Source organism: Trachypithecus francoisi, unplaced genomic scaffold (genome assembly GCF_009764315.1).
Source record: "Trachypithecus francoisi isolate TF-2019V2 unplaced genomic scaffold, Tfra_2.0 Contig00084, whole genome shotgun sequence".
NCBI lineage: Eukaryota > Metazoa > Chordata > Mammalia > Primates > Cercopithecidae > Trachypithecus > Trachypithecus francoisi.
Window position 1 is genome coordinate 870,229 of NW_022680469.1, and position 72,089 is coordinate 942,317.

The 72,089-nt window shown below is 38.5% G+C and overlaps 1 protein-coding gene and 1 long non-coding RNA gene across 3 annotated transcripts; one reads left to right on the forward strand and one right to left on the reverse strand.

Moving 5' to 3' along the window:
- Positions 1-20,924: 20,924 nt before the first annotated feature.
- On the reverse strand, positions 20,925-39,458 carry LOC117090804. The gene is made up of 3 exons (XR_004440141.1): positions 39,405-39,458; positions 22,565-22,576; positions 20,925-20,978 (listed from the first exon to the last, which is right to left on the reverse strand). It is a non-coding gene; the product is annotated as an uncharacterized LOC117090804 (long non-coding RNA).
- LOC117090706 (eukaryotic translation initiation factor 1A, Y-chromosomal) lies at positions 33,612-52,238 on the forward strand. Of its 2 annotated transcripts, XM_033223307.1 has the most exons (7): positions 33,613-33,815; positions 37,423-37,506; positions 40,398-40,501; positions 42,190-42,240; positions 46,035-46,116; positions 48,166-48,257; positions 51,432-52,236. In XM_033223307.1, the coding sequence occupies exons 1-7, from the start codon at positions 33,800-33,802 to the stop codon at positions 51,435-51,437; spliced, it is 435 nt and encodes a 144-aa protein (XP_033079198.1). In that variant the 5' UTR covers positions 33,613-33,799; the 3' UTR covers positions 51,438-52,236. The 2 variants fall into 2 exon arrangements, with proteins under 2 accessions (XP_033079260.1, XP_033079198.1); XM_033223369.1 differs by lacking the exon at positions 46,035-46,116 and having other exon boundaries at positions 33,612-33,815; positions 51,432-52,238.
- Positions 52,239-72,089: the final 19,851 nt, after the last annotated feature.

Here is a 72,089-nt window from a genome sequence, read left to right on the forward strand (position 1 = left end):
ATCCTTCCTGGAGAGATGCTATGTTACTTCCAAACCAAACCTTAACTGTTGCAGAAATACAGGCAGCCCTATAAGAAGCAGAAACATTCAGAGACAAACAGCATATCCCCTGTAGCAGTCTAAAAGTCCACAAGGAAATAAATCTAGAAGATATGCTAAAAGAGCAAAGCAAGGCCGGGTGCGGTGGCTGATGTCTGTAACCCCAGCAATGTGGGAAGCTGAGGCGGGTGAATCACGAAGTCAGGAGATCGAGACCATTCTGGTTAACACAGTGAAACCCCATTCCTACTAATAATACAAAAAATTTAGCTGGGTGTGGTGGTGGGTGCCTTTAGTCCCAACTACTTGAGGCAGAGAATGGAGTGAACTGGGGAGGTGGAGCTTGTAGTGAACCAAGAGCACACCACTGCACTTCAGCCTGGGCGAGAGTGTGAGACTCTATCTCAAAAAAAAAAAAAAAAAAAGAGAGACAGAAAGTGAGGTGAACAAATAGCAAAATCTCCATTCCCATAGAGAGGAAGGCAGTGCCCTTTGAAGGTATAATCGAATTCTATTAATTATGCAGATTGTTGAAAAAGCGGAAAAGAAAACATTTCTAATATGCATACAGGAAGGCCTATATGGGACCATGGCCAGACATTTTCATTACTCTCAGGTATCCATGATGTATCAAAAGCTAGATGAAAATTGGTCAGTTTTTGTGGAAAGGTGGAGAGAGACTTCAATGAAACACATCTCCCTATATTTTGATTCCATTCAAAGTCAGTTAATGTTAAAAGAAAAGTAAGACAAGTTTAAACAGACCATAGGTTCAAATAGCACCCTAGAGAACCTCCTGAAGGTGGCTACCTACATCTTTTACAAGGAGCTAGGAGGAGGCCCAGGAGAAAAAAGAACAGTGGCTCCAGTAGCCTCATTATAAGCCGAAAAAATCCAGGATTCATGAGGTGTACTTGCTAACTGTTACCAATGTGGAAAGTCAGGACACCTTAGGAAGAACTGCTATGACAAAAAAAGGAAGCCATCTTGACTCTGTTCAGCCTATGGTGGGGACCACTGGAAGTAAAACTGTACCCAAAAAATAAACCAACAGGTCTGTGGGTCCAGTCTCCCAGATAGTACAGCAAGATGGAGAAGTCCCAAGACTCACTTCCCTAGCACCAATGGCTCAAACTGCCGTCACTATCCAGGAGCACTGGGTGATTCTGGAGATGGAAGAGAGAAAGGTAGACTTCTTTCTGGGCACTGGAGTTGGTCTCTCTGTTCTCCTCTCTAATCTAGGCTTTCTATTCTCCCATAGCAAAAATGTGGTGAGCATTTAAAAAAAAATTCCTTAACTCTCTGTCTTTCTAAGCCCTTTGTCATAGTTGGGGTAACCTGCTATTTACCCATGTTTTTTAATACCATGCTTGACAGTCACACTTCTTAACTAGGTAGATGCATTCCAGCCTATATATGAGCCATCATCCTAATGACTCCACAACACAGTCTTTATCTTCCTTAATGGAAACCAGTATTAACCCAGAAGTATGGGCAACTTGGGGAAAAAACTGGCTGGGCTATATCATTGCACTGGTCCAGATTCGCCTTAAGTATCCCACTTATTTTACTAACCAAAAGCAGTATCTCCTAAAGTCAGAATCTAGGAAAGGGCTAAAAGCCTTCACTGATAACCTAAAAGCACAAGGCTTTCTTAGGCCCTGAAACAACCCTTGCAACACCTCAAAATTAAAAGCGCGGAAACACAATAGGAAATGGAGGCTACTTCAGGACTTCTATCTCATTAATGAGGCTGTGGTTACACATCATCTGGTAGTTCCTGTAATGTAAATGGGGAGCCGAGCAAGACACGAGGCAGATGAGAACAAAGGTAGCCTTTATTGGGCTCATGGGTGAGGTTCACCAGGCCTCTAGCCGGAGGGTCGAGGAAGTTGCGCTTGGGGCGGGTATGGGGGGCCTTTCATAGGGCGAAGTAAGCGGGGTTTGTTTTGGTTTTCCTGAGTTAGGTTTCAATTTCTGAGGAATGAACTGTCCAGCAGCTTGCGCAGAGCGGGGGTTCCTTGGCCGGAGCGGCTTTTTTCACGCCCTGAGAATCTTAGCAGGAAGTGAAGAGTGGGAAGTCCTAACAAAGGGCCTGCCATGCTGGGTGATAACGCCATGTTGGGTCTAGATTCCTGCCTAACAGTTCCTAATCCTCATACATTGCTAACTTTGAGGGAATCCAAATTTTCAAAGTTCTAGACTTGTAGAATGCTTTTTTCTGAATACCATTGCACCCTGACTCCCTCTACTTGTTTGCCTTCAAAGATTCCCCCAACAGACCACCCAGTTAACCTTCATGCTGCTGCCTCAGGGACTCTAAGACACCTCTAGTTTGTTTGGGCATTTTCAAAAGACCTGTCTGAATTCTCTTATCTTCAGATTAAAATTTTACAGTATGTTGATGACATTCTCCTTTGTGTCTCAATTGACGGTGCTTTGCAGGAAGGCACTAAAGCTCTTCTTAATTTCTTAGCTGACAGAAGGCATAAGGTTTCAAAACCTAATGCTCATCTTTGTCAGATTTCAGTAAAGTATCTAGAGGAGATCAGAACATTGGGTAAAGAGAGAATTCAGCTTATTTCCTCTTTTCCCCTTTCCAAGCCCCTCAGACAGCTAGGTGGGTTTCTGGACATTATACGTTTTTGCAGATTGTGGATACCAGCGTACAGCAAAATACCTTGCCTCTTACATTGCTTTGTGAAAGAAACTCAGAAAGCTAAAATTCACTACCTAACCTGAGAACCTGAGTCTCGAAAGGCCTTTAACCAGTTAAAATGAGACTTACTTAAAGCACCTGTCACCAGCTTTCCCATAAGAAACTCATTTAATCTTTATGCCTCAGAAAGGGAGCCCTGGGAGTTTTAACTCAGGCTCAATGTCCAGCCCAGTAGTCATTCAGTTACCTAAGCAAGGAGCTCAACTTGGTGGGCAAAGGATACCCAGCATGCCTCTAAACAGTTTCAGCAGTGGCCTTATTTGTTCCAGTAGCTAATAAGGTGACCATGGGAAATGTCTTAACTGTTCACACCCCTGTGATGTAGTACTCCAAAGGAATACTGGCTAGCAGAAAATTGCCTTCTCAATTATTATGCTTTGCTGCTGGAGGGATCCGCAGTTCAGTGAAAAACCTATCCTAGCCTAAACTCAGCCACTTTCCTCCCAGAGAAAACAAAAACAACCTGAACATGACTGTGAACAGATAGTAGCCCAAACCTATGCAGCCAAGGAGGACCGCAAAGAAACTTCCCTAGAAAACCCAGACTAGACTACTTTTAATGATGAGACCTCAGCCGGGGGCGGTGGCTCAAGCCTGTAATCCCAGCACTTTGGGAGGCCGAGGCGGGCGGATTGCGAGGTCAGGAGATCGAGACCATCCTGGTTAACACAGGGAAACCCCGTCTCTACTAAAAAAATACAAAACACTAGCTGGGCGAGGTGGCGGGCGCCTGTAGTCCCAGCTACTCCAGAGGCTGAGGTAGGAGAATGGCGTAAATCTGGGAGGCTGAGCTTGCAGTGAGCTGAGATCTGGCCACTGCACTCCAGCCTGGGTGGCAGAGCGAGACTCTGTCTCAAAAAAAAAAAAAAAAAAAGAAAAGAAAAGAAAAGAAAAGAAGAAAGAAAGAAAGAAAGAAAGAAAGAAAGAAAGAAAGAAAGAAAGAAGAGAGACCTCTTTTGTAGAACAAAGAACCCAAGGGGCAGTGTATACCCATGAAACAACAGCCACCCTGAATGAAATTATTGATGGTGTGCCTCTCTCACAGGCACCAGTGCTTGATTAGCTGAGTTAATTTGCCCTCATAAGGGTGCTCAAACTAAGCAAAGGAAAAATTCTAAGCATTTTACTGATTCTAGGTATGCTTTTCTGGTTTTTCTCAACTTTTTGGAAAGAAAAACACTGACTAACTGCTAATGGTTATCCCATGAAATACCATCAGGAAGTAGACAGAATGTTGTCCTCAGTTTTTCTTTCACAGGGAATGGCAGTAATATATTGCAGAGTTTACCGGAAGGGGATAGATAACATCACTGAGGGAAAGAGAACAGCAGATTGAGCAACTGAGACAGCAGCAAAAAGATTCCGGCGATCTTACACACTCGAGGCTCTTCTAATTTGGGAATTTTCCAAAGAGAAAATAAACCCTCGGTATTCCCCTGCGAAGACAGAATATCCTACTTCTAAGAGATATATTTTTCAGTCCTTGGATGGTTACAGTGGATGGAAGGAAAACTCCACTTGTCATCCTCTAGTTAGTGAAAAGTTCCTGATGTCCTTTACCAAGTTTTCCCTTAGGAAATGATAAAACTTACCAACTAGCCCAGAGATTGTTCTCAAATAAAAATATGTTAAAAACAGTAAAACAGATTGTAATACTTGTGAAACCTGCCTTAAAAACAATTTCCTCAACAGATGGCTTCACTCTGCCAGAGCTTAACTTTACCACCTAGGTAGAGTATTTCCATGTCAAACAGAAAAGGGCTCTTAGTAAAAGCAGTAATCAATGAGATAATTACTCTCTTTGAACTCCCTAAACACTTCCAAAGAGACAATGTCCCCTCATTTAAAGCAAATATTACCCAAGGTGTCTCAAGAGACCTGGGCATACAATGCTGCCTTCATTGGGTCTGGAGACCACAGTCTTCGGAAAAGGAGAAAAGAAATAATATTATTAAGAGACTTCTCAGGTAGCTGTCTCAAGCAACTAACTCTCTTGGATTACTCTTGTTTTCATGACCTTAATCTGGGTGAGAAACACCTTCTTAAAGTTGTTGAGTCACTTTAAAAATGGTATATGGACAAGCTTAAATAAAAAATATTTCTTATTAGATCAGAAACTTGTGAAATGGTTAAACATATAACTGTTTGGACGAATGGGGGCAGGATGGCACACTTCTGGGTTCTTCATCACCAGCTTTTCCCGCGCATGTGAAAATGCAGCCGGCGCCCGGGAAGGTGCAGACCAACTGGGCATGGGCCAGGTGACGTCAATCCAAAGAGACCAAGATTTATCTGGTCGCACCTGTGGAATGCACCCCGACACGCCAGTGCCCCGTCTATTGCCCTCCCACTCCTAGAAAAGCCTCTCCCGGCCAGTGCCCCACGCAGACTTCCCAGCCCCCACTCCTGTCGGGATGTCGGGACTGCACCCCGCCCGAGAGCCCCACTGGGTGACTCTGTTGGTCTCCTTTGGCAGAGGCCGACAGACATCTCCCTACCCACCTTCTTCTCTGAAGCTAGGTGACCAAAAATAAATTTGCAGTTTTGCTCCTACCCTTGCCTGCTCACTGGTTGGTTCTTTTGTGCCCGCTCTGGTGGTCTTTAGAAAAAACAAATCAGGTGGTGCCGAACCCAGGAGGAGACCCCTCCTCAGGCCTCTAAGGGTTGAGGAACCTCCACCTGCTCCCACGCCGCAGACGGACCAGGACCTGAGACCCGCTTCCCTCACTCTCACGGCTCTCTGGGGTAAGTGCCCTTGTCTCCTCTTTACCTCCCTCGGCCAAAAATCCTGTGCAGGTCTGAGGCCCACTTTTGAGCCACCAAGTGGCTCGGGAAACCCATTCAGGATGGAGACGTCCACCTGAAGGTAATCTCCACCTTGGCTCCAAGAGCCTCCAGTCTGTCTCTGCTGCTTCCAAAGGACGCTTTGAAGCCAGGCAGAGATCCACTTCCACTTCCATTGTGTCCATTGTGCAAGGAAAGAGGAAACAAATGGGAACTTCCAGTCCAAATTTCCAAAGAGAACCCCCTTCAGATGCCTCTAGCCAATTTAAAAACCTTACAGCTTGAACAAAACCTTAGGAGGAAGCGGTTAACTTTCCTTTCCACTGTGGCGTGGACCCAATACAATCAGTCTCAGTGGCCATCAGAGGGCACCTTAGACCACAATGTTCTGATCGACCTCAGCAATTTCTGCCAGTGGCCAGGCAAGTGGCCCGAAATTAATTACGTACAAGGCTTTTGGGCCTTACGCTCTCCTCCCTATACTTCTCCTTCTCTCCCCACTCTCTCCACCGCCTCCCTTCCTGCCCAGACTCCTCCTCCTTGCTCCCCATCGACTGGTAGCCCGCTCCTAGCAGCGGCTTTACAGCCCAGTCGTAACCCCAGACCAGAGAGCACACACCCCGCAGACTCCAAGGCTACAAAAGGAGCCTGCTATAAGTGCGGCAAGGCAGGACACTATGCCAACAGGTGTCCGCAAGGTCCCCGAGCCCCAATGCAGCCTTGCTGTAAGTGCAAGGCATCAGGACATTGGGCCAGTGAATGTCCTAACCCTCGTCCACCAGCAACCCCCTGCCCTGCTTGCCAGCAGGGAGAACACTGGAGGTCTGATTGCCCCACCCTGAGAACAGGTGCCACGTCGCCACGTGACCGACCCCCTTTCCCAGGATCCTGGGAGCTCCTTCCAGCTCCTACATCTGTAAAACAACAACTGAAGGTGCCGAGACTCCGGGACCCCCACCACCCTCACCGAGCCGCGGTTAGCCCTCCTGGTAACTGGTAAGACAATTAATATTTTTAATCAACAGCGAGGCTACCTATTCTGTTTTGCCATCCTTCTCTGGACCTACCTAGCCTTCCATCCAATATCTCTGTAGTAGGAGTAAGCAGAAAGCCATCCACTCCACGAAAAACTCCACTTCTTAATTGCTTCCTGGCCAACAAAACTACTTTGCAGACTCATTCCTCATTATACCCTCATGCCCTACCCCCTTACTAGGCCAAGAAATCAGTTCAACTTTCCCCCACTCGCCTCAAACTTACTAAATTTTCTTAACTAGGCCGGGCGCGGTGGCTCAAGCCTGTAATCCCAGTACTTTGGGAGGCCGAGGCGGGCGGATCACGAGGTCAAGAGATCGAGACCATCCTGGCTAACACGGTGAAACCCCGTCTCTACTAAAAAATACAAAAAAAAAAGCTAGCCGGGCGAGGTGGCGGGCGCCTGTAGTCCCAGCTACTCGGAGGCTGAGGCAGGAGAATGGCGTGAACCCGGGAGGCGGAGCTTGCAGTGAGCTGAGATCCGGCCACTGCACTCCAGCTCGGGCGACAGAGCGAGACTCCGTCTCAAAAAAAAAAAAAAAAAATTTTCTTAACTATCTCATACTCCCCAACCTTGCCTGGACCATCCTTCTGGGTTTTGCCCATATTTCAACAAATGCTTCCATTCCTCATTCCTATACTAATACTGTGCCTTATTTTATTATTCATCCATACATCCAAATACCAACCATAGACTCTGATCTTAATGACGCCCCTTAACAGCAGGAAGTAGCCAGATAGACCACGGCGCCTCCTTATCACTATTATCAATAAAAGGTTGCACTGTTTGGATGAACAGTGGCAGGATGGCGCAATTCTGGGTTCTTCATCACCAGGTTTTCCCGCACGCACGAAAATGCAGCCGGCGCCCGGGAAGGTGCAGACCAACCGGGCATGCGCCAGGTGACGTCAATCCGAAGAGACCAAGATTTACCTGGTCGCACCTGAGGAATGCCCCCGACACGCCTGTGCCCCGCCTATTGCCCTCCCACTCCTAGAAAAGCCTCTCCCGGCCAGCGCGCCACGCAGACTTCCCAGCCCCCACTCCTGTCGGGATGTTGGGACTGCATCAGGAACCCCGCCGGAGAGCCCCACCGAGCGACTCTGTTGGCCTCCTTTGCTGGAGGCCGACAGACCTCTCCCTACCCGCCTTCTTCCCTGAAGCTAGGTGACCAAAAATAAATTTGCAGTTTTGCTCCTACCCTTGCCTGCTCGCTGGTTCTTTTGTGCCCACTCTGGTGGTCTTAGAAAAACAAATCAATAACCTTCCTGATCCACTTCCGACATGAATTAAAACTATTATCAGAATTCCATCCCTGAGAACTGCACCTAACTCATTTTAACCCAGAAGACTTGGTATTGATTAAGGTTCTTCCCTTTCTTTCCCCTCTCTAGACCCAGTTGGGTTGGATCTCCAGCCCCTCAGTGGTGAAGGTTGCAGGAATCAACTCTTGGATTCATCATGCTCTAGTCACAGCTTGCAAAGCAGAGACAGCAGCCCCTTACAATCAAGAAAAATTTAAATGAGTAAAACTTCAGAAGGAAATTATCTACTACGTTATACTTACAGGAATTATTTTTGCTTACTTTTTTTCAGTAGGATTTTACATTGTGGCACCTTCTGAGTGGAATATTGACCAGAGAGTCTCAACAGCCATAAACTTTTGTTGAATTATTATCCTTATAGCAGAAATAGTAGTCATAGATTGTTACTATCAAGCTTACTAACATTCACTATTAAATGTAGCAATGCTTCACACCCCTTGGCTCTTACAATATCAGCAATCACCCATCTATACAAAAAGATTAATCTCTGGTTTGCCCTAATTGGTCAGTTCAATATCACTGAGGGATCTTTTGCTGTTTTAGAACTCACGGTTAGTTTTATCTTTATACATTATAGACTAGCAAGGTATAAATAGAACATGATAGGAGCACACTTTTGACTCCACTCTGAAAGATACATCCCTCCAGGGTAAGAAATTGGCTAAGCTTTCACTTCAGCCCTTGATTGTTCCCAGCTCTAGGTTCTGGGCCAAGCTAGGTAGACTTCTCCAAGACAGCCTGCAAAGCATTCAGCACATTCATTCCTTTTACAGTTCATAAAAACCCTTGACTCAATCTTACAGTTGGCAATCCTCTCAGACCTCCTCTCCAGTGTGAAGAGCTTTTTGTTGCTGTTGTTATTAAACTTTTGACACAGCTTCACACTTGTGTCCACACTCCTTAATTTTCTTGGTTGTGAGACAAAGATCTCTGGGTATACTCACAATGAGAGACAAGGAGAGACTGCTACATTGTGGTGCACTGGCAAAACTGTAATAGTAGCAGCTCAGTCCCAAGAGCAAGTTTATCTGCTATAGTTCAGAGCCACTAAGAGTAGGCATAGTGCATCCTGGGGAGGACTCATACCAAAATAAAGCCACAGAACAGTTTTTGTGCCACAACCAAAGAGCCAGTTTTTATGTACCAAGTGACCCAGAGTAGTAAATTCAAATATTTTAGTACACTGAGTAACTGAGTAGGGTCAGAAGGCAGGCTTCTCAATTTTTCTTCATCCAAAATACAGTTTTATTCAAACAGAAGACAGTCTAAAATGTAAATGGTAACAACGCTCTGCTGAAGCAAGAGTAGGTGATGAAAGTTTGCAATTACAGTAAACTTTTCTGGTTAAAAAAGCAGTGGATTATATGAGTTGCTGATGAAGTGCTAGAGGAAAAAGAAGGGTAAGATGATACAAGAGAAGGCCAGGATCTGGCTATTTTGGGAAAGAGGAACAGCTCTAGATGTGGCTGAAGGCCATATAGACATATTTGACATTTAATAAACTAAAGTGTTCTTTTCTTTTGGTCAGTGTATCTCAGGGCTGTGGACAAGAATAACTGTAGTATCACTATTTAGAAAATAAGGCAATATCAATTTGGAATGAAGGATAACTTGCTTCTACATTCTAGCCAAGCCAAGTTAGGGTGTAACTTAACTAGCCAAGTTAGATGCAGGCAGTGAACTATATAGAGTCTGCTGTTAAGTATATTTTTGTTAGATTATATAACTCTATTTTGCCAGCACAAAGCAGACCCTAAACTAGTCGCCCACTGGAAGGCCAGTTCTGGGGTTTTCATGAATTGGAAATTAATGTGCTTAGTTTGTGGGCCATCCTGGAGACCATGTGACTCTACTTTGCCTGGGATGAATCAAGGAATAAGTGAAAATTTATAGAGGTTGATTAGCTTGGGTCAGGACCTGTTAGGGGCTAAAGTAAAAACTTGGCCCAAGACCTTGGCCCAGGACTAATCAGAGGCTGAGGTGTTAATTCATATATGGTCAATTCACAGTCCAAGAAAAGGGAACTGCCCACCGAAACTAGTAAAGCCCACTGTGTTCATGCAAACAAAAGGGAAAGGCACTTTTTACTGAGAGGCCCCTGATTATACAAAGGGTAAAGTCATCATAATGCCAGGTCTTGTTCCCTATCTGAGTGAACTGAAGGTTGGGCAAATTTTTATCCAGTTGGAATGGCGGTACTTTTATTCTGCAGCTGCACGCATGTCTCCAGGCAAAACACCCTGTGTTATTTTCCTTATCAGTGCCCACAGGTTGATTTACATTCCAGGCTGCTTTTTCTGTGATGTGGGGATGAGGCATTGTCCCATGAGTTGGGGGCTCTCTGAGGACCCTTCCCTTGCTACCTGCCTAACACAAGCTAACTAACTCGTTTCAGTCCCTGCTCAGTAGTAGACACCATAACTGCTGTTAGGGAAATTGGGTCTTGATCTTTTTGGCTACTTCTTGGTAGAAAGTAGTGTTGTATAGGGAACAGCAGCTCCTGGGTCCAGTTTAAGCGTCCTCAGAAGAGAGGCGCATCCATACATGGTTTCACTTGCATTATCCTTTGGAGCTCAATAGCTTTTAGGCGAGAGACAACAATTCAAGTTATAGTTAAGTATGCAAGCTCCAAACATTAAGAGAAAACATATAATAAAAAGAGATCCTAGTAAAGGAGCTAACCAGGTCCAAAATGAAGACTGGAATCCATTCACAAGGGATTGTAGCCAACTGGAAACAGGGTTTTATTTCATTCTTAATTTGTTAATAATTGTAATTTGTTTTTGATGCACCTGTAAATTTTTGTTTTCCTGACTGGAAATGTTAACCCAGAAACAGTATGTTTTATTTAAGACTGTGTTATGCCCAGACCGTTAGTTCCCTGAAAAAGACCACCAGAGTCCAGAGTCAAAGCCAAGCGGCAAGGATCTTTAATGCAAGTTCGAACTTGGTCCCTCCGTTCCACAACATACAGGAGGGCCCTGAACAATGCGTGCGCTTGCCTTTTACAGCCTAATGTAAACAGGACTTGTAAAGTTGCAGAGGAACGAGGGAATTCTCTAGGTTACAGCATTACAATTGGTTAACATTTTAAGTTTATACAGTTAGCAGTTTTTTTATTGGTTCCCGTGCTCTCACAAACGGCTGTGTTCTTATCGGGGATTTTCCAGGTGGTGTCCTTCTAAAGTTGAGATATATGGTAGTCTTTGAATTGAAAGATATATGGTAGGGAGACATATGGTGGGATGAGCCCAGGAAGTTGAGGGATATATGGAGGGGAGACATATGGTGGGATATGTTTATACTGGGCTCAGGAAGTTGAGAGATATATGGCAAGCACTAGTAATTAGAACAGAAAAAGAACAAGACAGGGACTTTCACATTGCTTGTCTATACAACATCTGAAATCTATAGATAACATTATCGGTTAGGTCCGGCGTCAACTTTTAACTAGGCTCAAGGCGCCGCCCGGGCTGTCTGCCTGTAGGGTCAACTTCTAACTAGGCTCAAGGCGCCGCCCGGGCTGCCTGCCTGTAGGGTCAACTTCTAACTAGGCTCAAGGTGCCGCCCGGGCTGCCTGCCTGTAGATTTCATTTGGTCTCTTTCAACTGCACAGGTGCCCCCTACTTTGGTCACAAGGATGTTAAGAGTTTGTTTATTTTGCTTTACACTGAGTCTAAAAAATTTAGGGATTGTTGTTGGGCTTCTATGGCTGCTACAGTTGCTTTCCACCCTTGTTGCACCATGACAGAAATGTTAGGAACTGATATTTCAAAAAGGACATATCACCAAACTAAAATAGTCCTCTGGCTATTGCATGTCCTACTTCTGTTTTGTTTTTTTAATTAAATCAGATAGTCACATGCATGTCCTTTTCAGTTTTCTATTTTAATTAAATTTTCATATGATAGCATGAGGATAAGTCATCTTTAGTTTTGCTATGTGTAAGAGAATGCACTCTCTCTAAAAATCAAATCAAATCAATCAATCAATCAATCAATCTCACATTGGGGATTTCACCCGACAATGCTACCATGATAGAGGGGTTTGAAAATAACAGAGTGGAAATCGCTACCACTATAGTGCATGTTCCTTTTCAGTGCCTGGAGAGGATTAAGTGTAGCCAGCAGCCAAAATTAAAGCAAAGCCTCATTCTCTGGAGAGATGGTTCTATACTGTGGTTTAGGGAGGTTTTAGGTGGAATTAGTTCAGGCCTTTAAGGTCATCTTCCCTACATTTAATGGGCGTATTCTCAGGATAAGTATATTTATACTACTGTAAGCATCCATGGTGCCATTTTGAATTTTACGTGTTGGATGGAAGTTTTTTTTTTTTTTTTTTTTTTTTTTTGCAAATAGATTTTAAAGATTATGAACACAATATGTCCTGGCCAGTATCTCAGATAACCCTTCTTACAGGGGTTACTGGTCCAGACATCCCCTGTCCATTCACAAATTTGCAGACTACCATTATTAAATATTATAGAATTATATTAAATATTATACAAAAATTATACAAATATCAACTCTCTGGAATTTCATGTGTGGGCAAGTTTTGGAAAGACTACATGTTATTTATTACCTGATAATACAGTTGGCAGGGGGTGGCATTTTTGCCCAAGGTAGCAATTCCCACTGAAAATTCCACCTGGGAGGTTTGGCTAGATTGTTAGAGAAATTTCCATAATCTCTCCCAATGTTTGCTACCACCCTTGTTTCTTCTTAGTCTATTGATCACTGTGCTTTTAGCAATTGTAAGCATAGTGTCACAATACTAAGTTTCCAAAGTCTGGTATCTTTCCTCTGCTCTTAAAGCAGAGGGAGGTTTTTTTTTTTTTTTTTTGAGACGGAGTCTCGCTCTGTCACCCAGGCTGGAGTGCAGTGGCGCGATCTTGGCTCACTGCAAGCTCCGTCTCCTGGGTTTACGCCATTCTCCTGCCTCAGCCTCCCGAGTAGCTGGGACTACAGGCGCTCGCCACTTCGCCCGGCTAGTTTTTTGTATTTTTTAGTAGAGACGGCGTTTCACCGTGTTAGCCAGGATGGTCTCGATCTCCTGACCTCGTGATCCGCCCGCCTCGGCCTCCCAAAGTGCTGGGATTACAGGCTTGAGCCACCGCGCCCGGCCGGTATTATTTTTTTAATTAACTTTAACTAGCTTAAGAATGTGAGTTTTACCTTTGGGGTGTGTGTCTTTTTGAGTGGAGTTAAAAATGCTTTCATAAAATGTTTTATTTATACCTATAAAATTCTTAATGGTTAAATATAAAGCTAACAGAGGAAACATTAAGCTAGTGAGTCCCAGATTATTAAAGAGTTCTTTGGTGTTATTAAACTGAGAAAATGATGAAGGGCAAGCCCAGCAATCAGCCTTGTTGGCAATGGCTGATATTGTATGGTCCAAAGGATGTGAGGCATTACTACATCTAACAGTGAATGTTAATAAACTTAATAGTAACAAAATCTTCATGTTTATTTTTATGTGTGACTACTACACCTGCTATAAGAATAATGACTACACAAAAGATTATGGCAATTGAGACTCTCTGTCTGATACTTCATTTAGAAGGTACCATAGTATATAGTCCTATTGCAAAAAGCAAAGTAAGCACCACAATTTCTGTAAGTGTGATGTAATATATTCCTATTTAAAAAATTAATTATATGGGTATATAATTTCCTCTTGGGGCTCTTAATGGTTACAAATATAATCGTACGGATTGGTAAAATCTTACTGTAAGTATACATTAAAGGAAAGTTTTAGTATTGGACAACTCAAGAAAAAGGTAGAAATGACTAAATGTATCTGGTAAGGTAAGGGTGGTTTTGAGCTGAAAAGAAGTTCTTAGTAACTTAATTATTTTTTGTAATTTTTGTTTGAAATTTCTGGCTTTTTGAAACTACCATTTGGAATGCTTTTTTGGGCTGTCAGGGGTCACTTCCTCTGTATTCCAAGACATTATTCCAGTGTGATCAATCTATGAGCTGAATCCCACAATCTTCACCACTGAGCAAGTGTGGAGAAAGATGGTGTAAGGTCCCTATCAGTTGGGACAGAGAGTGAAAAGAAGGGAAAAGCCTTTATAAGTATCAACTCTCTGAGTTGAACAGAGGTGGCACCAGTTTTAGGGATTTTACTTTTCATAGCTTTTTAAATTTCTGCTAGAAGGGGGACAGGGAGATTACATATTTAAAAATATAGAAGTTTCTTGATATAAAGTTATTGGTAAGGAAAGGCCGTCCATACACTATTTTAAAAGGGCTCCACCCGAACCTTAAATGAGTGAGGGTTCTTTCTCCACACTAAGACTACAGGAAGGAGAACAATTCAGGGGAAATGACTTTTTTAAGAAAAGTTTTCTCATTATTCTAAGGAATAATGTCTTGGAATGCGGAGGGAATAACCCCTGACCAACCAATAAAGCATTCCAAATACTAAAAAGTCTTTTAATGATATCATGTTTTCTTTATCTTTCCTGAATACTGGTCTGCAAGCACAATGAAGGTCATATTGTGGCCAGACACAGTGGCTCACGCCCGTGCCTTTGGAAGTCTCAGCCGGGCGGATCATGAGATCAAGAGATTGAGACCATCCTGGACAACACGGTGAAACCCCATCTCTATTGAAAATACAAAAATTACTGGGTGTGGTGGCATAAGCCTGTAGTCCTAGCTACTTGGGAGGCTTAGGTTGGAGAATCACTTGAAACCTTCGGGAAGTGGAAGTTCCAGTGAGCTGAGATGGTGCCAGCACACTCCAGCCTGGGCTACAGAGTAAGACTCTGTCTAAAAAAAAAAAAAAGGTCATATTGCAGACTTAGTGCTTTTGAGAACCTCAGGGTAACACGCACCTTAAATGAGGGGCCATTGTCACTTTGGAAGTACTTAGATAGTCCAAAGTATGAAATTATTTTATTGACTAGTTCATTTATCACCTTAGAGGCCTTTTCGGTTACACATGGAAATGCTCCTACCTGGTTAGTGAAGGTATCCACCCACCCCAGGAGGTACTGAATCTCCTTTATCTTTGGCATATGGGTAAAAGCCATTTGGCAGTTATCCCTTAGGCAACTTCTCATTTTTTGAGTTGTGCGGGTGGGGGGAACAAGTTGATTGTTGAAGGGATTGTTTTTGAGGCAAGTATCACAAGCATTAACAACCTGTTTGTTTTTGGTAGATTTTTACCTGAGGACAATCTCTGGGCAAGTTATGTTTTATCATTTCCTAACTGAGAATATAAGCCTTATGTTCCCAAATTATGAAGGGAGTTTTAGCTACTTGAGTTTCTTTCATAAGGTGTTACTAACAGCAGCTATTTTACTGTACCCAAGTATCCACAATCTGGAAAATCGTAATGTCCCAAAATTCTTTTAGCTGTTTCATTGTTTGGGGAAGGAGAAAAAACTACATAGGCCTACTAGTCTTTTTTCCCTAATATTTTGTTCCCTTCTGACAAAATTCGATCTAAGTACCTTAGATTTTACTGAAGTCTGTCAGAGCTAAGGTTTAGATTTAGAAATTTTGTATTTTGTATATGTTAGAAAATTAAGGAACCTTAATGCCTTCTTAATAAACACTCACAGTTGGAGCACAGAGGAAAATATTATTTACATATTGTGAAACTTTAACCTAAGGATAATAGAACTTAGAAAAGTCTTTTGATAATGCTTCCCCAAACAAGTGGGGGTTGTCTCAAAATCCTTGATGCAGTACTGTCCATGTTAACTGGGTAGACTGGTTGCAGGTATCCTCCAAAGTAAACAAGCATGGGATGTCAGTGTGCAATGGTATGCAGAAAAAAGTCTTCTTAAGGTCTAAAATTGTGACCCATTTAGTTCCCTCAGGTATTTGAGTTAGCAAAGTATAAGAATTAGAAACTATCATATAGATAGAAACTACAGCTTTATTAATGAGATGAAGTCCTAAACTAGCCTTCATTCTCCACTGGGTTTCTGTATCTAATATTGGGATGTTGCAAGAGCTGTTGCAAGGTCTGAGAAGGTACTGTGATTTTAAATTATTAATAATGGCTTCTAGTTCTTTTCTAACTTCTGACTATAGAAGGATACTGCTTCTGCTTAGGAAAAGAAGTGATGACCTTCAGTGAATGCAGACTGGAGTGGCTGTAGCCAAGTCTATTAAGGGAAACATTGCTTTTTACTAAAAAGAGACAGAGTCTGTGCTGGAGCTATCAATATGGTGGCTTCCACACAAGCTAGAATATCTCTACATATTAAAGGAGTCAGACTCTCAGATACAATTAAAAAGACATGAGTAAATAGCAAGTCTCCCCAACCATAACTAAGAGACTGTGACAAATATCAGGTTAAGACCTTTCCAGAGATGCCTACCAGGGTTGTGACACGAGAAAAGGGGAGGGTTGGATTGACAAGGAGAGCAAAGAGGCTGGCTCCTGATTTCAGGTTACAAAAGTCTACCTTTCTCTCTTTTACTTCCCAAATTACCCAGAGCTCCTGGAGAATGATGGCAGTTTGAGCCACTAAAGCTGGGAAATTGAGCACTGGGACCTTGTAATCCTGCTGAATTATTTGGGAGACTGGGTCTGGACCTTGTGAGCTACATATCCCAGGACAATTTGACTTCCAGTGGCCTTTACTACTGGCTGGACAGGGTTGAGGTGGCTTCTTCCTGCTATCTGGAAAATCCATTTTGAAGTGCCCTCGTTTGCCACATTGGTAGCAGTTAGAAGATGTAACTCAGGGATTCTGAATTTTATATTCCTGTAATGTGGCCACTAGAGCCTCTGTTTTTGTTGTTGTCGTTGTTGTATTTTCTCACTTTCTCCTGGGCCTCCTCCCAGTCTCCATTGTATGAGACCAAAGGTCTAGAGAGCTACCTGGGCCTGTGGCCAGTTTCTTCAACCTCCTTTTGATATAAGAAGCTGGTTGTATAATGAACTTTTTTTTTTTAAATTAACTGTCCCTCAACTAAATTAGGAGATAGATAGGTGTGTTTTACTAATGCCTCTCTCAGCCTTTCTATAAAGGCTAAGGAGTTTTTCATCTGATTTTTTGATTTACATGAAGAGCTTATATTAATAAGAGGTTTGATCCTGCAAGGCCTTTTCAAGCCTTCCAGTATGCACATCAGAAAATTCTTTTCCATTCATTTACAGAATTATTGGGATTCCAATTGGGATTTTCAAGGGGCATTGCCTCCCTTCATATTTGGAATGAAGATTTTGCTACCTGCTTACTCTCCTGTTTTGTGCTCTCCCATCTGCTAGATTTTTCCATTGCAAACTTTTAGACTAACTCTAGGGGATGTACTGTTCATCTCCAAATGTTTCTGCTGCCTGTAAGCCTGCCTGCTTTTCTGCAATGCTTAGGTTTGACTTAAAAGTATTATAGTATCTTTCTAATAAGATTAAACACGGGTTGAATTTTGGCAAGTCCTCTACATATCTATCAGTTTCATTAGAAAACTTGCCCAGGTTCCCCTTTATCTATAATCCTTCAATAAGAATGGAACTCAAATCCTAACAGCATTATGGCCATGTGACATTTGGCAGGAGTGAAAGAGGGAATTTCTTGAGTGACACAACTAGGTCAGCTAATAATTTGGCTATTACGATCCCAGAATAAGTGGCAAAGGGCACCCTGAAGTTCCATCTGCGGGTTCCCTGAGGGTTTATCTCTTTGACTTTGGGGAACTGTCCTTTCTAGGCTTCCCTTACATGGTTGAAAAAAGGTCAGGGTTAACTGTACAATGATTACAAACATTTGAGTTGTCTCACAGGACAAAGAAAGCCTGTACATAGGGAAGCTCATACCATTTTCCCTACCACCTACAGAAAATATCTAGTTGTTAAGTAATATAGAAATCAAGACTTCCTTTAGAAGGCTAGGTTTATTCATTTTGAATATGGTAATAAGACCATCCCTTATGGGCAACAGAGTATAAGCCATTTTCTTTTCAGGGTTTTAGGTCCAAAGGAGTTTTAGGGATTCAGAAAGCAGTGAAGGGGAGCACAGACTGCAAATAGTTTATTACCCATCTAAAAAAAGAGGAAAAAACAATGATTTATCAATACTCTTCCTTCTACTGGTGTCACCCAGAGTGAAGAAACAAAGAAAGGGCATTTCCCTTCTCCTCCTTCCCCCTCTCCTGTAGGTCCTCATGACAGTCATAAATGCTATACCATGAATGCAAGTGTGACTTTCACCCAAGGTCCCAGGTGAGCTGGTAGGCAGGACTTGTCACAAGACCTTAATTTTCTGCCCTACTGGATTCTTAGACCCACTTAGCCCAAAAGGCTTCCAAGGTTCCCCACAGGCCTGGAAGAGATAATGCAGTATTTGGACTTTGGCAATACTTTTTAACGAAGGGAGTGTTTTAATACCATCTCTGACTTCCCTTGCTATGGTACTGGTTAAAAATCAGAATCCCACAAAATAGGATGGACTAACTTCCAAACAAAATTTCTTTTATGTCTAAATCCCAAAGTAATCGAATGCAGAATGGGTGCTTTAAAAAAAGCATACAAATTAAATGGCTTCCCTTCCATTGATGAGATCACTATGGAAGCAAAGTCTGTCTTATCCGATTGGCTTTCTCTTGGTTGTTAAAAGTGGAGTTTTCCTGTCTACAAATAGGACATGTGCCTAATTACTGATAGATAAAAGTAAAAGGGGCTGGACATAATGGCTCATGCCTGTAATCCCAGCACTTTGGGAGGTCAAGTCTGGTGGATAACCTGAGGTCCAGCATTTGACATTAGCCTGACCAGCATGGAGAAAGCCCATCTCTACTAAAAATACAAACAAAATTAGCCAGGTGTGGTGGTGCATGTATGTAACCCCAGCTACTCAGGAAGCTGAGGCAGAAAAATCACTTAAACCTGGAGGTGAAGTTTGCGGTAAGCCAAGATCGCATCACTGCACCCAGACTGGGTAACAAAAGTGAAATCTCATCTCAAAGAAAAAAAAAAAAAGAATGAATGAAAAAAAGTAAAAGGAAAAACAAATTGGGAAACTAGACATTTGTGGTAGAGGGCTGACAAGGCTCCACATGGAGAAAAATTTCAGTCCACTAGGTGGTGATGTAGGGTTACATATGTTAGATAAAACTTTGACTCCAAATTATTTTCAGGAAAAGTTAGAAAGAGAGGTTTGGGGTTTGACAGGCTTTCCCCATGGCATGCTCCCCAGAATAACAAAATTAATTTATCTCATACAGAAACTTTAGATTCATTGGATTGTGCTGGAAGCATCCTCCCAGAATAAGAAAATTAATTTATCTCACATAGAATCTTTAGATTCATTGGATTATGCTGGACTGTTACACAGAATAAAAAACAATCTGAATTGAGAAAAAAATATTCACTCAGGAAGAAATATTATCCCATATGGTGCCATGAGTGTCTATTATCAAGGGATACAAGGGTCCTTATTAGATAAGAATTTAGACTGAAATTTGAATTCCCTTTATTTCTAGGAAACCACAAAAATAACAATTTTTTAAATGACATTTGTAACTACTAAGACACTGACTAATTCTACCCAGCAGGATTATATTCTTAGGTTGCAAAAACACAACATTGAATACAAAATAGGGATTAGAGACAAGATATCCATGAGAAAAAACAATATGCGATGGGAAAAGACTGTTAAGTTTTTTTGCTGACACCCTGATGGGCTGTTGGGAACTGGATGTTAGTTCAAAGACCCTCAGGTAACGCTAAGATAACAGCTCCAGCTGGAAATCTTCAGTTGGCCTAGGACCTCCTTTCAATCCCACATGATGGCTATACCCTCTGTGAAAGGAAACTGGATTGGAATAGACAAGAAGTCTCAGAAATGAAAGTAAAGGGTTAAAGTTAAAAGTATGCTTTTACTCAACTTTTTGATGAATTCTTTTCTTCTCAATGAATGTATAAAAACATGCTGCAGTCTCGCCAACGCACCAAGATGTAGCAGTCATTGTTTCAGATAACTGTCAGTTTTTTCTTTAAATCCAAGACAACAAAGGAGTGCAGGCACAAGGATGAGGTAGAAGCAAAAGTTTAATAAGCAAAAAGAGAAAACTTTCTGTGAGCAGTGGCTAACACCTGTATTGATTTCCAATTATGAAGCCAGTTCTAGGGTTTTTATAGACCAGAAACGATAAGGAATGTCTTAGTCTCCAGTATGTCTTGGATAACAGCTTGGCCTGGGACCCTGGTCTGAAACCAGTCGGAAAGCTTGGTCCAGGACAATCAGGGTCTAAAGTAATAATTCAGAGGCCAGAATCACTGTCCACAAAAGAAAATAAAACTACCCAGTGGAAACTGCTGGAGCTCATCATGCCCGTGTCCACAAAAAGAGAGATAAAATAGATGTCCTAGGATCATGCTGACTTCACAAAAATAGAAGGGATTTTATGCCATGTCTTCTTCACTATCTTAGTGAGCCTAAAGTTTGCATAAGTTCTTATCCAAATGGGCCAGAAGTTCTGTTTTTCTGTGCCAGCCACAAGCTTGTCTCCAGGCACAACACTCTGTGCTAGTTTTTCTTTTTTTTCTTGTCTTTTTTTTTTTTTTTAAACGGAGTCTCACTCTGTGGCCCAGGCTGGAGTGCAGTGGCCTGATCTCGGCTCACTGCAAGCTCTGCCTCCCGGGTTCATGCCATTCTCCTGCCTCAGCCTCCCAAGTAGCTGGGACTACAGGCGCCCACCACCACACCCAGCTAATTTGTTTTTGTATTTTTAGTAGAGACAGGGTTTCACGGGGTTAGCCAGGATAGTCTCGATCTCCTGAGCTGATGATTCGCCTGCCTCGGACTTGTGCTAGTTTTCTTATCTGTGCCCGCAGCTTGATTTTTTTCCAGGCTGCTTTTTTTGTTGCTGTTGTTGTTGTTGTTGTTTGTGACATAGAGTCTAGCTCTGTCTCCAGGCTGGAGTGCAGCGGCCTGATTCTCAGCTCACTGAAATCTCCAACTCCCTAGTTCAAGCGATTCTCCTTCCTCAGCTTCCCCAGTAGCTAGGATTACAGGCACCTTACGATACGCCCACCTAATTTTTATATGTTTAGTAGAGACAGGGTTTCACTCTGTTGGTCAAGATGGTTTCGATATCCTGACCTTCTGATTTGCCCTCCTCAGCCTCCCAAAGTGCAGGGATTCCACCAAGTCTAGCTGCAGTCTCTTTTTATGTTTTATGGAAATGAGGCACTGATGTTCCCTGCTCTGGAGGATCCTGAGGACCCTTTTCTTTTATAATACTAAGGCAAGCCATCTATTTTCATTCTGAGAACTCACACACTATCATAAAAAGAGCAAAGGGTATGGATGCTCCCATTATCACATCACCTCTTAACAGGTCCCTTCTCTTACATTGTTTATTATAATTTGACATTATATTTTGGCAGAAACATAAATCCAGACTATATTATACTACCCCTGATGCCTTCCAAATTTCACATGGCAAAATATAATTATCTATTTCCAAGGGTGTTTCAAGTCTTAATTTCTCTTGGCATTAATTCAAAAAACTCATTTGAGAAAAGACAAGTTATATCTGCCTATGAGCTTGTAAAAAAAAAATTATATTCTATAATGGGGGTATAGGGACTGGGCGCGGTGGCTCATGCCTGTAATCCCAGCACTTCAGGAGGCCAAGGCAGGGGGATCACAAGGTCAAGAGATCAAGACCATCCTAGCCAACCAACAGGGTGAAACCCCATCTCTACTAAAAATACAAAACTTAGCTGGGCGTAGTGGCACGGGCATAGTGGCACAGGCCTGTAGTCCCAACTACTTGGGAGGCTGAGGCAGGAGAATCGCTTGAATCTGGGAAGCGGAGGTTGTAGTGAGCCGAGATTGTGCCACTGAACTCCAGCCCAGGTGACACAGTGAGGCTCCGTTTCAAAAAAAAAAAAGAAAAAAGATACAAAGGGCGTACAGGAATTGGATAAATACATTTGTTCTCGAAGAAATAAGTTAGCCCAAACAAAGGTGCTAAAAGCCCCCTGCAAGTTCTAAAGCCAGAAAGGCAATTATTAAATTTCAAAGTTGGAAAATAATTTTTTGACTCCATATCTCATATCTAGGCCATACTGATGTAAAAGATGAGCTCTCAAGGCCTTGAGTAGCTCCACCTCTGTGGATCTAGAGGCCACAGCCCCCACAACTGCTTTCATGGGCAAACATTGAGTGCCTGAAGCTTTTTCAGATGCATGGATTAAGCTGTGAGTGGATCTAACATTTTAGCGTTTAGAAGGCAGTGGCCTTCTCATAGCTCCACTAAGCAGTGCCTCAGTGGGGATTCTGTGTTGGGGCTCCTGGTATGTCCTCTCTACACTGACCTTGTAAAGGTTCTCCATGAGAGCTCTGCTCCTGAAGCAGACTTATGGATATCTAGGCATTTTTATATGCTACACTCACCTTGTAAAAGTTCTCCATGAGGGCTCTGCTCTGATAGCCGACTTGTGAACATCTTTTTTTTTTTTTTTTTTTTTTTTTGAGACAGTCTTACTCTGTTGACCATTCTGGAGTGCAGTGGTGCGATCTCAGCACGTTTCACTTCCCAGGTTCACATCATTCCCCTGCCTTAGCCTCCCGAGTAGCTGGGACTACAGGCCCCCAACATCACGCCCAACTAATTTTTTGTATTGTTTAGTAGAGACAGGGTTTCACCGTGTTAGCAAGAATGGCCTCCATCTCCTGACCTCGTGATCCGCCTGCCTCGGCCTCCCAAAGTGCTGGGATTAGAGCCACCGTGCCTGGCCCATCTAGGCATTTTTATATATCCTCACATCTGGGCAGAGGCCCCTAAGTTCAACCCTTGCCATCTGTGCACATGCAGTCTGAAAAATCACATGGAAGTGACCAAGGTATATTTCTTGCACCCTCAGGAGAATATTTGGGACTCTTTAGCCATGGTTGGAGTTGGAGCAGCTGGGACAAAGGAACAGTGCCCTGAGGTTGCACAGGGCAGCGGAGCTCTGGTCCTGACCCATGAAACTATTCTTCCCTTCTAGATGTTTGGTCCTGTGATGAGATGGCTGTTGTGATGGTCTCAAAAATGCCTTGAAGGCATTTCTCCCATTGTTTTCGACAATCACAATTTTTCCATTTTATTTGCTATTAATATTCAGCTACTTTCAATTATACAAATTTCTGCAGCCAGCATAATTTCTCCCCCCTCCCCCAATTTTTTTTTTTTTTCCTATTGGATGATTGGGTTGCAAATTTTGCAATCTTTTATGTTCTGCTTTCCTTTTAAATTGAAGTTTTAGTTTTGGATTATCTTTCTGATCACAAATATGAGTATGTATACACTGTTAGAGGTGGCCAGGTCACATCTTAAACTCTATGTTGCTTAGCAATTTCTTTTCCAGATTCCCTAAATTATCTCTCTCAAGTTCAAAGATTCCTGCAGTGAGGAAATAATGCCACTGTGTTCTTTGTTAACACATGGAAAGAGTGAAATTTACTTCAGTTCTCAATATATTGCTTATCTCCATCTGAGACTACATCAACCTGGATCTCATTGTTTGTATGACTGTCACCATTTTGGTAACAAGAATTTAGCCAGTCTCTATAAAGTTTCTGTTTGGAGAGATCAGAATAAGATGGGAAGATGAGATAAAGTTTCTGTCCACTACCCACTTCCAAAGCAACTTCCACATTTTCAGGTGTCTTTAAAACAATGCCCCATATCTCAGTACCAATTTTCTGAATTACTCAGTTCCCACACCGCTATAAAGAATGACCTGAGACTCAAGTAATTTATAAAGAAAAGAGGTTTAATTGTCTCATGGTTCTGTAGACTCTGCAGGAAGCATGACTGGGAAAGCTGCAAAAAATTAAAAACATGGCAGAATGAGAAGGGGAGCAGGCTTGTCTTACATGGTTGGAGCAGGAATAAGAGAGGAGTGGAAGTGCTATACACTTTTAAATAACCAAATCTCATTATAACTCACTCGCTATCATGATATGAGCCAGGAGAGAATCATTCCACATAATCCAGTCATGTTCCAATATCACCCTCCTCCAACATTACAAATTACAATTTGACATAAGGTTTAGATGAATACACAAATCCAAACCATATTAAGAATGCCATTTCTTTCTAGAAAGCAGCTCATATATTGTATAGATGCCTACTCTGCCTTAAGTTTGATCAAGCAGGAACTCACTATGGCTATGCAGGTGTTAATTGGTAGGAACCAGTACGCAGAAGAAATAATTCTAAATCTAGGGAGCCCAAACTTGTATAGTCACGAGTTCTATCTATCATTGGCTGGCCTTGGATACTAGGCAATGGAGGCAATGCAAGTTTTAGGGAATAAAAGTCTAACAACTGTCTGTGGATTATGGTGTGTACTAGTGGATGGTAGCAAGTAACTGGAGGAAGTCTTGTTTTGGAATTCAGCTGTGGTAATGCTGGCTGAAGGCAAAGGCATACAGCATTCAGTTAATACTGATATCCAACTGGAATTCTGACTGAAAAGACATAATTCTGCTTGAGGTCTGATGAAATAACTTTACTCATGGTAGTGAAGAACAAGATGTCAAACATCCTGCCTGGGAGCCTCAATATACTGGTCAGACAGATTTTGCTGCTATTGCCTCTGCTAATCCAGATTCTAAAACACCATTACCAGATGCCCATCACTTGGGTCAGTCTGCCTAATACTTAAATTGGACCACTCTTGACCAGAACTACCAAGATGGTTACCAAAAGCATAAACAAATATATCAATTTCTGTGTCTTGATTATATATACACGGTTTCAGGCTGTGTAAAAAAGGAGTAGGAAAACTTAAGCAGTGCCTTGAAGCCCATGGTAAGGAAAAAAAGACTAGTAATTGTGTTGCAGTTTGTCTTTCATACTTGTATTTCATACTTGCCCATGAAGCTTACTTATTCTCAGAGATCCCAAAAGATTATACAGCTTATCATTTACATTTAGAGGCATTAGGGGTTGGACTCAGTTTTTCAATCTCATTTTATCCTATGCACAGGCCTTCCAGATCTGGCTATCCTTTTTGACTGGTTCTAACCTGTACCACTCACTATGAAATGCCAGAACACCCCTAAAGCACCACCCCAACTCTGTCACACTTCCTCAGAACCACTTCCAAAACAATCATCTAAGACAGAGATCCCCCACTGGGGCATCCAATGGTTGGGAAAAAAAAAGTAAGAGTTTTATGGTAGAGGCTCTGGTAAAGAGGAAAGATCTCAAAGCAGCGTGATCATACTCTGGGCTTGACAAGAATATGAACTAATTCACCTAGGCCTATAGAGAAATGTAGTAAACCCAGGAAGTGCTTTAGATCATGCATCAAAGATCTGTGGAGGCTTTTTCTGTCCCATTTGTTTCCATATTTGTGTAATAAATATATTTTTACTAGTATGTGTTCTTGTTAATAGTTGTTTACTTTGTATTTTTTCTATTTGTACAGGGACTCTATACTTTCTGAAAGTTTCTTGCCCTTCTCCAAGATTCTTAAAGATGAGCATGCTACAAGAAACACGGTTCATCTAGTGTCTTGGGCACTTGAATTTAGACACAATTTATAGACTGGAATACAAATGCAAATAAAACATTTTTTAACAAGGCACTTCCCTACTGTGAAGAAAGAATGTCTTCTATTCGAAATGCACCTGAGCTAATGTGAAGCATAATGCTTCACTGAGAAAAAACAGGGCTAGAAGTATCTAATTTGAACCATAGTGAGAACTGTCAGGGTCTGTTGTATAGAAAGCTGCATACTGAGAAGCTCTTGTCAGCAAACAAAAGAGTCCTTACCAGCAGACTAGAAATCTCACATCCCTCAAGACAGTGGTAGAAAGGAAAAAAAAAAAAAAAAAAAAAAAAACATGTCAGAAAGGACTTTTGGAAAATGCCACACTCTGCAAAACAGGGTTCTATTCCTGGAAGATAAGGAAAATTCTAAGCATACAGAACATGATTCTGTTCTCCTTCTAAGGCCAGAAAATACAAGTGAGCCAATGCGTTCCAAGTATTATAGCCACAGATATTTACAAGATTTTTCTGCTTGCACGCACCTCTGTTTTGTACCCCTACACTCTTCAAAAACAGTGGAGCTGGTCAATCGGCTGCCTTTGCAGGACATTTGGTTAACCTTGCTAGAAATCAATGCTGTTTTCCCAAGCCAGCCCAAGGAAAAAACTTCGGAGCATACATGCAAAAGCAAAACAAAATAAAAGTTTTTTAAAAAAGACTTTTCAATCCAAGTACGAAATAGAAAGGCTTAGGAAACTTGTTTAAGTTAAGAAACTTAGTCATATTTAAGTACCTTGTTGTTTTAACTTGATCTTTGGACTTCAAGGTGTCCACAAGGTAGAGCGTGTGGTCTGCCTGACCATTAGTTGTTTTTATATCACAAAATAACTATTTTATTTTTACTTTTTTGAATAATTAAAAAACAATTACTTTTAAAGTAACATTATTTATGAAAATCAATTTTAAATAATGATAAATAAAATTATATTAAAAAATAATTATGCACTTTTATTTACAAGTGGAAAGTTAAGCATTTACAACGCAGTGTCTAGAGCTCTTATTTCTTTGTACTGTTGCTTGGCACACTACCAGTCACAATAATGCAGTTATAACTCAACATTTGCAAGGCCATGTGGATTCCATAGGGCTTCACTTTTTCTTTTGCTTCTAACTACTGCGCACACACACACACACAGACCCACAAATTGGTGATGTGTCAGATACAGTACACAGTGAGTAAACTTGTGCTTAACTTAGTAAATTTTTGTGTATATTGTGCAATAACATGATAACTGTTCATAGAATATAAAATACAGGGTGACATCAGCAAAACGGCAGAAAAAGTGGTCACCAATTTATATCCCCTGATGACGATGAATCTGTACCTATCCATACAAAGAAGTACCTTTCTTGCTCTGTGGGAGTCTTGGGATTCAGGTAGGTGGTTGTGAAACTCTGGTGGAGCCCAAGCCCTAAAAAGGGAGATACTGGGAGTGTAGACATACACCTGTATGACAGATGTTCTACTTATTCTAATTTATTGTAACCCGATTGGCTACTTTGGCTCAGCTACAGCCATACATGTTCTTGACACTGTGACTGAAACCGTAAGTCAAGAAAGGGTCACATGAACTACAGCCTAAGCAAAAGATTTTTCTGTATGCCGACATTTGTCTTGGCAGTAAACCCAAATATCATTCTATAACTTGACTGCAAATTCTTTCTCCACCATGATCCTAGGTCAGTAATGCTCACATAAGGACCCAAAGGGAAATGCCCGTCTGTGCCATCAGAACAAGTTAGCCTTTCTCTATCCCACAACAGTTTCTGTTGGGATGATGCTATTATGGCTCCAGATCCCTCTGCTACAGCCAAACAGTTACTCTGTCATTTTTGAAAATGGCTATGAGATGTACCGGGATAGTCTTGCAGGTCTGTCACCATGTGTACTCATGATGGTATACAGTGACTAAACTTACATTATAAAAATGTGGGCAATTTTGTGGCACACAGAGATATATATCTAGTAGTGTCTCTGCAGATAATACTCTATACTAGATTGCACTGTGAATCTTGAATGAAGTCTGTAAATTCGCTGCAGCTATTCTCACCTTCAACATGAGAGTGGTCCTATTAATGCTGGTACCCACCAGAAGGCAGTTTATTCCACCACATCAGCAGCTAGCTTAAACGTATCAGGCTTTGCTATATACAAAACAAAACAAAACCTTGTATTTCAAGTCAAGACTATCTCAGCCATAGACTAAAGTAGTGTGGTTATCTTGGGGACTTATTCAAACTTTAAAGCCCTTCTAGAAATCCAAACTAAGCCACACCTGTCAGCGAACTAGAAACAGAGCTACTTTCTGCAAACCTAAACATGAGTCCAGACTGTGGGCTCTCAAATAATTGTGGAGTAAAGGGATCCCTAATACAGCATGGCTGCTCTACCAAAAAACCAGCAAAACTGCTTCTTTAGGTAAGTCCCTGTCTATTCCTCCCAATAGAGTAAGACCTTCCAAGCAGAATCTCCAGCCACTTTCTACAGGCAAGTTTGAGTGGGTAACAAACCAATACCCATCTGGGGTAAAACTCTTGCAAGAAGGGTCAGGTTGCCATCTTTTTTGTTTTTCAATCTTCATAGGTGATGCCTCTAAGTACAGAAAATCTCACAAAACTAGAGTCTGAAGAAGACCTCTAGCAAACTTCAGCAGCCCTCAGAAAGAGTGGTGAAACTGTTAAAAGAAAAACAAACAGAAAACAACAATAATAAAACCACATCCAAAAATCGGCAGCATCAAAGATTATAGGTAGATAAGCCCACAAAGATGAAAAAAAAAGCAACACAAAAATAAAGAAACTCAAAAAGTCACAGTGCCTATTTTTCTCCAAATGACAACAACACATCTTCAGCAAGGTTCAGAAATGTACTGAGGGTGAGATGACTGAATTGACAAAAGCTTGCTTCAGAATGTAAATAAACTTCGCTTAGCAAAAGGAGCATACTGTAACCCAATGCAAAGAAGCTAAGAATTACAACAAAACAGGAGCTAACAATTAAAACAGCAGGTCTAGAAAGAAATATAACCAATCTGATTAAGCTGAAAAACACACTACAAGATCTTTACAAGGCAATCACAAGTATTATAGTATTAATAGAAATATTAATAAAAGAACAGATTGAGTAGAGAAAAGAGTATCGAGCTTAAAGAATATCTTTATGAGGTAAGACAGGCAGAATATATAAAGAGAAAATAATTAAAAAGAATAATAATTTTTAGAAACATTAAATTATCTAAAGTGAACAAATGTAGAACTGATTAAGGTATCTGAAAAATGGGAGAATGAAACCAATTTGGATAACATACTTCAGAATATTGCACAGTAGAACTTCCTCAACCTAGCAAGGTAGGCTAGCATTTAAACTGAGAAAATGCAGAAGACCCCAGTAAGATACTCCATGAGAAGATAAGGTTCAATACATACAATCATCAGATACTCAAAGGTAAAAATGAAAAAGAAAATGTTAAAAGCAGCCAGAGTGAAAAACCAGGTCACCTACATAGGGAAGACCATTGCACACAGCAAACCTCTCAGTAGAAACCTACAAGCCAGAAGAGATTAGGGGCCAATATTCAACATTATTAAAAAAAAATTAACCTAGAATTTTACATCTGGCAAAACTAAGCTTCATACGTGAAGGAGAAATAAGATTCCCTTCAGACAAGCAAATGCTGAGATAATTGGTAAGCATGAGACCTGACTTATGTAAGCCTCTAAACAAAACACTAATTGTGGGAAAAAAATGACCAACCACTACAAAACACACTAAGTGAACAAAACAGTGACACCATAAAATAACCTCATAAACAAGTCTGCAAAATAACCAGCGAGCATAACTATAACAGAATAAAATTTACACATAACAATACTAACCTTAAGCATAACTGAGTTATCTGCCCCAATCAAAAAACCCAAAATGGCAGGCTGAATAAAGAACCCAAACCCATTAGTATGATGTCTTCAAGAAACCTATATTATAGGCAAAGACACATACAGACTGAAAATAAAAAATAGAGAAAAATTTACCAACCAATTGGAAAATAGCAAAAAAAGCAGGGGTTGCAATCCTAGTTACTTTAAAAGTTGCTTCAATTTTAAACAAATAAAGATAAAAACACACACCACATACAAACATACAAACATACACAAAGAGGGCATTACATAATGTTGAAAAGCTAAATTCAACAAGAGTTAACTATTCTAAATATATATGCTCACACTACAGAAGGACTCACATTTATAAAACAAATTGTTAGAGATCTTCAAAGAGACTTATTCTCTAACTCAATAATAGTGTGAGACTTTAACATCCCACAGAAAATATTAGAGAGATCACTGAGACAGAAAATTATCAATAATATTTAGGACATGAACTCAGTCTTAAATCAAAGGTATCTAAGAGGTATCTTAGAAACTCTGAACACCAAAGCAACAGAATATCAATTCTTACCATAACCACATGGCATTTACTCTAAAATTAATTACATAATTAGAAGTAAAATATTTTTCAGCAGATGCAAAAAGAACTGAAATTATAACAGTCTCTCAGAGGACAATTGCAGAGTGCAACAGCCACTACAGAACACAAAGCAGGCTGGCGCATAAGTAATTATATTTTTCATTATTGAAATTTGTTGTTTGATACCAGAATTTGTTATTTAATAAATGTGGTTATGTTATACATCATTATCATGTACATTTCACTTTCTTTGTTACTTATTACTTGATGTTTATTTTATGATTATTGTAGACTATGAAAATAATGTTAGACAAAAAATGAATTTGAGCAATTTCCTTATTGAAGTTCAAAATGGATCATAAAGCAGCAGAGAAATTTTGTAACATTAACAACGCATTTGTCCCAGAAACTGCTAATGAACGTACAGAGCAGCGGTTGTTCCAGTTTTGTAGAGGAGACTAGGTCCTTAAAGACGAGAGCCATAGTGGCCAGTCATCAGAAGTTGACAATGACCAGTTGAATACTATCATCAAAGCTGATCCTCTTACAACTACATAAGAAGCCACTACAGTCACTACTAAACACACTGCAGTGAACAGAACAGTGAGTTGTCAAGAACTCAATGTCAACCACTCTACAGTAATTTGGCACTTAAAGCAAATTGGAAAAGTGGAAAAGCTCTATCAAGCCACATCTGTCAGTGAACTAGAAACAGCTACTTTCTGCAAACCTAAAGATGAGTCCAGACTGTGGACTCTGAAATAATTGTGGGGTAAAGGAAGATCTCTTCAAGATCTCTGGCCTTTCCTAGAGTAATATTCCTCATATCATCACTATTAACATTCTGTTCCTCATTTGTTATACAAATTTCTGCAGTCGTCTTTAATTTCTTTCCAGAAAATGGTGGGGTTTTTTGTCTTTTCTATCACATGATCAGGCTGCAAATTTTCCTGACATTTATGGTCTGGTTCCCTTTTAAACAAAAGTTCCAATTTCAAACCATCTCTCTCAAGTTCAAAGTTTCATAGGGCAGGAGCAAAATACCACCATTTGCTTTGCTAAAGCATAGCATATGTTTCCTTTACTCCAATTCCCAAGAAGTTCCTCATTTCCATCTGAGACCATCTCAGCCTAGACTTCATTCTCCATATCATTACTAGTATTTTGGTCAAAAACATTCACCCAGGCTTTAGATAAAGTTCCAATATTTCTCACATAATCTTCTCTTCTTCTGAGCACTTCAAACTGTTCCAACCTTCCCGCATTACCCAGTTCCAAAGTAGATTCCACATTTTCAGGTTTTCTGCAATACCCCATTCCTGGTACCAATTCTCTGTATTAGTCTGTTATCACACTGCTCCAAAAATACGACCTTAGACTGGGTAATTCATTAAGACAGGATGTTTAATTGACTCACAGTTGTGCATGGTTGGGGAGGATTCAGGAAATTACAATCATGGTAGAAGGTGAATGGGAAGCAAGATACATCTTACATGGAATGGAGGCCGGAAGGTGAGAGAGTGAAACGGCAGAACATTTTTAAAACCATCAGCTATTGTAAGAACTCCCTAACTATCATGAGAACAGCATGGGGTAACTGACATCATAAGGCAATCGCCTTTCATCAGGTCCCTCCCTTAACACATGGGGATTATAATTCTAGATGAGATTTGGGTGGGGACGCAAAGCCAAAGCATATCAATGACAGCAGTATTTATCTAATGGACCTAGGAGTTATCTCTTTGAAACATAAAGACAGAAAGTGCCCCTCTGCTTCCAGTTTCAGTAAAAGGTAAGAACTTAACCTCAATAGGTGCTTTTCTCTAAACTGCAAAACTACCTCCTGAGATTAAAAATATGAGAAATCAGTTTATCTTCTGATTAAAGACAACTAGCTATGTATAACAGGTGGTCTTCTGTTACCATTGTAAACTAAGGGTATGTGACAAATGGTGCTGTTCAATTTTCTTTATTAAAGACTACTGATCAACCAGTAATTTTAAGAAAATTTGTTTTCCTTAAAGACTACTTTGATGCTTAGCTATATAAAAGATGAGATTTCTTTTTTACTTTGTAATCTCTTGGTTGATTTTCTACAATGTACATTAAATTCATATTTAATAGTTTTAACAGTAAAACTGATTTCATTCTCTACTGTCCTTGTGGAGAGGATTTCTGGATTCAGAGAAAATTTTATTTTTAATTTTATGTCTTCATCACTAGGCTGTTAAAAACAAAACCATGAAGACTCAAATTCCTTAAAACAAGTAGTGATGATCAGGGTACCGCCACTTACCTTGCAGAAAAAAAGAAAGAAAGAAAAGGATTAAGAGGATACTATACTATGTATATGATGGCTAGTTATATGCCCAAAAAGATAATTTAGAATAAATGAACAAATTCCTGATACATGCAAACTATTTACCTTGCAGAAAGAAAGGGGAAAAAAAGGATTAGGAAGATACTATTCTTTGTGTATTATGGTCAATTACACACCCAACAGGTTAGATAATTTAGAATAAATGAACAAATTTCTGATACATACAAATTACCAGAACTGACTCGGGAATAAATATAATACGAATTCATAATCAAAACTAAGGCCTTGGACAATTTAAATAATTAAAGAATTTACATCCAATGTGTCCAAAAACACAGAAGAAAAAGGGACCCTACACAATTCACTCTGTGAAGCCAGGATTATATTGATCCTAAAGCCAAAGTCATCACAAGAAACAAGCCAATATATCTTAACACTGATACTAACATTCTAAACACAATAGTAGCACACACAACAAATCCAGTAAATCAAATGCTTGTATACCACAATCAAATGGAATTTTATCTTGAAATAATTTCACCACCACAGTCAGTCCATATGAGACATTTGGTTAAGCCATGATTTACCGTAAGATTCAGATGCTTAGTCTCACTCCTTCCTATGTATATTTACCTTTCATTTCCTATACATATTTACCGTCTACTGTTTGTCAGTATTCCGCTGGGTGGTTGCAATCTTAAGCGACAGGCGCGGCCTTGGTACTTACATGGCTTAGGGTGAGGTGCTGAGGTAGAGAAGACAGAGACTGAAAAAAAAAATAGGCCAGGCGCGGTGGCTCACGCCTGCAATCCCAGAATTTGGCAGGCCAAGGCGGACGGATCACGAGGCCAGGGGTTTGAGACCACCCTGGCCAACATGGTGAAACCCCGTATCTACCAAAAATACAAAAATTAGCCGGCAGTTCGCGCCAGTGCACTCTAGCCTGGGCAACAAGAACGAAACTCCGAAGAAGGGAGGGAAGTAAGGAAAGGAGGGAAATAGGAAGGGAGGGAAATAGGAAGGGAGGGAGGGAGGGAGGGAGAGAGGGAGAGAAGCAGGAAGGAAGGAAGGAAACATTCTGAACATAGAGGGTCTTGTCCTAAGTCAGTCCTCCAATCTTATTGTGTAAGAGTAAGGCTCTCTTAAAATTTAGGTGTTTAGAGTTAAATGATCCACTAACTTGTGAAACTGGAAAACATTTTTTTAGCAAAGCAGCAGACACCAGGGCACCGCACCGTTCCATCCTTGACTCCACTTTCTCCATCTTGAGTCCCACCTCGCTACCTGTTTATTCATCTGGCGCCAAACTCTCCGGTATTCCGATGGGGTCTACTAGGTGTCAGTCATTTGGCCACGCCTCAGCCGAAGAGAGGCGCGGAAAAGTATCGCAATGAGCTGCGTCGCCTATTGCTGACGCCAGAGAGTGTGCGTCCACAGTTTATCAGAGAGCTCCGTGGCCAGCCCCTTGTGCGCCAGCCCCTTGTGCACAGCAACTTGCGGCGTCTTCACTCAGGCTGCTCTTAGAGTAGTAGTAACAGCCAGAAAGGAGTCGGAAGAGGTCCCACGAGGCTGTCTTCACCGCTATGCCCAAGAATAAAGGTACTGCTGTAAGCGTCTGGGACTGTACCTCGGCTTGCTCTGCCAGTAACCCCGACGTCTGTTCCAGGCCGCAGTAACTGTTCTGGCGGAACTGGGCATCGCGCCTCCAGCACTGTGTTGGGGAAAAGAGTTGGGAATCCCCGATTTGGTCACATTGGGTGGGAGAGACGCCATTTTTGTGGGGCCTGCTTCGGAAGGTAGCGGGCTTTTGCTCCTATTTCACGCCAGACGTAAGGCGTGTAGGTAGCGGACGGTTGAGGAACCTTAACCGGACTGCCTGGCTTTCCAGAGTAGGCACCTACAAACTTCCCTGCTACTTTCCTGGAAGCAGTTCTTAACTATTTACCTGTCTGGACAGTTAAAAGTATTGCTAAGGATACTCCCCTTTCCTTGTTAAACTGGGAAAACCTTGAAGCATGTTTAGGTTCATCTCTGGCGTTTTTCTCTACCCCATCTCTTTATAGAGTGTAACATTCTTTTGCAGAAGATTTATTACATATTTAGGCAAGTTTTTAACTTCCGTATCCGATAAATATCGTGGGAGTAAAGCCATCAACCTTCCGTTCATTCTGCGTTTAAACTTTCACACCACGCTTAGACTTGAAAATAAGTTTACTTACAGCTTCTAAAGTAGGAGGTCTAACCTCGGCAGAACTCTTGCTCGGTCGTTTCTGAAAGAATTCTCCTTTATATAGACCTGAGGTAATCTCTTACTTTTAATGCCCTTGTAATTGCTTGAAGAAAACTGTAGGTGGAAACAAAATGTGTTATTTTCCACAGGAGAGGACCATATTTTATAGTACACAAAAACTGCTTAGATTATTCCTTCTTGGGACCCACACCAATCTGTCTTCTTTTTACTTGCTTGTTGGTACCAAGGAATCTGTTTCATTTTCTCTTTATAGCTGTTACGATACACAACTCTTGAGGTACTTGGTGACAGTACAGTGCTGTGTTTTCTGGACAATACTCTTTGCTCTCCCCAAAACCCACTAATGGGTTGTTTGTATAATAAGATTTGTTTGTTTGTTTTACTGCAAAATTATTCAAGGATAAAGTGTATTATGGGAGAAGTCTAATTAGAGGTAGCAAAGGCTTATGATTTTCACTAACATTTTCTCAGATGGTACTGAACAACTTCAGTAAGTATGTTGATCTCACCTTTATTTCTAGTGATGAGATTCTCAGTTCTCTAAGTTACCGATTCTAAAGATCACAGTATCTCCCTTTGCAAAATGTCCATTAAATCTTTGTTGATGTTACTATCCCTGTACTTGACGCTAGCCTTAAATAGTTAAGCTTCCTTTATTCTTCTAGGGTAGAACTTTCAAACTGAGTGAGCCTAAGAAGGTTCTCAGTAAAGAGTATCACCAAAACACATAGAGTTTGTTTAAGGAGGAGGTATGGATTTGTTGGTCATAGAAAGAAAGCAAGATAAACTATTAAACGACTTTAATTGTGATATGTTCATGCCTAGCCTCATTCTTTTAAAATATAATTTAAAGTGCATTCTGTTACATGGTATTACAGTAGAAGGAGAATAATCAGGGTTTGGCTAATTCTGGTAAATTGAAAACAAATTTTTGTATCATCTGAGGCACATAAAAGAAGTGCAGTGGCCGGGCGCAGTGGCTCATGCCTGTAATCCCAGCACTTTGAGAGGCCGAGGCGGGTGGATCACGAGGTCAGGAGCTCGATACCATCCTGGCTAACATAGTGAAACCCCGTCTCTACTAAGAATACAAAAAAATTAGCCCCGCGTGGTGGCGGCTACTAGTAGTCCCAGCTACTCCAGAGGCTGAGGCAGGAGAATGGCTTGAACCTGGGAGGTGGAGCTTGCAGTGAGCCGAGATTGCGCCACTGCACTTCAGCCTGGCGACTGAGCCAGACTCCGTCTCAATTAAAAAAAAAAAAAAAGTATAGTAATACAGTGAACTCCTGGAAATCCATACCTCTAGGAATTACAACACAGATTCGTTAAAGTCCTCTGTTACCTCTCCCAAATTTATTTTTAAGATTTAATCACCATCCTGAATTGAATGTTTTTATTATTGTGTAAAATCAGTGTTATCCTCTGGATACTTAGTTGAAGGATATTTTTGAAGACTCCTTACGTTTTATGAGATGAGACTTACTAATATAGAAGTAAAACTTGCTCATTTGGCTTTTGGTGTTTTTTTGTTTTTGTTTTCATTTGAAAATCCAGATGTCTGTCATTATTGTCATGGTGAGGTTTATCCAAGTAAACATGTAAATGAACATGGGCCATACGTGGAATTACTTTTTCTTTGCACTCATTCAGCTGGTTTCCTGCAGAAATCTTAGAAATCCGTCCTCACATCAGGAAAAGAGCATCCTTTGGCCTACTTGTGAAGAGCTAGAGTAAGATGCTCCCACCTTTGAGATTGCTGTATGCAATTTAAAAGTTGCCATTCTTTTGCAAATGTGTAATCATGGTTTAGTCATTTGAAAAGCTGCCAAAGTTTTATAAAACCCAGTAAGCAAAGCAGGTATGATCTTTGTCCTGACTCAGCTAAGTTCAGGCACGATTAATGGCTTGAAATATAGAATATGTTTTCCTTTGTAGAAATTTAGTTTTGGCATACCCTAAGAATACATCCGAATCTGGATAAATCACGAAGTTGTGGAAGCCCAGTTTTCTTCTACAGTGGCACAGAACAATGTGAGACTGCTCCAGAGGTAGTGGGTGGATTCAAGAAGTTAGATATCTGGCTTGCGGTGGCCAGGTATATATATTTTATTCTGTTTGCAGTGTTAACGTTTTTATTCAGATTCTTCAATTGATTCCTTTATATTACTGTAATTTGTTGCCTTTCTCCCTCCTTTTGGAAACGGCTGCTATTTTGGTTTACATTCTCTAATGGGTATAAAATGTTGTGGAGAAATACCCCAATTTCTTGATAATTCGATAGAAAATCTCACAAGGAAATATTCTGGATGTGTTTAGTAATAAGCAAAAACTGAAAAATACAGTGAAACATGACAGCAGTTGAAATAGTTATCAAAAGTCTAAGGAAGTGTATATGTAAGCTTTAACCCAGAAATTCTAATTCTGTTCATTTATGAAATTTGTTGGAGAATAATATTCAATGCAGCATTGTATAATAATATTGAAACATTGGAAGAAATTAAAGTATTAAATATACTTTAACTGTTAAAATGTTGGTCCATATCTGCAGCTATTGAAATGAAAAGATATTCAGGACAAATTATTGAGTGGAGTTAAAATATACTATAGAAGAAAATGAATGAAGTCTAGTTTTTATTTGGAAAGCATTGTATAGCTTTCTATAAGATATATTCTTATTTCAGAAATATCCAAACAAATGTTCAAGAAGGATAGCATTGATATATATCGGGTAAAAGACTTAAGGAGAACCTCAACAGGTTCTGTTAATGAGGTAATGTTAATGTTGTAATGTAAATAAATTTAAACACATTTATTATGTGTTTAAATGATATATTTTTAATTTTCCTGCAAGTGATTTCAAAAACAAACTTCAAAAACCTTATTTTGTGTTATAGTTTAGTTTATATGATATTATGCAGATTTTTACAGTTAATTTTTTATCTACTCTTTAATTAGGTAAAGGAGGTAAAAACAGGCGCAGGGGTAAAAATGAGAATGAATCTGAAAAAAGAGAGCTGGTGTTTAAAGAGGATGGACAAGGTAAGACTTTTTTGGTTAGGCTTCTTTTATTAATATATTTTGTTGTTGCTGTTAATATAAATTTCAGTCTTTCTCCTAAAGGAATCTTAATCATTATCCTGAGCAGTTGTCCCCGTTTCCATTTTTCTTTCCCTCATTTCTCATCATCTGCATTTCTCCTGTACTTGTTCATTAAATAATGATTTCTTGGATATACTAAGTCTGGATAGAGGATTTGATTGCAGCGTTTTTGTAAATATACATTCAGTATTTTGTGTGGTATTCAGTATTCAGAACACAATCTAGCTGTTGCCTGCAATCCCAGCTCTTGGAAAGCAAGGTGGTTGGCTTGCTTGAAGCTAGGAGAGAACAGCCTGAGCAACAGGGCAGAACCCTGTCTCTGAAAAAAAAAAAAAAAAAAAAAAAATTAATGGGGCATTGTGTTACACAACTGAAGTCCCAGGTTCTCTGGAGGATAAGGGGAGAGGATAGTTTGAACCCAGGAGGCCAAAGCTGCAGGGAGCTGTGAGGGTGCTACTGTATTCAGCCTGGGTGACAGAGCAAGACCCTGTCTCAAGAAAAAGCCAAAAGTTCAGAGCAAATTAAGCATAGACTGTTATCATTAAATATTCCATATGTTGGTAATGAGTAATGTTGTAGGCTATCAGACCATGGTTATTTGTGAGAATAAAATCTCAAAACCTTTTTGAACCCCAAGTTCTTCAGTGCCGCTAGCGCATAATCATAAAATGTCATACAATCCTAATAATTGACTAACTCGTGGATTGATAAAGGAAGTACAGACTAACATACCAAAAAAATAAAAATAAAGTTTATCGGGCCAGTTGCTTTTTTTCTTTTTTTCTTTAAGTAATGAGCTTACGAAAAATTTGTGAGATTAGTACACAACAAAGTTACATGTATTCTTCACCTAGATTCACCAATTTTAACCTTTTACATCTTTTACTTTATTTCTGTCTCTGAGTATCTGCATGTATACACATTTTTCTAACTCTTTTGAATTTTTACACAGATAATTAGTAACATGAATTTACAGACTTTACCCCTAAATACTTCAGCATATATTTCATAAGATCAAGCACTTTTCCTTTACTAACAGTAGAATTACTATAACATATTTAACTTCCAAGTAATACTGTTATCTACTTCTATGCTATGCTGTTACACGTAGGTAACCACTAACCACATATGACTATGTAGATTAATGTAACTTACAATTTAGATATGTAATAGTTCCATCACAGGTAGGTTTTCGTGGAGACTGCTAACCTCATTGATAATCTGTATTCATATTTCTTCACATTTAATTATTTTCAGCATGAATACATTTATTGTTTAATAACTTATAAGAAAAACTAGATATGTTTATAGAATTTTTGGTAGTCACTTTTGTTCTAAATAAAAGCCACTAAAAAGTCAACATCTTTTAATTATATGAAACATATTTTCTGGCAAAAGAAACTTATTTAGCCTTCATCTTTTTCAGTTCTAATAGGTGTTGACTTTACTTTCAGGACAGATTTTTTAATTTTCATTCTCATTTTGTTTTTGTTTTCCTCCATGTTTCGAAATTGCTTAGTGATAAGCTGAGCTCACTCTATTGTTGTAAAATGGATGCAGTTGTGACATGTATAACCCCTCAATGTAGCTTTTTCTTTCTTTTTTTTTTTTTTTTGAAGCAGAGTCTCACTTAGTCGGCCAGGCTGGAGTACAGTGGCATGATGCTCAGTGCAACATCCATCTCCTGGGCTCAAGCGGTTCTCCTGCCTCGGCCTCCCAAGTAGCTGGGATTAGAGGTGTGTGCCAGTGCGCCTGGCTAATTTTTGTATTTTTAGTAGAGACGAAGTTTTACCATGTTATCCAGGCTAGTCTCGAACTGCTGACCTCAGGTATTGCACCTGTCTCAGCCTCCCAAAGTGCTGGGATTACAGGCATGAGCAACCATGCCTGGCCTGTCACTCTTATTTTCTAAGAACTTTAGAGTAATCACCAAGGTATTCTAAAGTAAACATGAATTTTTAATAGTTAAGCTATTGTTTTTCTTTGTCATTTCTGAGTTTAAGAATAGTGAAGATAGAGTTAGGGCTCATGTGTGAGAGGTTGATGAAGCATTATAGTGTATATTTTGAAATGTCCCTCTTTGATGTTCAAAAGTAGAGTGTACAATCATGACGACAACAGTTGACTTACTCAGAATGAGTAGGTAATTAAAATGCCTCTAGTAGCAGAAACAGCTTGCATTGGAAATGGCATTTGTAACCCTGAACAAGTTACTTGACTTAGTGTTTTATTTACTCTAAATATAAAGACGTTAAAGTATATGAGCATAGCTGAGAGAGTTGTAGAAGTTGACATATGAAGAATTCTCTGGTTTCCCTAAAGTTAGAATATGTGTCATTTTGAAATACTACTGTCTGAATAAATTACTCAGGCTTTTGCTGTTTGTTTTATGCTGTTTTTCTTTGTATGTAGTGTGATCCAATTTAGCAGTAAATGAAGCTTTTATTAGCTGGTAAATTTATTTTGTTGTTGTTGAGTTTTGATCTTGACACCCAGGCTGGTGTGCAGTGGTGTTATCTCAGCTGCCTGCAACCTCTGCCTCCTGAGTTCAAGCCATTCTCCTGCCTCAGCCTCTTGAGTAGCTGGGATTTTACAGGCATCTGGCACCACACCCAGCTAATTTTTCTATCTTTAGTAGAGACAAGGTTTCATCACGCTGGCCAGGCTGGTCTTGAATTCCTGACCTTGGGTTATTCACCTGCCTTGGCCTCCCAGGTTGCTGGGATTTCGGGCATGAGCCACCATGCCTGGCCCAATAGCTAAATTTTAGTCTTTACATTTTAACAAATGTTGAACAGGATCTAAATCTTTTTTTAATCTCCTCTCCTCAGAGTATGCTCAGGTAATCAAAATGTTGGGAAATGGACGATTGGAAGCACTGTGTTTTGATGGTATAAAGAGGTTATGCCATATCAGAGGGAAATTGAGAAAAAAGGTAGGTGTGTAGGTTTTTTTTCCATAAAAATTTGCTGTAAAAAAAGTCTCTGCTTTAAATACATGATCCAAGCAATTTATTTTTGTGAATTCCCAAAATAATTTATGTAACAATGATCCATGTGACAATGTGAATAAAGAAAAAGTCTTTGATAACTTTTCGATTTACTTTTAAAGAATAATTTCTTTGTTTAACTTCTGTTGTATTCCTACCAGAAATGTCTACTTTAGTATTGAAGAAACCAGACAAATCTAATATATAACACAAATAGTCTTGACTCAATTAAAGAAATTGAGTGAAAGAATGAAAAATCTTCCTTTTTACTTTAGATTAAAAGAGATGAATTGCTGCATATCCCTTCATTAAGTTTTGGATTGGGGGAAATAGTTTTAGGTGGTACTATGAAAACTGGAATATGGAATATGTTAGACACTCTATTTGTTATATTACCACATCAGGTAATTTTATAACTTACACTGATTAAAAGTCTCTACTACTCAGATTTTTAATTAAAATAATAATAACTTTTTTTGGCTGAGCTCTGTAAGTAATAGCTAGCATACACTTGTAGTCCCAGCTACTCAGGAGGCTAAGGCAGGATGATTGCTTGAGCCCAGCCCAGGAGTTCAAGGTTCCCATAAGCTAAAAATTGTGCTAATGCACTCCAGCCTGGGTGACAGAGCAAATCTCTATCTCAGAAAGCAATAAAAAAAAAAAAAAATCTTTTTGGTATGTTAACATTCTTTCTTTTCCAAATTAGTGACAATTTTGGGGGTTCTCTTAGTCCATTTGGGCTGCTCATTGACTGGGTAGATTATAAAAAACAGAAATTTTATTTCTCATAGTTTTGGAGAAAGAGAAATCTATTTAATATTTGGTGAGGACCCATTTCCTGATTATTATGTGGTGCCTTCTGGCTTAGTCCACACATGGTAGAAGTGATGAACAAGCTGCTTTGGGCCTCTTTTTTAAGAGCAAAAATTCCTTTCATGAGTGATTAGCCCTCCTCATGTAATCACCTCGCAAAGGTCCAACCTCCTATTACTATCACCTTGGGGATTTAAATTTCACCATAAATCTTTTGAGGAACACAAACATTAAGACAAGAACAGGCACTGTATTTATGTAGATTGGGCACTTTTTAGTCATTTTATGTAGACACATCTTCTGTATTTTGGACAATTACATGTCTCTCAATTTCTGAGACAAAGGATCATCTGACATTTTAAACTCTTGAGTAATTGAGATAAAATTGTTATTTTTTTTAACTTTCTAAATAAGAAAATTTTAACAAACTCAACTGAGTACTGTAGTTTTTTCATGCCATACCTTAACTATGTACTGCATACAACTATACTACAGATACATATTACAGTTTTTTTTTTCTAATTTATTTTTAATTTTTGAGGTAAGGTCTCACTGTGTTGTCTAGGCCTCTCTACATTGCCTAGATTAGTCTCAAGCTCCTGCACTCAGATGATCCTCCTGGCTTAGCCTTCCAGAGTGCTGGTATAGGCATGAGACACCTCTCCTGGCATCTAATTAATTTATTATTTTTTCACACTAGGTGAATAGTATACCTGTTTTGTGGGAAGATTCACTAAACATTTTTTCTTTTAATTTTTATTAAATTAAAAATTTAATAAAAGTTTTTATTTTTAAAATAATCTGCAGTAAATTTCTTACAGGTTTGGATAAATACTTCAGACATTATATTGGTTGGTCTACGAGACTATCAGGTAAAAATAACATTTAAATTTGTGTTGTGACTTTGTATTTAAGCAGTTAATGTTTGGAAGGTACTATATACTAGTATCTTTGACCCGTTCCAGCCCAGGATGATTTTTGCCTGCCATCATCATTTATTTAGGGCCAGTTGTGTTTAAGACTATAGTATTTTTCAAATTTGAAATAATTCTCACAGGTAGTTAAGGGTATATGTATTTTTGTGGAAAGACATAATTTTTTTAATTCTTTGTTTTCATTGCTAATGTGCAGTAAATATTTTCTTGCAGGCTTGGGCAAGTACTATAGAACATTCTGTCCTCATGTATTTAAAGGCCAATGGTGTTTCAGGCATTCCGCGAGGTATTTCAGACATTGTAGTTCCCAAATGCCGGTCTGTGAAATAGTACTGGTGCAGGCTGAATTTTCAATGCTCTGAAGTCAAATTAGAAGATGCATAGTTAGGATGTTCTTCATGGAACACAATTGTTTGTTTACCTTTTAAATGTATATTTTAATAACCTTTTTTTAAATGAGAAAGATAGTATATAAGGTGGTAATTTTTATTAGTGTTCTAATTTGGCAAAGCAAAATTTAGTAATCGAGACTCATTTACCTAATATTATTTTTCATATTAATATTTTGAAATTTAAAGTTCTTGAAATCCACGTCTGGGAGACCACAAGTCTAGTTGATAAAGTTGAGTAAGTCGGTTCTCCTTTAAAAGTTTTGTAGTTTGGTAGTGTAAAGTTAAGACATGCATACCAAGTAGTTACAGTACAAACTGTTGTAAAGTACATACTGTAAATTTAAAGTGAGCAGTATATAACAAAGACAGTGGTGTGGTAACTGTTTAATCTCCAATGTTGAAACTATTTACATGCTGTAGGTCTGTAAAATACATTTGATTTCTATCCATGGAACTCATCACCATTGTTTAACCACATTGAAAAAGTACTGCTATGTCTATATTTTTATTCTCTTAATATTAGGTGGAGTTTTCTGTAGTCATCTGTTAAGTGTAGTTGGTTTATAATGTTCAAGTCTTCTGTTGATCTTTTGTCTGATTCTTCTTTTCATTACTATAAGTGGCATATTGAAGTTACTCTACTTTTCATCTTGAGAATTTCTACTTTTTACATGACTTCAGTGTCTTTATTGACTTTCTGTTTAGTGAAATACCATTTTCATTATTTTCTTAATATTTTTAGACAGGATTTCTTTTGAAGTCTTTAAATATGTTTATAATCTCTCAGATAAACCAAGTCCAACTTCTGGAATCCCTCAGGAATAGTATTTTTTTTTTTTCTCCCCTGTGTTTGGGTCACTTTTTTAGATCTCTTTCTTTTTTTTTTTTTTTTTAACTGAACATTTTAACTACAACATAGCAATTCTAGAAATCAGATTCCTACCTCTCAGGGTTGTTGTTGGTACTGCTTGTTTGGTGACTTTTCTGAAGTAATTCTTTGGCCACTGAATAGTTGGTTAGTTAGTGGGCAGTTCATGTTTGAATTAAGATTTCATTAAAATGAGCAAGATTTTAATCATTTAAGGAGGAATCTTGTACATTTAGAGGAATTCTTTCAACATTCAGCCAATGTCAGTCAACTGACACCTCTCCTTAGTCTTCATTTCTTGCTGTGCAGGATCTCAAGTTCAGTCAGGGGTAATACTAGGGCTTTCCTATGTCTGTCTTTATTGTGTACACTACCCTGTACACATATTTGGCCTTTCAGATTTGCAGAAGTATATTAGACTTTACAAATTTCCTATGGATAGCTCATTCCAGAGCTTTTCCAAGATTTTTGGTTATTTTTTGTCCCAACTAGTATTACCACTTACGGCATGTTAAAAAATTGCCACAGATTCCAGCACTTTGGGAGGCCGAGGCGGGTGGATCAGGAGATCAGGAGATCGAGACCATCCTGGCTAACAAGGTGAAACCCCGTCTCTACTAAAAATACAAAAAATTAGCTGGGCGCAGTGGCAGGCACCTATAGTCCCAGCTACTTGGGAGGCTGAGGCAGGAGAATGGCGTGAACTTTGGAGGTGGAGCTTGCAGTGAGCGGAGATTTCGCCACTGCACTCACTCCAGCCTGGGCAACAGCGCGAGACTCCATCTCAAAAAAAAAAAAAAAAAAATTGCCACAGATTGTTTTTTCTACAAAAGTCCTGTGTGGTAAACCACAGTGAATAAGCTCTGAATCAAATGAATTAAAGAAAAGCTCTTAAAATGGGAATTTCCAGGAACTGCCAGAAAATTCTCTGTAGAATGGTGTTACCAAGGAACTTCAGACTTGTTCTGTGCTTTTCAGTGGCTGCTATGCTGTGGTTTTTATTAAACTGAGATGAGGAATGGAAATAGGCCACACTGCTTTTTCTTAGTAAGATTCGCCTATATTTCTTGCATAAACGCTCTTTAGTGTTTATTGCATTCATTTGGTTAATTTTCAGATTTCTGATATATGGATTTTGACCATTTATGTCAGTATTCTCATTTCTTTTATGAAGGAACAAATTTTAGCAAGTGCTTATTCTGCCATACCTGCAATCACTGCAGGAAGGCCTTTATTTTTGATAGACTTAATTACACATTGACTTTGTTTCTTCTTCATATATCAAACTAAAAAGTTGTACTGTGTATTTAAAATATTATTTTTATGAACATTATGTTATTCTAATCATCAATTAACAAAATCTGGTTTGCACATATGGTTTGAAAAGTGTTCTATTTCATACTGCCTTTTTGCCAGATCACTTTAGTTTACATCTTACTTAGGTTGTAAATTGTAAGCAATCAGAACCCTCCTTACTGCAAGTTGGATAAAATACTTCCAATTGAGGAAGTGTGAACATCTTAGGAAAGTGGTTCTTGGTGTTTGCATTAGAAACACCCACCCAGAAGAACTTTTAAAAATATGTATTCATGTACTGCACCCCAGGTAGTTCTACTTTCACTCTTAAGGAAGTAGGTATCTATTTTTAAAATCAAGCTATTTTTCAAGTTCCATAGACAATTCTGACAGATACTAAGAACTGATGCTTAGAAAAGTTTATTACTGTTTTGTTTGTTTGTTTGTTTGTTTGTTTGTTTGTTTGTTTTATGGAGTGTCACTCTTGCCCAGGCTGGAGTGCAGTGGCTTGATCTCAGCTCACTGCAAGCTGAGCCTCCCGGGTTCATGCCATTCTCCTGCCTCAGCCTCTTGAGTAGCTGTGACTACAGATGCCTGCCACCATGCCCAGCTAATATTTTGTATTTTTAGTAGAGACGGGGTTTCACCTTGTTAGCCAGGATGGTCTCGATCTCCTGACCTCGTGGTCTACCCGCCTCGGCCTCCCCAAGAGCTAGGATTATAGGCGCAAGCCACCACACCCAGCCTAGAAAAGTGTATTACTTTTTTAACATCATTATTCTTTAGTCCATTTTTAGTTTTGAATTGCAGTGTTTGACCTAAAAAGTTTTATATTACAATTTGTTGGAATAAGTCTTTTGTTTTTTTCCAAGAGACTTCTAATTAAAAGGGAATAGTAAATAAAAGCACTGTGCTTGCCTTTTGTGCTTTTATTAAAATGAAATCTCTACAGTCTTCTCTAAGCTATTAATCATTTTTTTACTAATGAACATAAGCCATTTCCTAAAGACTCAAGAATATTTTTCTAAAGGGTATTGGGGTAGGCAAAGGAAAGCAGGAAAGTTTGTAACAAACAGTAGGTGGAAATTTTTTAGATGTGTTCAATTTGAAAGTAATTTGTGAAACAAGTGATATTTGATAAAAGACGTTTTTAAAGTTATTTGTTTATTTCTAAGGATAACAAAGCTGATGTAATTTTAAAGTACAATGCAGATGAAGCTAGAAGCCTGAAGGCATATGGCGAGCTTCCAGAGCATGGTAATATCAAAATGATTTTTTCTCCTTGTTATTTGGTGTTAATGTTTGTTGGTATTTAGATGAAGGTATATCCGCAGAACTCCTGCGTTACATACTGTTTTAGTGTATACTTAAAAGTTTTTTATAAATAATCTTGCCTATACTTCAGTAAACTTATAAAACTTTGCAAAAGTATTAATAACTGGAAATCTCTAATAAAGACATTGTGAACTTGACAGTAAAAATCACTAATAAAGAGATTATGAATTAGGAAAGTTCCTTTAGTGATGAGTTTATGAATTCATAAGCTTTGGGTTTGTATATAAGATCTGTCGTAAGCTCTGGATTTGTATATAAGATCTGTCAAATGAATACTTTTTTTATGGTGTTTTTCTTTTTTTTTTTTTTCTTTCTTTTTTTTTTTTTTTTTGAGGCGGAGTCTCGCTCTGTCGCCCGGACTGGAGTGCAGTGGCCGGATCTCAGCTCACTGCAAGCTCCGCCTCCCGGGTTTACGCCATTCTCCTGCCTCAGCCTCCCAAGTAGCTGGGACTACAGGAGCCCGCCACTTCGCCCGGCTAGTTTCTGTATGTTTAGTAGAGAGGGGTTTCACCGTGTTAGCCAGGATGGTCTCGATCTCCCGACCTCATGATCCGCCCGTCTCGGCCTCCCAAAGTGCTGGGATTACAGGCTTGAGCCACCGCGCCCGGCCTTATGGTGTTTTTCTAAACAATTCTCAAGACTGGCAGTTTTCATTTAAGCATAGGCAAGAAATGTAATACTAATGTTTGATTCTTATAGATAAAAATATTCAGTTCATCTTAGCAAAGTTGTAACTGTGAGATTATTATTATTATTATTATTTTTTTTTTTTTTTGAGACGGAGTCTCGCTCTGCCGCCCAGGCTGGAGTGCAGTGGCCGGATCTCAGCTCACTGCAAGCTCCGCCTCCTGGGTTTACGCCATTCTCCTGCCTCAGCCTCCCAAGTAGCTGGGACTACAGGAGCCCGCCACGTCGCCCGGCTAGTTTTTTGTATTTTTTAGTAGAGACGGGGTTTCACCGTGTTAGCCAGGATGGTCTCGATCTCCTGACCTCGTGATCCGCCGGTCTCGGCCTCCCAAAGTGCTGGGATTACAGGCTTGAGCCACCGCGCCCGGCCTATGAGATTATTTTTAACAAACAATTGTGTTTTCTTTTTCTTAAAGGCAAACACAATGCATACTTACTACAGAAAACTAGACAAGATTGCAATAAGTCCCTCATGACACCGTCAAAAAGAATATGCACTATTTTAAAGTCTATATATTTTACCTGGCAGCTCTTTTTGTTATTTATCACATTGCATTTTATGAAAACAAGATTTTTATATAAACATGAAGATCCTGATGAAATTATTGACATTTCAGAAACTGCTGAAATAACTGGGAGTTCAGCTAGCACCTCCTTTTTTCACTTTTGTTACTTAGGGATAAGCATGATTGTGATTTAAACAAGTATTTCTCACTGATTTGATAAGTCTGTTTAATAATTGGTTAACTAGCTGTTGCAATTTCAAGAGAATTTTATATATCTTGAGAATAAGTTGTTAACCTGTGCTCAAATCCTTTTTGAAGGCTACCTGGAAATATTTGGCTATTGAGTTGGTATAATCAGAGTCTGCTTGCCATACTTAAAATACCTTTTGTATATGTGCTAAGTGAGAATTAAAAATACCTTTTTTTAAAAAAAGAAAAATACAGCACACTACAGCACATTCGTTCTTTGTTTTTTGAGACAGAGTCTCACTCTGTCACCCAGGTAGGAGTGCTTTGGCGCCATCTCAGCTCACTGCATTCTCCGCCTCCCGGGTTCAAGCTGTTTTCCTTCTTCACCCTCTGAGACTACAGGCATTTGCCACCACATCCGGTTAATTTTTAGTTGAGACCCGTTTTCACAATGTGGCCAGGCTGGTCTCAAACTCCTAATCTTCAGTGATCTGCCCACCTTGGCCTCCCAAAGTGCTGGGATTACAGGCAAAATATTTATTATATAATCATGTGTATAATACATGAGTGTTTGTTGTTTTACCTTTAGCTAAAATCAATGAAACAGACACATTTGGTCCTGGAGATGATGATGAAATCCAATTTGATGATATTGGAGATGACGATGAAGACATTGATGATGTAAGTAGATAAACCTAATAGGTTTTTTGTTTTATCTATAAACTTTACAGTCCTTTGGGATATTCTTTACTGCAAAAATCAGTTTTAGCTTTGGCAATAGGCACTTTGTAATCAAAGTTAAGTAAGAGTGTCTAAAGAAATAGTTTTGAAAACATGTCCTCTATTAAGAGAAATGCTTAATATGTTAAAAAGAAGAATCTTGTTTGAACCAGTTTGATGCAGCATTGAAATTATGACATATGTGAAAGCCTTGTTGAAATGGAAGGCCTGTTGCTAGGGCATGTAATAGAATTACATGGTTGAGCATCAATTTGTACTGGCCAGACTGTTGTTTTGGAGTTAGCTTGTGCTTGTTTTGTGGAAGTGATTGTTTTTCCTAGTAACAAAATATCGCAGTTTGCAAAGCAATAAATGCTTCAGCTCTCTTTTTCAGTTAACTATATTGAAATTAAATTCACCTTGATTTTTTTTCCCTCTCTCCGAGAGAGAGAGAGAGAAAGAGAGAGAGAGAGAATGTGGTGTGTTGGATATGGATTTGGTTGGTATAGCTTACAATTCATTTGGGCTTAGGCTTTTTTGTCAGTATCCCTATAATAAAAATGTTGTTTAGAAACCACCTGTATATCCCACACCCAAAAGTTATGATTAATTAGATACTAAGAAGAAATTATAGAATACCTAAAGCAGTCGTTCTTGATGTCACTTGTGCTATTACTGGAGCTTTTAAAAATTACAAACTCTGGCAGGGCACAGTGGTTCACACCTGTAATCCCAGCACTTTGGGAGATGTGGGCAGATCACAAGGTAAGGTGTTCAAGAACAGCCTGATCAACATGGTGAAACCCCGTCTCTACTAAAAATACAAAAATTAGCCAGGCATAGTAGTACATGCCTGTAATCCCCACTACTCAGGAGACTGAGGCAGGATAATCGCTTGAACCCAGGAGACAGAGGTTGCAGTGAGCCAAGATTGCACCACTGCACTCCAGCCTGGGCAACAGAGTGAGACTCCACCTCAAAAAAAAAAAAAAAAATTACAAAGGCTAAACTTTGGAAAGTCTAAAACAGGCACTACTGATGGTCACGCACTCCATTGAATACCACTGTACTACATCAGGGTTCTCTACAGCTTTTTTTTTACAAACATGTTTATTAAGATTGTGTTCAAACTGTTCAGAGAGTAGAAGGATTTTTAAATTTATTTGTAAACATTCATATACTCTCCAAGATTGTACAATTTACAGTTTTTCTCATCTATCTCACCCATACTTTATTCATCTGATATTACACCTTATATTTTGGCACATTTCCAAACTATTACTTACACTTTGAGTTAAAGAAAAACTGAGTCCATAATTGTATAGTATATACGCATTTATAAATTTTTACAACATAAAGTACTCTATAAAATTTTTAATTTTTTTTCTTTGGAGTTGTTTCTGAGTCTTAACACTACTCTAATGTAATATAAATTTTAAAATATAACTAAAAGGAGAAAATGAAAAGGGATGAAAAATCCATTGTTCTTGTGATCCTAGGAAATCTGAGACAGGTCTCAGTTAATTTAGAAAGTTGATTTTGCCAGTGTTGAGGACCCACCCATAACAGCTTCAGGAAGCCCTGAGGACATGTACCCAAGGTGTTTGCGGCACAGCTTGGTTTTGTGCATCTTACAGGAGACATGAGACATCAGTCAGTATGTGTGAGAAGTACTGTTGGTTCAGTTTGGAAAGGCGCATTTTCTTAGCCTTTCTAAAGGAGGCAGTCAGATATGCATCTAACTCAATGAGCAAAAGGATAACTTTGAATAGAATGGGAGGCTGGGTTGCCTTAAGCACTTTCCACCTTTTTTCTTAGTAATGTTGGGGACCCAAGATATTTTCCTTTCACATTCTAATATTTTCTTCGTGTACCTCCCTTTAGGGACCTTGAGCCAGAGGTTTTTCTGGGGATTAAACAGAATTGACATTTACTTCATGTTGCAATATCCAAAAGCATAAATATTATGTTGTACATTAAGGGCAAATCTGAACATTTCCACAGTTGCTGGCCTTGGAGGCCTCTTTGGAAAATTCAGAGAAGCTATCCAGACTGCATACAGGAACACAAAGCTATATACACAGATGTTAGAATAAGGATCTAAACATGGCTAAGATTATTCTCAGGGTGTTGGGGGGAGAAACTTCTTAGATTTATGCCATTTCCTTTGGAATTAGGCCCAGTAGGGTACCAGGGGGAAGGGATGTAAAGACAGTGGCTATTAAAGAAAGTTTAGTTTCTTTTGAGTATTTATAAGTTTCTTTTGCTTATTACAAGAGAACACTGTAGAAGATTTGTAGTTCTAGTTTTACTTCTGTGATTAAATGGATTCAGAATTTGATTAGGACCATATTTATACCATTCTTAAAGGAATTACATGTATTTGTCTGTGTACACCCCCAGAACATAAGATGTGTAATCACTACCAAAAAAGGTAGTAAGAAGATGCAAAACTTCAAAAATGTTCTGATACATGATATACAGTGACAGTCTGAAAAAGCATAGAGATTTACTGGTAACACAAGGAAATGAGAAAAATCTAATATAAAGAATACTCAGTTCAAAACGATTTACTTCAAGTTTACCATTGGGAGTCTTTATGATTTGTTTTTCTAAGACCACCAGAGCGGGCACAAAAGAACCAGCGACTAGGCAAGTGTAGGAGCAAAACTGCAAGTTTATTTTGGTCACCTAAGGTGTGGGGAAGAGGTCTGTCAGCCTCCGGCAAAGAAGGCCGACAGAGTCCCCCGATGGGGCTCTCAGATGGAGTTCCCACAGTCCCGACATCCCGACAGGAGTGGGGCTGTGAGAAGGCCGTGCGTGGCGTCCCTCCGGAGCGGCTTTTCTAGGAGTGGGAGGGAAATAAGCGGGGCACGGGCATGTCAGGGGGCGTTCCACAGGTGCGACCAGGTAAATGTTGGTCTCTTCGGATTGACATCACCTGGCGCATGGCTAGTTGGTCTGCACCTTCCCGGGTCGCTGGCTGCATTTTCACGGGTGCAGGAAAAGTTGGAGGGGGATGAAGAACCCGGAAGTGCACCATCCTGCTTCCGTTCATCCAAACACTTTATATGCGGTAGAATGTTGTAATAGAGTTACTTTCCATAAATCTGATGATGTTCTTTTCAATTACAGATCTAAATTGAACTGAATGTTTTTACATGACAAGTTTTCTGAGGATTGTTCTACAGTTGGGATTTTGGCCATCGTCAGTTAAGAAGAGAAATTCATTTAGTGTGTTGTTTCTGAAAGCAAACTGATTTATTTTCAATATTTTAAAGTATTTATTTATTTGGAAGCTGATGACCCTGAATTATCTTGTTAAATGTTAATACTTTATGTTTCGATGTAATGGAACTTAGGAATAAGAGACCGTAATAGTTACCATTAAAAGAAATAAACGAATGCTTTTCCTACTCTAATAACTTCAAGTAATGGGATATTTTGAATACATTTCTGCCTTATAGTCATGCTGGGTTCTAATAAGCCCTACCTACTTCCAGCTAATCTGTTTATAGTCTTTATGTTTCAGTTACTTACATATTCTTGTAAGGTTTCTGATAAAATTTGAATACAGAAATCTCCATTTAGATCAGAAAAAAATTGACTTTTTCATGTGTATCTAACCATATGTATTTTTATAGTAACATTGACACTTTATAAATTGTTTTTGTCCTTTGTGCACCAGTTATTAAGGAAAAAAATATGTGCAACACACAGTTTTTGAAGTGTGGCAGTTTTGAGTAGTAATTTAGAATGTGTAAGATTAAGAGTTGCAGAAATTGAACAGTAGGTGGCAACCAATTATCTTAACATTGGAAATACTAGGATGCCATTTTGTTTTGAAAAGTTATTCATTGTAACCCACTGTTTTGCCTTTTATGAACAAGTGAATTACAATGTATAAATGAAAAACTAATTTCATAATAAATTCTCTAAACTGAACCATTCTCATACTGTCTCTAAACTGCCATAGGAGCAGGCAACCATACTGAATGAAAAGATAGTTTCAACCTAGGTTCAGTAGTTCACACCTGTAATCCCAACACTGTGGGAGGCCAACGTGGACAGATCACTCGAGGTCAGGCATTCAAGATCAGCCTGACCAACATGGCAAAACTTCGTCTCTACTAAAAATACAGAAATTAGTGGGGCGTGGTAGTGTGTGCCTGTATTCCTAGCTACTCAGGAGCCTAAGGCAGGAGAATCGCTTAAACCCAGGGAGGTAGAGGTTGCAGTGATGCAAGATCTCACCACTGCACTCCTGCCTGGGCAAGAGTGGGACTCCGTCTAAAAAAAGAAAGAAAAGTTCAGTATATTTTTGGCCTAGCCTTATGTTGTTACTGCATTTCATTGTGCACACTGATTTTTTTTGTATACATACTATTAAGAATTTATATCATAATCTTCCATTTTAAAGTTTTCTTAAAGCTCCAAGGTGAATATAAAGGCTGGACTTGTTAAGAGTTCACTGGGTACTGTTAAATCTTACATAATTTTAATAGGAGAGTCTTCAGTTAGTTTGTGAAACATATTTGTTCTCCTGAAAATTTTTCAGTAATGAAAATATAAAGGGAATCTGTCATCACATGGTTTTAGTAACAATATGTATGAGAGAGAGAGAGAAATTTCCTATGGCTTCTTAAAATCTTGCCGTTTTATTTCTTTAATGTGAAAACTTTGGATTCAAAATCTAAGGCCAGAATGTTGGCACATTGTTAAATCTAAAAATAAGAAATAAAAGCTCACAGTGTATGCAATAATACCAGTTAACCACAAATAAAATGAAATAGGAATACAGCTAACCAGAGAGGTGGAAGATTCCTAAAAGGAGACAAAACACTGTCAGAAGAAATCAGAGATAATGTAAATGTTTCATGCTATTGAACTGGAAAAATCAATATTCTAAAAAATGGCTATACTGCTGAAAGCAATTTTTAGATCAAAGTACCATTCATTCTTCAACAAACTAGGAGAAAAAAAATAAAAATAAAAAATTCATGTAGAAACAAAAAAGTACCCAAATAGCCAAGCAATCCAAAGCAAAGGAACAAAACTTCAGGCTTCACACTGTCTAACTTCAAACAATACTGCCAAAGCACAGGAACTAGAACAGCTTGGTACTTGCACAGAAACAGACACATAGACCAATATAATAAGTTAGAAAACTCAAAAGTAAAGCCACGCCCAATCATACGATCTTTGATAAGGACAACAAATGGGGAAAGGATTTCTCATTCAATGAACAATGCTGGAATAACTGGCTAGTCATATGCAGAATATTAAAGCTGGACCCCTGTCTTTCACCATATACAACTATTAAGTCTTCAGTATGGGAAAACTGGAAAAAAAAAAAAAAAAAAAAAGATGGATGAAAGATTTAAATGTAACACCACACTAAAAATTCTGGAAGAGAGTATTTCTCCTATGGTGGAGCAAGATTGCTGAATGGAAGGTTCCACTTATTTTTGCCACCACAGGAACACCAAATTTAATAACTATCTCAAAAATGAAACGAAAAATCTGGTCAGCTCTCACAGTACCTACTTTTAAATTAATACTGCTGGAAATGGAACTAAAGAGAGCAAGAAAGACAGTCTTGAATTATAGACACCACCCCTATCCCAACCCCCAGGAGTGGCCATCCGGCATGGCAAAATGATTTCTGCTAGTGAAAGGGAGAACACAGTGATTGTGAGACTTTGCATTTAACTCAGTGCTGTCTTACCACATTGGAAAGCAAAACTGCTTAACTCAGCTGATGCCTGTTTATGAAGGGAACATTTAGACCAGCCCTAACCAGAACATTTAGACCAGCCCTAACCAAGTTCTGGCCAACCAGAAGCCTGAATGCTCTGGTGACCTACATAATCCTAAAAGGTAACCTAGACCACAAAAACTACAAATCCAAGACAAGTCCTAGTGCTGGGCTAGGCTGAAAACCCGTGAACTTGGGGATCACATGAGATAACAACTGGGTTGGCTGAGGGAGTGCTTTGACCATCCCTCCCTGAACCCCAGGCAACGCAGCTCGTGGCTCTAAAGATAACCCTTATTTCCACTTAAGGAGAGAATTTAAAAAAGTAGAAAAGACTTTGTCTTGCATCTTGGATACTAGGTCAGCCACGTTAGGCTAGGGCAACTGGTCAGTGTTGTGAGGCCCCACTATTCATAATAGCAAAGATTTTGAAACTGCCTCAGTGGCCATCAACAGAAGAATGGATAAAGAAATGTGCTACAGATGCAGAACAGATTTCTATTTAGCTATAAAAATAATTAGATCCTGTAAATTCTGACAACCGACATGGAATTAGATTTTATTGTGTTAAGGGAAATGAGTACATACAGAAAAACTTCCTGTGTTGGACTTGTAAGTTGAAACAATTGATCTCATGTAAATAGAGCATAGAACGGTGGGGAAGTAAGGGTGTGAGAAAAGGGGGATGATTAATGGATACCAACGCTATTTGGAATTAGTGACTATTGTCTAGTATATGCTACTACAATTGAATGAGTATAGCTGAAAATAATTGTATTTTTAACAAATAACTAAAAACTAGTCAAATTAATGACACATTTTTAAAGAAAGGAATAGAAAAATTTTAGCACAAAAGCTAGATGCTTGAGGTGATGGATCTGCCATTTGCTATTATGCATTTTATGGCTGTGTCAAGATATGTCACCCATTAATGTGTGCACCTTGTGTATACTACCCCCCAAAATTAAAAATTAAATTCTGAATGACAAGCTAGGAATACTCTCCTTGATATCAATTTTGGCAAATAATTTTGAGCTAAGTTATATTTAGCAATTGCAACAACAAAACAAATACAGGCAAGTGAAACTAAACTAAAAGACTTATGCATGGCGAAAGAAATTGTCAACAGAGTAAACAACCTACAGAATGGTTGAAAATATTTACAAAGTATACATCCAACAAAGGCTTAGCATCCAGAGCACGCAGTAAAGTGAAATGAATCAACAAGGGAAAGCCTCATTTGAAAAAAAAAATGGGCAAAAGTCATTAATACTTTTTATAAGATGTACAGGTGGTTAACAAATACATAAAAAGCTGTTCAGCATCGCTAATCATCACAGAAATGCAAATCAAAACCACAATGAGATACCAACTGACACCAGTCTCAATGGCCGTTATCAATAAGTCAAAAGCCAACAGAGGCTGGCAAGTCTATGGAGAAAAGGAAACACTTTATGCCCTACTGGTGATAATATAAATTAGTCCAACCACTGTGGAGAGCAGTTTGGAAATTTCCAAAAGGACTTAAAACTGAGCTACCATTCAATCCAGCAAGCCCATTACTAGGTGTATACTCAATAGCAAATAAATTACTCTACCAGAAAGACAAATGCACGCATACGTAATCACTGCTATTCACAATAGCAAAAACATAGAATCAACCTTGGTGGCCATCAGTGGTAAACAGGATAAAGAAAATATGCTGTATGTATGCTGTGGAACACTATGCAGCCATAAAAATAATGAAATCATATTCTTTTTTTTTTTTTTTTTTTTTTGAGATGGAGTCTCGCTCTGTCACCCAGGCTGGAGTGCAGTGGCCGGATCTCAGCTCACTGCAAGCTCCGCCTCCCGGGTCACGCCATTCTCCTGCCTCAGCCTCCCAAGTAGCTGGGACTACAGGCGCCCGCCACCTCGCCCGGCTAGTTTTTTATATTTTTAGTAGAGACGGGGTTTCACCGTGTTAGCCAGGATGGTCTCGATCTCCTGACCTTGTGATCCGCCCATCTCGGCCTCCCAAAGTGCTGGGATTAAAGGCTTGAGCCACCGCGCCCGGCCGAAATCATATTCTTTGCAGCAATATGGATGGAACTAGAAGTCATAATCCTAATCAAATTAATGTGGAAACAGAAAAACAAATACTACATTTTCTCACAAGTGGAAGTTAAGCATTGAGCACACATTGGCATAAATAGGAGAACGATAAAAACTAGATGACTAGAAATGAGAGGCTGGGGAAGGGATTGAAAGCTACTTACTGGGAACTATGCTACCCACCTGGGATGATGGGATTTGTACTCACAGAACAGCACTCCATGATACTCTTATGTAACAGATCTGCACCTGGACTTTTATATCTGAAAGTTAACATTTAATAATAAATAAAATAAAGAAGATAGGAAGAAACAAAATCAGAAACAAAACTATCACAATGATTAGAACTACAGGAAATTATGAGAGACTGTTATGAGCAACACTATCAAACTGGAAAATTTTAAATGACATTGATAAATTCCTGGACATGTAAAACAAAATCAGGAAAAATAGGTAACCTCAATAGACTAATAACAAAACTAATTCGGTAATAAAATATTTCAAAAAATCCAGATCCAGATGGCTTCATTGCTGATTTCTACTAAACTTTAAACATAGAACTAACATTAATTTTACTCAACCTACTCAAACAAAATTAAAGAGGTGTGGCTTCTTCCTAATTCCATGAGGCCAACATTGCCCAGATACCAAAATTACAAAAAGATTTAAGAAACAACTACAGGTCTATATTCCTGATTAACAGAGATCCACAGATTCTCAACAAACTACTAGCAAAATGAATCTAGTAATACATTTTCAAGATAATACCCTGTGAACAAGAAAAAATTAACTGATGAATGAAAGGATGTTCAACATATACAAATCAACATAGACACATCACATTGAGAGAATAAAGAACAAAAATGACATTATTTCAATAGATGCAGGAAAACATTTGATACAATTCACATCACTTTATGATGTATAAAAACACTTTGGCATGGAGTGAATATACTTCAACATAGTAAAGACCATATATAACAAACATATAGCTAATATCATGTATGTAGAAAAGCTGAAAACATTTTCTCTAAAAACTAGAATAAGACAAGAATGCCCTCACTCAACTCTCCAGTTCAATATAGAATTAGAAGTCCAAAGCAGAGCAACAACACAAATTTAATTCAAATTGAAATAAGGGTGGTAAAATTGTCTCTTTGCATAAAATCCAAGCCAATTACATATTGAAGAAACCTAAGAAAGCCTACTTAAAATCCAATACCTAACATTTGCAAAAAGAGTTTTCTGTAAGATCCAATAGAGATAGTGATGCCGTATTTTTTTTTTATCACTCGTATTTAACGTTTTGTTGCAATTTTTAGCCACAGATATTAGGAAGAAAGAAATGCATGCAAATGGAAGGTTTGCATGTCTTTTATGTATTCCAAAGGGGAAGAAGTAAAATTATCTCTGGATGCAGATAGCATGTTCTTACATGAAGAAAAGCGTAAAGACTCTATCTCCCTGTCCTATCTCCATGAAATACCCACAAAACAAAACTATAAACACTAGTAAATGGACTCGGTGAGGTTCCAGAACACAAAATCAACATACAAAATAAATGACATTTGTATACATCAGTATCAAATTGTCTAAAAGTAAAATATAAAAAGCATTCTTTTGCGACTTATTGCTCTCTTCAGGATTTCTCTTTTTTCCTTGTACAATCTTGGTAGCTTGTATGTTTCCAAGAATTTATCCATTTACTCTTGTTTTCTACTTGGTGAGCATATAGTTGTTCATAAAAACCTCAACAAAACACTCTCAAGCAAAATCCAGTAATACATTAAAATACAATATAACATGATGAGTGGATTTTATACAAAAATGTAAGGTCGAGATATCCAAATGAATAAATGTGATTTACCACTTAAACATAATTAAAAACAAAGACCATATAATCTGAACAGATGCACAAGGAGGATAATGCCCCTATTTTTTTTTTTTGAAAGGTCATAGCAAACCCAAAGCCAACATCATACTGAACAGAAAAGTTTGAAAACATTGTATCTAAGAACTAACACAAGATAAGGATATGTCAACTATCACTCCTAATATTTATCATAGGAATAGTAGTTCTACACAGAGAAGTCAGGCAAACAATGGAGATAAAAAGCATCCAAATTTTGGGGAATGAAAAAGTTATGCGTGCTTGCTGATAATATTTTATGAAGAAACATCTTAAAAGTTCCACCAAAAACTCTGATAAATAAATTCAGTTTCAGGACACAAAACCAATGTAAAATATTAGTAGTGTTTCTCTAAACAAATAGTGATTTAAATCACTCACTCAAATAGGCAATCTGACTTACCAGTGCCAGGCTCTTTTGGTTACTGTAACCGTGAAGTATGGTTTGAAGTTGAGTAATGTGATGTCTGCAGTTTATTCTTTCTGCTTAGGACTGCTTTGGCCATTGAAACTATTTGATTTTAAATAGATTTCAAAATAGATTTTTCTGGTTTCTGAAAAAAGTAATTGATAATTTCATAGAAATAGCGTTAAACCTGTAAATTGCTTTGGGCAGTGTGACTGTGTTAAAAATACTGATTCTTGCTATTCATAGCATGGATTTTTTTTATCGTCTCTGATTCTATTCATTAGTGTTTTGTAATTTACCTTTTACAAACCTTTTACCTCCCTTGTTAGCTGTACTCATGAATATTTTATTCTTTCTGTGGCTGTGTGAAGGGGTCATATTATTGGTTTGTTTCTCAGCTTGGACCTGCTTGCTGTATAGAATGCTATATATTTTTGTGTATTGATTTTGCATCACAAAACCTTGCCAAAGCTACTTATCAAATTTAGAAGCTCTCGGGCACAAACTATTAGTTATTGAAAAGTGTCTGTTCATGCATTTTTCTAGGGTATTCTAAGTATAGAATTATAAGATCTGCACAAAAAGGTAGTTTGATCTCCTCTCTTCCTATTTAAAGACTTTATTTCTGTATCTTACCTGATTTCTCTGAATACTATCTCCAGTAAGAGTAGAATCCTTTACAAAATCAATGTGCAAAAATGACAAGCATTCCTATACACCAATATAACAGCCAAATCATGAGTGAACTCCCATTCAGAATGTCCATAAAGAAGAAAAAAAATACCTAAGAACCCAACTCATGAGGAATGTGAAGGACCTCTTTAAGGAGAACAACAAACCACAGCTCAACGAAATAAAAAAGGACACAGACAAATGGAAGAACATTCCATGCTCATGAATAGGAAGAATCAATATCGTGAAAATGGCCATACTGCCCAAGTAATTTATAGATTAAATACCATGCCCATCAAGCTACCAATGACTTTCTTCACAGAATTGGAAACAAAAACTACTTTAAGGTTTATAAGAAACCAAAAGAACTGCATTCCCAAGACAATCCTAAGCAGAAAGAACAAAGGTGGAAGGCATCATGCTACCTGGCTTCAAACTACACTGCAAGTCTACAGTAACCTAAACAGCATGGTCCTAGTACCAAAACTGGGATATAGACCAATGGAATAGAACAAAGGCCTCAGAAATAACACCACACATCTAAAACCATTTGAGCTTTCACAAACCTGACAAAAGTAAGCAGTGGGTAAAGGAGTCCCTATTTTAAAAATGGTGCTGGGAAAACTGGCTAGCATATGTAGAAAGCTGAAACGGATTCCTTCCTTACATTTTCTACAAAAATTTTAACTCAAAATGAGTTAAGACTTAAGCATAAAGCTTAAAACCATAAAAACCCTGGAATAAAACCTAGGCAATACCATTAAGAACATAGATAAGGGCAAAGTCTTCATGAGTAAAACACCAAAAGCAATGGCAACAAAAGCCAAAATAGACAACTGGGATCTAATTAAACTAAAGAACTTCTGCACAGCAAATGAAATTATCATCAGAGTGAACAGGCAACATTCAGAATGGGAGAAAATCTTTGCAATCTACCCATCTGACAAAGGCCTAATATCCAGAATCTACAGATAACGTAACTTTATTAGAAAAAAAAACAACTCCATCAAAAAGTGGGCAAAGCATATGAACAGATGCTTCTCAAAAGAAGATGTTTATGCAGCCAACAGACACATGGAAAAATGCTCATTATCACTGGTATCAGAGAAATGCAAATCAAAACCACAATGAGATACCATTTCATGCCAGTTAGAATGGCAGTCATTAAAAAGTCAGGAAACGGCCGGGCGTGGTGGCTCAAGCCTGTAATCCCAGCACTTTGGGAGGCCAAGACGGGTGGATCACGAGGTCAGGAGATTGAGACCATCCTGGCTAACCCGTGAAACCCCATCTCTACTAAAAAAAAAAAAAAAAATACAAAAACACTAGCCGGGCGAGGTGGCGGCACCTGTAGTCCCAGCTACTTGGGAGGCTGAGACAGGAGAATGGCAGGAGCCCGGGAGGCGGAGCTTGCAGTGACCCGAGATCTGGCCACTGCACTCCAGCCCGGGTGACAGAGCGAGACTCCATCTCAAAAAAAAAAAAAAAAGTCAGGAAACAGCAGATGCTGGAGAGGATCTGGAGAAATAGCAACACTTTTACACTGTTTGTGGAATGTAAATTAGTTCAAACATTTGGAAGTGTGGCAATTCATCAGGGATCTAGAACTAGAAATACCATTTGAACCATTTATCCCATTACTCGCATATACCCAAAGGTTTATAATCATGCTACTATAAAGACATGTAAATGCATATGTTTATTGTGACATTATTCACAATAGCAAAGACTTGGAACCAACCCAAATGTCCATCAATGATAGGCTGGGTTAAGAAAATGTGACTTATATACACTATGGAATACTATACAGCCATAAAAAAGGATGAGTTCATGTTCTTTGCAGGGACATGGATGAAGCAGGAAACCATTATTCTCAGCAAACTATCACAAGGACAGAAAACCAAACAAAGCATGTTCTCACTCATATGTAGGTGTTGAACAATGAGAACACATGGACACAAGGTGAGGAATATCTCACACCGGGGCCTTTGAGGGTGGGAGCCTGGCAAAGGGATAGCATTAAGAGAAATACCGATGTAAAATGATGTATGGTGCAGCAGAACAACATGGCACATGTATACCTATGTAACAACCTGTACATTGTGCACACCTACCCAGAACTTAAAGTATAATTTAAAAAAAAAAGAAAAATAGGAATCCTTGTCTTGTTCCAGTTCTTAAGAAAATACTGCAATTTTTGCCTTGAGGATGTTGCTCATTACAATTTTGAGGTGTGTTTCTTTAATACCTAGATTTTTTTCTTAGGATCATTAACATGAAGGGATACTAAAATTTATCATAAACCTTTTTTTATCCCTTTAGATGCCAAGAGCAAGACCAGCTTAGTCAGGGAGACCCTAATACAGTGTCACTAGAGGAATTAAAGACACACACATAGAGATATAGAGGTGTGAAGTGGGAAATCAGGGGTATCACAGCCTTCTGAGCTGAGAGCCCCAAACAGAGATTTACCCATGTATTTATTAACAGCAAACCAGTCATTAGCATTGTTTCTATAGATATGAAATTAACTAAAAGTATCCATTATGGGAAACAAAGGGATGGGTCAAATTAATTGCAGCAGGAACACACCCTTAAGACACAGATCGCTCATTCTTTTGTTTGTGGCTTAAGAATACCTTTAAGTGATTTTCCATCCTGGGCAGGCCAGGTGTTCCTTGCCCTCATTCCCATAGACCCACAACCTTCCAGCTCAGGCGATAGGGCCATTATGGACACGTTATGGTGCTGAAGAGATTTTATTTATGGCCAGTTTTGGGGCCAGTATATGGCCAGATTTGGGGTTCTTGCTCCCAGCATGTCTCCCTTCTTTGATTTGAAAAGAGATAAAAGCAAGGGCAGCTTTGTCAGGGTGAGCCACTTCTCACAGGACTCAGGATCCGCATCTGCAGACTATACAGAGACAACATAAATTAAGAGCACAACCATCATTGAAATCACAGAGCTTCCAAGTGTTTTTACTCATTTTAATGGGTTACTAGCTGCTAATTTTCTGCAGCTCCTTTAAGCACTTCAGTTCCTGGCATTAAGATCAAGTGTGCCTGGGATGCTTTAAATATATATATTTTAATTTTGTTATATCCAAAGACAAGCTTGTAGTGTCCTTCTAGATGCTTTTTTATTCTTTCTCAAACTTTGATCTTTTTAAGAGCAGTTATTAGTTTTCATAATCCTAATGTTAGCTCCTAGAGCAGGCCATATCATTTGAGGTTGAGGTGCCACTATAGCACCATGGTTCCAGATAATAGGAACTTTTGTCAGACTTCTTATCATTTCTACCATCTGACTGTTTTGTTCAGATCATCTGAACATAGTGTGACTGTGGCACACAGACTGAGAGGTGCAATTCAAGCTAAAAATCCCCTGAGGAGACCAATTAATAATGATTCCAATGGAATCATTGCATAGCAACTCTGCCTGTTTTGCAAAGCAATCTTCCTAAACAAGTACGTTCATTTTTTCTAACTGTGTCCAATCCTGTTTACAAAATAGATATTAAAGGGCGATATTCCTCAATTATAGGAACAGATTTATTATGATAAATACTGAGATCAGAAAGCGTGTGCAACTGTGTCATAGAGTGATTGCATCCAGGCATTATTACCAGTGCTTATCGAAGGAATACTTATGGCAGTGGTGATAACCGCTCTCATAGCTACCATTAAATTATTAATTGTGACTTGTTGTCCTGCTTTCCTCAGGGTTTCTTCTGCCATCTGTGACAGCTTCTTGATTAATCCCCAGGTGGGTGGCTGTGTTCGATGGGTGTTGCTTATGACAGTTGGGGTCCTCCTTAGCATCAGCCTCAACATGGCTGCAGATAGGGAGTCTTTGGGATGCTCCCAGAGTCTCTTCCTTGACATTTGGCTCATGATAAGGTTTAAGGTGACTTGATGGTATCCAAATTGGTTGTTGATTTTTGCCTAGAGAAGTACAAGCAAAACCTCTACCTCAAGTTATTGTTCTACCTATTTCCCAACCTTTTGTTATTGGATCTTTTCACCAAATGATGCTAGATTCAATTGTGTATGGTATGGATTGTCCTGTAATCCCTATTTATCTTCCTTTTTGGTTTTTGTCATCAGTTGTTCTTCTGTATGAAATCATAACTGAGCATTTTCAATTAACTGTGTGGAATGAACCATGTATAAAATTTAGTTATTTTAGGGAGAATCCAACTAGTTAATTTCAAAAACTGAAATAGCTTCATTTTAAGAAAATGATTATCAAGAATACCCAGAAAATCAGCTAAATGTGTTTGCCAACTAAGACTATTTATAAAAGCTTCCTATATTTGTGCCTTCATGAGAGGAACAATAATTTTCCAGGATCATATTCATGTAATTAAACAATCTGAGTTCCCCCAATCCCTATCATAGTAGTGATTTGATCTAAATAAAGAGTGAGAGTCCATGAATTACTATGTGGAAGAAAAAGCGACTCTACTAAGTCCTGTTCTTGGACAATAATACTAGTAGGTGAATGTTGAGTTGAAAATATTAGTTGAAAATCTAGAGTCTTCTCTGGATCTAGTCTATTTATCTGAGTTTAATGGACTTGCTGTTCAATCAGTTGTAACTCTGCCTCAGCCTCTTTTATTAATTGCTGAGGGCTAATGAGACTAGGATTTCCTCTAAATATAGAAAATAGATTACGCATGGCATAGGTAGGACTGCCTGGAGCAGGTCGTATCAAATTAATATCCCCTAGTAAATTTGAAACTCATTAATGTTCTTAATTTATCCCTACATATAGTTACTTTCTGTTGCACAATGGAAGTGTCATTTACTAAGTTCCCCAAGTAAGAGTAAGGAGTAGTAGTCTGAATTTTGTCAGGAGCTATAATTAAACCAGTGTGAGAGATATAAGTTTGCAAGTGATCATAACATTGGAATAATATTTCTCAAGTGGGGCAGCAAAAAGTATATCATCTGTGTATTGAATAATGTGAAAATTTTTTACGAATAAGTTCAATTGCTTGCCCTACATACGTCTGGCAGATAGTTGGACTGTTTAACATGCCCTGTGGCAACACTTTCCAATTGTAACACTTAGCAGGCTGCGGGTTGTTTATTGCAGGAATTGTAAATGCAAACCGTTCACAGTCTTGCTCAGCTAAAGGGATAGTGAAGAAACAGTCTTTTGAATCTATTAAAGGCTAATTTTTTGGAATTATAGCAGGAGAAGGCATCCTGGCTGTAATGCTCCCATAGGTTGTATAACTGAATGGATGGCTCTTAAGTCAGTAACATTCTCCATTTTCCTGATTTTTTCTTAATTATGAAAACCGGATAATTTCAAGGATAAAATGTTGGAGCTATGTGCTCATTTTCTAGCTGTCAACAACTAATTTCTCTAAAGCCTCCAGTTTTTCTTTACTGAGAAGCCATTGTTCTATCCAAATTGGCTTATCTGTTAAGCATTTTAAAAGGTATAATGGATGATGGAGGCTTAACAATAGCCTTCATCAAAAGTTATTTACTAATCTTTGATGGAACTTTGTTTTTCTGCTTGAAGCGTTCTTTCAAAGCTTGCAAATATTTTTCCAGTCCCATACTAGGGACATATCCCATTTCCTGCACTGTATGTTGACTTTGAAGTCTATATAATTGTTCTGGAATTAAAACTTGTGCTCCCCACTGTTGTGATACATCTCATCCCCATAAATTTATACAGAAGTTATAATTGGTTGAATAGTCCTAGGTTGTCCATCAGGCCCCTCACAATGCAAAATATAACTACTTTGATATACTTCAGTGGCTTTACCAACTCCAACTATGTTAAATTGAGTGGATTGAATTGGCCATATGGACAGCCAGTGCTGTAGAGAAATGATTGAAATGTCCACTTCTATATCTACTAAACCTCTAAATTTCTTTCTCGAATAGTTATCTCACAAGTAGGATGTTTATCAGTAATTTGATTTACCCAATAAGATGCTTTGCCTTGTTATTTGTGATTCCATATCCTCCTGTTCATTTAATTTCACTTTTTCCCATTCCCACATAGGCACAATCAAGAGCTGTGGTATGCACTCTCCTGGCTCTGCTTCCCAGGGAACAGAAGTAGATATAACAATTTGAATTTCCCCATTGTAATCTGAATCAATGACTCCTGTATGTATTTGCACACCCTTTAAACTTACACTAGACCTTCCTAAAAGTAATCCTCTTGTCCTTGCTGCAAGGTCCACAGATTTCTGTTGGGACCTTTTGTGGGGCTTCCCTAGGCAGAAGACTCAGCCTTTGTGCAGCATAATCTACTGCAGTACTGCCAGCTGCAGTGGGGGACAGACATTATACAGGGTTGAGGTGGAAATGCCCTTGTTTAGAATGAGGTGGGAGATGGGCCTCACATGGCCTTTCATGAAATCGGGTTCCCTTCTTTATCAAACTTAGAGTGACACTGACTAGTGCAGTGTTTTCCGTTTTTACGTTTTGGAAATATTCAGGCTCAACAGTTTTATTTTTCCCCTATCTAGCAGCCTGACTCGCTCATTTTTTCCACATTCTTTTTTAGTATGACCATGCTACACACAGTTAAAACAAGCTCCAGGAATGGAGTCTTTCCTTTATCCACTCTCGTCCTGCCATTGCCTATGCCAACAAGGTAACTTTATGCAGATCACCTCTGATACAATCACAGGCCTTGATATAACCAAGTAAATGTGCTTTCTCTCTGATAGGTAGCAGAGCAGCTTGGCAATCAGGATTACAATTGTTGAAGGCTAATAACTGCAACTGTACATCCTGACCAAACAAATCTGTAATCATCTTTTTAAGCGATTCCTGTAACCGAGCTATAAAATCGACATATGGTTACCTTGGTCCCTCTGTTTTATACCACTAAAGGAAGGGTATTGTTCCCCACCTGAAGTGATTTTTTCCCAAGCTCTAGTGCACACTCCTCTAAGCTGTTCCATGACTTCATCCTGCATGACCAGTTGCACATCTAAACCAGCCCAGGTGCCAACCCCCAAAACTTGGTCTGCAGTTATATTAATTTGAGTTTGGGCCTGGGCATTACGAGCAGCCTGAATGGAAGCTTCATGTGTCAACCAAGTTTTAAATTGTAAGAACTGAGCAGGAATTAGACAAGCTTGAATAAGAGTGTCCCAGTCTGTAGGAATCATCTGATTGGAAACAGTAACATTCTTTAATAGTCCCAGTACAAAAGGAGAAGCTGGTCCATACTGACTTATTGCTTGTTTTAACTCTTTGAGTAATTTAAAAGGAAAAGGCTCAAATGTAGCTGTAATATTTCCCTGTTGATCTTCAGGGTGTATTCTAACAAGCCAAGCCTCTAAAGCACCCTCTTGTCTAGCTTGCTGTATTCTTGCTTGAATAGAACTAATAGCGGTCACTTGAGGTGCTGTTCAGACATTCACAAGGGCAACTACTTTTTACCCAGTGTCCTTGGGAAAATAAAGATCTGGGCGTTATTTTCTTCAAAATAATAATGAGGGGATAGGCAGAAGGGCTGGAATGAACCTCTCCTTCCTTTGCTGCTTTAGCTTTAGCTGGCAATAAATTGCTCTGTAACCTCTTCTGTTACTTTGCTATACTATCCTTCCTTCTCATTAGTGTGAAAAAGTTGCAAGGTGAAATGAACCAGACCCCAAATTTGCCCTATTGTTAACTTGATGCTTCTTCCGAGCTCCCCTTCTTACTCACAATAGGGATTGCTTTAAGAGTACTCAGCTGTCCTCCAACCGTCACTGTGGTGACCCTTGGGCCTGGATTTGAGCCCCACATTGGGCGCCACTTGCTGAGATCAGCTCAGTCTAACCCAGTGGCCCTGGAGGAATTAAAGACACACACACAGTAATACAGAGGTGTGAAGTGGGAAATCAGAGGTGTCACCGCCTTTCGAGCTGAGAGCCCCGAACAGAGACTTACCCACATATTTATTACCAGCAAACTAGTCATTAGCATTGTTTCTGTAGATATGAAATTAACTAAAAGTATGCATTATGGGAAACAAAGGAATGGGCCAAATTAATTGCAGTAGGAACACTCCCTTAAGACACAGATCACTCATGCTTATGTTTGTGGCTTAAGAAAGCCTTTAAGCAATTTTCTGCTCTCAGCAGGCCAGGTGTTCCTTGCCCTCATTCCCATAAACTCACAACCTTCCAGCTTGGGCATTAAGGCCATTATGGACATGTTACAGTGCTGCAGAGATTTTATTTATGGCCAATTTGGGGGCCAGCTTATGGCCAGATTTGGGGGGACTTGCTCCCAACATTTAGATAATTGGTTGAGTTTTGTTTTTAGCTGTGATTATGAGATGAATCACATTGATTGATTTGTATGTGTTGTACCAACCTTTCATTACAGAGATTGAGCCTATTTGATATTGGTGGATTAATCTTTTCACATAATAACTGGATTTACTTTGCTAATATTTTGTTGAAAAATTTGCATCTATCTTGATCATAATGATAGCCTGAAATTTTCTTATTTTACTGTTGCTCTACCAGAATTTTGTTAACAAAATGCTCCTGGCCTCCTAGAAACAGCTGGGGAGGAGTCTCTTCTCTTCATGTTGTTGTTATTGTTGTCTGGAAAAGTTTTAGTGGAATGACATCAACTTCTTTCTTACATACATCTGGTAAAATTCAGCTGGTGCTGCGTTTCTTTTGGCTCATAAGCTTTATTACTGGTTCAGTTTTGTAACTCATTTTCATGTTATTCAGGATTTCCATTTCTTTCTGGTTTAAAGTTGTGAGTCTGCCTGTTCTCAGACATCTATCCATTTGTATAATAAATAGTCTCTGAGGGATTCTTTGTTTTCTTCTCTGGTCAGTGGTAATATCATTTCTTATTATGTTAATTTTGATTTTTTTCTATGTTAATTTAGTGACTGTTGAACTTTTTTATTCTTTCAAACAGCAAGCCCATGAATTGGTTCATCTTTTGTATGGTGCTTCACATCTCAATTATGTTCATATCAGCTTCAGTTATGGTTATTTCTTCATTTCTGCTAGCTTTTTGGTTGATTTGCTTTTTTTTCTCTAGTTCCCCTAGATATGGTGCTATGTCATTAATTTGGAGTCATTCTCATGTTTTGATGTGGGCATTTAACACTCTAAACTCCTTTCATGCTATTTTAGTAATGTCACAGGTTTTATTATGTTGTACCTTCTTTTCATCAGTGGTTAACAAATTCTTGATTTCTGCCTTATTTACTTAAAGGCCCTTCAGGAACCAGTTGTTTATTTCCATGTAATTGTATGGTTTTCCATGATATTCTTAGTATTGATTTCTTTTTTGTTTTTGTTTGTTTGGTTGGTTGTTGTTTTTGTTTTTGTTGTTGTTGTTGCTGCCGCTGTGGTTCCAGAGTCTGGTTGGTATAATTTTGTTGTTGTTGTCTAATTTGCTGAGATTTGCTTTACAGTGAATTTTTTGGTTGGTTTTAGAATATCCGTCATGTTCAAAAGGATTTAAAAAAATGTATATTCTGTTGTTTTTTGTTGGGAGTTATTTATGTATCTGTTAGGGCTTTTGGTCAAGCATTGAGTTATGGTCTTGAATATCATTATTAGCTTTCTGCCTTAATAGCTGGTCTAATGCAGCCAGTGGTGTGTTGAAGTCTCCCATTATTATTGTATGGTTATCTAATTTCTGCATATGTCTACAATAACTTGTTTTAGGAATCCTGTTTCTCCAGTATTGTGTGCATGTACACTTACAATAGTTAGATGTTCTTGAATTGAACTCTTTACCATTATATAATGCTTTTTTTAAATAATTGTTTAACATCACTTTTGTCTGAAATTAGAGAAACAACCCCAATTTTTCTCTCCTTTTCATTTGCTTGAAAGATTTTTCTGTTTCTATATATTTTGATTGTTTGGGTGCTAATGCACATGAGTTAAATCTCTTGAAGACAGCATAGAGTTGGATCTTGTTTCTATATCCAAGTTATCACTCTCGCGTTTTAATTGGGCATTTAGTTCATTTACATTCAGAGTTAACAGTGATACATGAAGATGTGTTTTTGTACCATGTTGCTATTTAATATGCAGAGTTGATTGTATAGTTGTTCCTTTTTAGGGTTAATAGTCTTGTGTACGTAAATGTGTTGTTGTTCATACTTAGCACTTCTTTAAGGATTCTTGTAAGGCAAGTCTTTTAACAATTTTCTTAGCATTTGCTTTTCTAAAAACAATCTTTTTTTTCTCTTTCACTTATTACTTAGTTTAGATGCATATTAAATTCTTAGTTGGAGTTTTTTTTTTTTTTTTTTTTTAAGAATGCTAAATATATGTCCCAATTCTATTCTGGTTTATAAGGTTTCTGCTGACAGATAAGTCACTTGCTTTATTTTTTTTCTTTGATTTCCACCCAGGAGAATCTGATGTCAACATATTTTGCAGATGCTCATCTTTTATACTGTCTTGAAATTGTTTTCCTCATTTCCTGTATTTGAATGTTAGGCCCTTAAGTGAGGTTAGAGAATTTTAAATGGATGACATCCTTAAATATGTTCTGCAAGATGCTTGCTTTATCTCTCTTTTTTTTTTCAAATAAGCAAATGAGTTATAGATTTGATGTTTTCCCTTAATTCCATTTTCTTGGTGGTCTTGCTCATTCTTTTTCATTTTTTAATTTTTTTGTGACTGCCTTATTTTAGAGAACTGGCCTTTGAGCTCTGAGATTCTTTTCTCATATCAATATTTTCTGTAGTGAAAGTTGAAATTCTATCATGGTATTCTTGAAATTTGACTTTCAGCTTTATAAGATTAGTGTTGATATTTTAATAGTCATTTTTTCTTTCAGTTTTCTGTGTCCTTTTATTGTATTCATTCCATTGCTTAGATTAGGTATTTTCTCCTAAATTTCAATGATTTTTTAAAAATTTTTATTCTGAACTCTCTGTCTGTTATTTCAGCCATTTCAGCTTACCTAAGAACCACTACTGGCAGACTACTGCAGTCATTTGGAGATAAGAAGACATTCTGACTTTTTGAGTTGCCATAGTTCACATATTAGTTCTTTCTCATCTGTGTGGACTGATATTTCCTCAATATTTGAAGTTGCTGTTCTTTGGATGCTTTTTTCTTTTCTTTTTTCATGCAACCACCATGGCACGTGTACACCTATGTAACAAACTGCACACTCTGCACATGTACCCAAGAACTTAAAGTATTATAATAAAAAATAAAAAGATGGTTCTGTTTAATTAAAATGGACATCCAGACTTTGAGTATATTCAAAAGGCCTTTATGTTTTTCTCTTCCTAAAACTTGTTTTCCTCAAAAGGTGTTTTATTCAGTCAATATTATTTTCCTCTATTCTGTCTTGCTACTCTTGGTGCATATGTAAAAGACTCTCGAATTACTTCTGGTAGCCTAGGGCTCCCTGGGAAAACAGAAAAGCTGCCACAAATTCCATTTTAGGAAAAATATCTGTTGTCCTTATGGAGCCCCTGGAATAAAGGTGAATAAGTACCTCTTAAATCTATCTTTGTCTTCCAACTATGCTTGTTTTTTAGGCCCCAAAAATTGTTTTTCTTAGCTCTGTTCTTAGAGAGACTCATCTGGAGGCCAGTAATCCAATTAAGAAATTAGCAAATGTAAATATTACAAATACTGTATCTTCTTCTGGTTATCTGTATGGCTATGTATTATTATGTGTGCAATGTCTATTAAAAAGAGCTCTGATGAATGAATTAATTAATTAATTGGCCTAAGAAAAATAAGCACTTAAATCAAATATTTTAAGGAAAATATTAAGCAAAGTAATACTGTGTATATTGCCATTTTACTTTATTATTCTGTTGGAGTAAAATTGTAGAATTGTATTATTTGTGTGTGCCTTTGCTAATGTCCCAGTTAGCTCTGCTGAGATATAACAGTAACATTTATGGTTTAAATTTTGGTTCTTAGGCATTTTCTCCAGTTCTGACATTGTTGTCCAAAAACACACTAAACTGTATTGTACAGTTCAAAATTTACTTAAGGGATCAATCTAGGTGTTGTTCTTGGTCTTAAATTTAATAGCAAACACAGGAAATATTCTGTGTTTCACTACATTAATTTTGATCACATAATATATATATATATATATCACTCTATTAATTTTCAAGGGTTTTTCTTTCACATTTAAACCATGATAACAAATATTCACCTTTATGTTATAAATGTCCCTATTAATGTCTTTATTAATAATTTTATTATAAAATTTTATAAACCATGTTTTCCAAAATAAGGTTATCACAAATTCAGCTTCCCAGAAATGCTAATAGTTAAGCATATCAATGTACTAAATAAATCACTGACTTGGACCCATTGGGAATATTTAGTGTTATTGTCCTTTGCAGTGAAAAAAACAAGAAAAATAAATAAATAAAATCTTTCATTTTTAAAATTGTATTTGAAAATGTTATGTAACTTGGAACTTTAGTATTTTCTACACTAGCATTAGTTTATATACTTCTTTTGCCACTGGGGAGTTCAAACTGAAATGTCCCTTAGTTATACAGCTGTTGAATACATCTTTCATTCACAACTTCTGCTCAATTAATTAAATAGTTTGCCATGCAGTTTATTTTCACTTATACTATAAAATAAAAGCAAACCAGTTCAGTTTGATTTCTTTTTGTGTGTAGAATATTGCACATTTTCTATAAGTGAGTCATTAACATTAGTATTTATATAGGTTCAGTCACATCCAACCATGGGTTCAAGTTATTATACTGTATAACTCTCTAAAATACATAGAAGCATTACTAATTTGCCTTTAACAAAACCCAAGACTGTGTCTTAATTTATGAATTCATCATTTAAGCAAAGAGATTTTAATTCCCAAAGTTGGCAAAAAATGAGAAAACAGTGAGGAAAGAAAGAACCAGTCCTTAGTATCATGTATTTTTCCCTTGGGGTTATGAGTTTAGAGTCTACTTCTTTCCAGAACACGTTATTAT

What these genes read in the sequence shown, in the direction of transcription:
- LOC117090706 (XM_033223307.1), top strand. An exon ending in TTGGTCTACGAGACTATCAG is followed by an intron (nt 42,241 to 46,034) that starts GTAAAAATAACA and finishes TTTATTTCTAAG; the next exon opens with GATAACAAAGCTGATGTAAT. An exon ending in TGGCGAGCTTCCAGAGCATG is followed by an intron (nt 46,117 to 48,165) that starts GTAATATCAAAA and finishes TTTTACCTTTAG; the next exon opens with CTAAAATCAATGAAACAGAC.